Source organism: Helianthus annuus, chromosome 11 (assembly GCF_002127325.2).
Source record: "Helianthus annuus cultivar XRQ/B chromosome 11, HanXRQr2.0-SUNRISE, whole genome shotgun sequence".
In the NCBI taxonomy this organism is placed as follows: domain Eukaryota; kingdom Viridiplantae; phylum Streptophyta; class Magnoliopsida; order Asterales; family Asteraceae; genus Helianthus; species Helianthus annuus.
Window position 1 is genome coordinate 13,335,002 of NC_035443.2, and position 63,258 is coordinate 13,398,259.

The following is a 63,258-nucleotide window of genomic DNA, read 5'->3' on the forward strand; positions in this document are numbered from 1 at the left end:
ATGCTAGTGGAAAATCTAGTTTACAACCGTTCATTGACATGGAACGAAGTAAACATACATGATGCTTGTGTCAGATATAGACGCTACATGGCTGATGAACTCTACGCCGGGCGCTACACGCCAACTAATTTTTGAAGGCTGGGCGTACGCATTGTAAAATTTAATTCTTATATAAATTAGAAGTACTAATTACTATTGCGGTTACCAGAATTTGTTACATGATTTTCCTAATTAAAACATAAAAAAATACGCTATTATTAAAATTCTTCTAGGTTATAAGATGGAAAAATGTCATTCGTCGGACTTTGGGTTTCTTTCTCTTTCCCTTTTCCTTTCCCTGATGATTTACGTGAACGAATCTGTGATGGCATGGGATCTAAACAAACGTCACGGCCATGGCCGTATGTTTGACACCGCGAACAATATACCTGAACGGGCTCTTCCCCACGAACAATATTAACGTTTTGTAATATGCAGCGGTAATACACTGCTAAGGCCATCTGGTATCACCCATTCAGACCTATGAGGCAGAGGATTAATCGATTCTTCATACGTTTTTTTTTGTATACTTCGTTTGAATAACATGAGAATGCATAATGACTGCAGTCAGTTTCACCTAAAAATCTTGAAATAGCAGTCACATGCCCACAAGGTAGACCAGAAACTTGCCAGACACGACAGCTGCACGAACGATTCAAAAAATCAACTAACCCTTTTTCGTACCGTCTTCAACAAGAAAAGTGCTTACCCTGATGCCTGCAACAGTCCAGGTTCTAGACCCTTCAATTTTCTTTAAAATTTTCTTCTGTGCCCACTGAGTGAGTTAGTGGCTCTCCTGCATGCCCTGCAGTCGGTGGTCATAAAACCATTTTTGTACGGACTGGCGGAAGAATTCGATAAGTTGCATTATCGGCATCTTACGCGAGTATCTAGACAAAGAGTTAATAGACTCCGCACTATTAGATGTCATATACTGGTATCGATTGCCGGGACAATGGGCTCTTGCCCATCTACCAAACCCAATATTTTTTAAAACCAGACGTATTCTAGGAACGGCAAGATTCAAGCATTGAATTGACTCGTTAAAGTCAGACATCCGATAAGATTTACATGTCTTCCACCATAGTGCCTTGTATTCTTTTTTTAGACGACGGTAAACGTAAATTCATCATTAAATGACGACAACACAACCCGTGGTAAACATGTGGAAACACGTTTCTAACACCTACATGTATAGAATTCGCCCTATCCGAAATGATCGCCATATCTGCTATTTCACCAACACACTCTCTAAGCTTTGAGTGAAACCATGCCCAAGATTCACCATCCTTTGATTTTCCTATGCCATAAGCAATTGGTAAAATCCGATTATTTCCATCCATGCCCACTGCTAAAAACAACGTCCCTTTAAATTCACCCTTTAGGTGTGTCGCGTCGATGATAACGACCGGTCTTAGATTAAACATGAAGCTACGAATCTGAAAATTAATAATAACAAAATAAGATCAAACCCATGTTACTTTAAAAAAATAAGAACAAATACAAACTAAAAGGTGTAAATTACCGCACCACCTAACGCAACAAAAACCATTTCAAAACGACTCTGGTCATCAACCAAGATGTGAGTAACGCTTCCAGGATTTGCAAGCTTCAAATTGTAACAGTATATTGGTAGTTCGGCAAAAGAGTCTCGGGTTGTTCCTTGTAGAAGTTCAAGTGCATGGCTTTTACCACGCCAAGCTTGAAGGTTTGTTATCTCAACCTCGAATCTTTGTCTAAAATCTTTGACAATCTCTTTCGCTCGATATATCCTACCACTGTCTTTTAGTTGTTCCTTTAAATAGTGACCCAAAACCTTTGGGTTAGCCTGACGGAAATGTGGGTGTGTCAGCGTCTTCGAACAGGTGTGTTTATCATTCATATGTTTAACAAAAAATAAACTACCACTAGGAATAGCGTATGCCTTAAATCGCCATTGACAACCAATCACCCATGCATGACACTTCATATCGTGTATTAGATGATCTATCAACTTTAAACTCGAAATGCTCTAACAAACATTTCTTTCCCAACTCAAGCTTCATCTCTTCTTTGTTATTGAATATATGACCGGGCTCAAACACTATGGATGAAAAAGCTGCTTCGTTGATAGACGTGGTTGATTTTTCAAAATTATTTTCTGAAATAGGACACAGTTTCGTTAACTGAAATATTTAAATCTGGAGTTTTGAAATTGTTTAAAGAAGACAACCCAGAGGAACCAACACCAGACTCTTCAATAACATATAATTTATATAATTCAAAAGGATTCTGCATCGCCAAATCAAAAGAAAATAAGATCTCGATCATTAATTATATCAATCGGATCAGTAAATGTAGACATCCGGTATGACAAGCGTGTAATGTTTGGAGTATCACATATCTTAGAAACATAACTTAAAAAACTGTTATATGAATGATCCGTTTGAAATTCTAAACCACGTCTCCTTGCATCGCCAACAGTAACATACTCAATGTTTCCGTTAATGACATCCCACTTCCCCCCAGTATAAATAACAAACTTAACCCTCATGCTGTGAGATAATTACTAAAAAACAAATTCCTAAATTTATACTTTATATAGTGACCCAACCTTTTTCCATGTTAACAATACGGTTTTTCACAATGTACAGTCTTTAAAAAATCGAAAACGTCTTATATTGGTACAAAACGTCTTAAATTTATGGCTGAAACGTCTTAAAAATAGCAAAACGGCTTGAGCTGCTGAAGCCGGCTAAAGAGGGTGAAATGGCTCAAGCCATGTTGAAAAGTTTCAAGCCCTGTGGAAACGGCTCAAGCCGTCTGAAGCCATGTGCAGCCATGAGGAAACGGCTCAAGCCGTCTAAAGGCGTCTCAGCTAAGACGCTAAGACGTTAAGACGTCTGAGACAAATGTCGGACACATGTCTGCGTTTCATTGGTCAGTCGCCAAGACGTTTCAGGTTTTTTGTGGCGTCTCTAGGAGACGTTTCCATTGGCCATTTTCAAAATGTTGACCGAATCTTGGCCATTTTTGCTATTTTCCCTTTAAAGTAATGGATGAGGTATAATATAAATAACCGTAGTGTAATTTTTTGCTTGAAGGCGATACTCTCTCTCTCTCTCTCTGTCTCTCTCTCTCATTTCTACACAAACCCTTCATCTTTCCTCCATGAACGAAAGCATCAACGCCAGATTGTAACACTGTATCCCATTTGGTTAATATTTTAGAAAAAATGCGGATAATTAGGTCCCAAATTTGATTTTTTTTACACGTCTGGGTTAATTGACAACCCAGACGAACCGACACTAATAGAGTAAACTGCAATTTTACCCCCTAGGGTTAGAGCCAATTGGCACTCTGACCCACTACCAGGGAAATATCGCTGTTTGACCCCCCAACTAATGAAAAACTCCGCAATATTACCCCCTGCTGTCAAATAACTTAACAGTTCTGTTAAATGGTATGTAAAATGACTATGTTACCCTTTCATATTACCCCCATGCTTTGTTCTACTCTGCAATATTACCCCCGGTGTTAAATGACTTTATTACCCTTTCTTATTACCCCCTATGGTTTGTTGTACTCTGCAATATTACCCCCTGGTGTTAAATATTTCTTGCAAACCTTACCCCCTGCAGAAAAAAAACCTTACCCCCGGTGTTAAATATTTCTGCATACCATATTGATTTCTCAATTAAGTCAAACAGATGATCATGAGTGATCTCAAAATGTCCCAATATGTCCCAAAATATACCCGTATGTGAAAACCGAGCCCGAAATACAATGTAACATTAAAAATAAATTAAAAACAAGAAATATTAAGTTGAGGCGGGTCGCGTAGGACCCCACCCCAACCTTACGCAGGCGGTTTCAAGGTTGAAATCTGATTTGTTTGATTTCTTAAGTTCAGGCGGGCCGCGTAAGACCCCGTTTAGTTAACGCGGGCCGCGTGAGATCAATATAGTGGCGCAGCCCGGTGATGACACGTGTCATCATCGTGTCAAGTCTAGTTGGTGATCCGGACGAGCTACGCTTTGACCGGGGTTTGACGCGGGCCGCGTAGGCCCTTGCCTACTCTTACGCGGGCCGCGTAAAAGTCAGATTTCAGCCCTATATAAGGAGGCATCGAGCCTTCAGTCTGTTTCGTTCAAATTTCTTTTCTCAATCTCAATTTATGAATAATAGAAATTATACTCGGGTCTAATACCCCCCTAAATAGCGAGGTTCTGCTCCGATGTAAGTATCATAACCCCTGGAGACGTATTAGATACTCTGCCCGATTGATCTAGGGTTACGTAACAGCTGTCGTTGGAATGGGTTATTATACTAACACACGTGCATTTGTGTAATTTATAGATTATTCCCAGGAAATCCTTACTAAAAACCCTAAGACAACAATGTGAGTAATCCTCTTTTTGTTAAATGTTTTTACAAAACCTCACACAATTAATTATACATTAAACAGTTATTGAGTATTTGTAAGAATACAATTATCGTGAGTATGTTGGGGTTTTGTATACAAAATTTGTTACTGGCGTGGTAACATTTCCACAAGTTGAGTATGACAGTACCACGGATGTTAGTTGTTATATCTTGGAAACAAATGTAATTGCGGATGTGCCCTCAATACTGTAAAATGATTGTTATTTCAACTTGATTAAACTGGGATTCACTCACCAGTATTTCCCACTGACAATTTTTTTTAAAACGCATTTCAGGTAACAAAATGTGAAAGCCAAATAGAAGCCAGCTGGACAGCACCGAAGGCTTGGAAAAGTGGCAATAAAGTTACCTAAAAGAAATAGATGTTTTCTTAAATAAAATAGGGTGTATCCCTATGAAAATGTGTGTACTGAAAACTTGGGTTTTACCAATGTGTTTAATGATATGGAAATGTGGTATTTTACTCTGATAAAATATTTCCTAACTACGGTCCTGATGAAAATTTCCGCTGCCAAATTAGACACTAACGTGATACCACCGAAACTGGCTCGCGGCCGCCCGTTCCCAGGGATTATGGATCGGGGGTTGCGACAGAAGGTGGTATCAGAGCTATGCCACTGATTCAGCCGCAGAAGTGTTCTGCTGACATCAAAATTCAAAGTGTTAGGAAATAAATAACGGGAATACGTGCATAATTGTATTTTCTTGTTGTGTGTTATCTGACTATTTGTTAGTTTACAGTATGAGCGACCAAGGACCATCTGACGCGTATCGTCAATTGTCTGGTTCGCCTAGCAGCGAAGGTGCCTCTTCTCAGCCTTCCCTCTCGGGGTACTCTGCTGATACAGAAGAAGGAATATTCGTATTTAAGGCTCAATCTGAAGAGCCATTTCCTCAGAAAAAGAGGGGATGGTTCAGTAGGGGAGCACACGAGCGTAGAAAGCGTATGAAAAAGTTACAAGACCAGAGAGCACTAGAGGCAGCTAAACGAGAAACCGATGCATATGCCCAGGATATGATTAATAGGGGTATAGCCAATATCCATATTTTAGCAACCACTGCAGCTGACCCAAACCTGGTGCAAATGCTAGCACCCCAACCACAACTACAAATTCCTGATCAACCCATGGAAATAGAAAACCTTGGAAATCAAGTAGAAATGCATGATTTCAAACCGGAGGAGATACCTAGGGTACCTACACCAAATCCCATAGACCCAAATTACGACCCCTGGTGGGATGATGTTAGGGACTATGTGCAACGTTACCCGATTCACGAAGATGTGCCAATGCCCAACCTAGGAGCCTATCCAGGGTTAGATACTCTAGATCCCTATTTTGATAACGATGCATACATTAGGGAGATTTTAGAAAATCCTTACCCATACCAAGCCCCTATACCTCCATATCAGGAACCCGCACCCCAGATTCCAAACCCAGTCCTAGAACCTGCACCCCCAATGAGTGTAGAAAACGTACAAGAACTTAGGACTTTCGGTGAGGAAATTTTAGAAAGCAGTGAGAGAATGCGACAGGTGGGAGAGCATCTCGTATGGAAATATGATGAACGCAATATGGATTTTTGGATGAATCCATATCCCTGAATCGATGGTGGAAACGGTAGAACTAATAATAATAATATAATAATATATGTGTGTATGTGTTTAAAAAAAACTACGGAGGCCTACTACTAGTAGTGTAGTTTTAAATTTCAGTCGGTATTGTAATTTTTATTTCAGTACTAGTGTGTAATAGATGCATACCATATGAATAGAGTAAGTCGCAATGATCGACGCTTTTGATCAAAAGTGTGTGACATGTGATTAGCTATATTCAAATATCATTGGTGATATTAATATGTGGTAAATGTTTAAAATTCAGATGGACAACAAAGTGAATCAGGAAAACCAGAATGATAATATTCTGAACGACAACCACTCGAATAATGATAATCTGAATAACGAGAATCCGAACAAAAATAACAATGGAAACCAAATGGATAATAGTGCCGTTCCATATATAGTTGCACAAGGAATCATAGATGCAATGCCATTTATTATTCAAACGATTCAAGAAGCGAATAATAATAGAAAGCATAGCACTAAGCGACCAATTGAACCAGAACACAGCGTAAACAATGGACCCGTACTTCAGGTGCCCATTTCCAAAAGAAGAAGAACCATGCCATATGGTTGTTCTTACAAAGAATTCTGGTCCTGCAAACCAATAGAATTCTCGGGCAATGAAGGACCCATTGCAGCTCTACGCTGGATAGAGAAGACTGAGGCTGTTCTGAAAATAAGCAAGTGTGCTGAAGAAGATAAGATAATATTTGCTTCTAATTTGTTTAAGAATTCAGCCCTAGAATGGTGGAACACTATCATCCAGTCAAGAGGAAGTGATAGGATATATAACATGGAATGGGAGGAGTTTAAAAGTATGGTAGAAAGGAGATTCTGCCCTCCCAATGAAAAGGAGCAGATAGCGAATAAGTTCCTGAACCTTAGAGTGACCGGGGTAGATAGTAAGGGATATACTACTACATTCTTTGAATATGCTAGAATAGTGCCAACCCTTGCATCACCTGAACCGGTATTAATCTCCCGTTACATCTGGGGATTAATTGGAGAGATTAGACATGTAGTCAAGGCAACTAGACCTCAAACCATAGAAGAAGCTGTAGAACTAGCTAATACCTTGATAGATGAATTGATCCGTACTAGAGAAGAAGACCAGAGGAGAAACCTAACCCAAAGGCTTACCCAAGAATTCCGTTTTGGGAATTCCAACCGTAGGAATGTAGGTTCTACCTCTGCACCATACTGCAAAACCTGTAGAAAGAAGCATTCAGGAAAATGCTACATTCACTGCAATTTCTACAAGGCCCCAGGACACAAGGAAGAAGATCGCAAGAAGAAATCCAGTAATGGAATGTGTTTCAATTGTGGAGAAAAAGGTCACATCAGGACAAATTGTCCGAAATTGGCTCCAGCTGCAAACAACAAGAATCCTAAAAATGCTAGAGCATTTGTCTTAACTGCAGATGAAGCCAAGATGATCCCGGATGTCATAGCTGGTACGTTTTTAGTTAATGATATTTTTGCTAAAGTATTATTTGACTCTGGTGCAAACCAAAGTTTTATTAATACTTTGTTTTGCAAACATCTAAATCAATCATTAACTAAACTACCACAAGAATGTATAGTAGAGACCGCAAATGGAGAAACCGTTAGGATTTCTGAAATCTTGCAGGGAGCAAGAATAGAAATTTTTAATCAAAAATTTATTGCAAACCTTTACCCAATGAATCTGGCAGGATTTGATGTTGTGTTAGGAATGGATTGGTTAATAGCCAATAAAGCCAATATTTTATGTGATCAAAAGTCAATTCAAGTAAATTCACCAAGAGGTGAGAAGATCACAATTAAAGGAGATAAACCATCTAGATCCACAAAATTCATCTCTGTGATGAAAACTGCAAGTTATATAAGAAAAGAATCTATAGTGTATTTGATTTCTATAATCACTAACACTAAAGGAAAAGAACTAAAAGACATTCCAGTAGTGTCTCAGTTTTCAGATGTATTTCCAGAAGAATTGCCAGGATTACCGCCAGACAGGGAAGTTGAATTCAGAATCCATTTACTACCAGGAACAACACCGATTGCCAAAGCACCTTACCATTTGGCACCCGCCGAAATGCGGGAACTGAAGAAACAATTAGACGAATTGTTGGAGAAAGGATTCATACAGCCAAGCTCATCGCCATGGGGAGCACCGATACTGTTTGTAAAAAAGAAAGATGGATCAATGCGTATGTGCATTGATTACCGTGAATTGAACAAGGTCACGATTAAGAACCGGTATCCATTACCAAGAATAGATGATCTGTTCGATCAACTGCAAGGAGCTCGATTTTTCTCTAAAATCGATTTAAGATCAGGATATCATCAATTAAAGGTACATGAAGAGGACATTCCTAAGACTGCATTCAGAACAAGGTATGGCCATTATGAATTTACTGTCATGCCATTTGGTTTAACCAATGCCCCAACCGCATTTATGGACATGATGAAGCGAATATGTAAGCCATATTTGGATAAATTCATAATTGTCTTCATAGATGATATTCTAATTTACTCTAAAAGTAAAGAGGAGCATGCAAAGCATTTGCACTTACTTTTAAGTCTATTAAGAAAAGAAAAGTTGTACGCTAAGTTTTCCAAGTGTGAATTTTGGTTAGAACAGGTACAATTTCTTGGACACTTAGTTGATCATGAAGGAATTCATGTAGATCCAACAAAGATCGAGGCAATTACCAAATGGAAAACCCCTGAATCACCAAGTGAGGTTAGAAGTTTCTTAGGATTGGCCAGGTATTATAGAAGGTTTATTGGAGATTTTCTAGAATAACCATTCCTTTAACCAAGTTAACCTGTAAATCCATTAAGTTTGAATCGGGACTAAAACAAGAAGAAGCCTTTAGAATTCTTAAGCAAAGATTAACCCATGCACCCATCCTATCTTTACCAGAAGGAACTGAAGACCTTGTAGTCTTTTGTGACGCTTCTAAGTTAGGTTATGGATGTGTGTTGATGCAACGTCAAAAGGTTATAGCTTACGCCTCTAGACAGCTTAAGAATCATGAAGAAAATTATTCAACCCATGATTTGAAATTAGGAGCCATAATTTTCGCCCTTAAGATTTGGAGACATTACCTTTATGGTAGTAAGTTTACCATATTTACAGATCATAAAAGTTTAAGGTATGTTTCCGGGCAAAAGGAGTTGAATATGAGACAAAGACGTTGGATTGAATTACATAGTGATTACGATTGTAATATCCAGTATCATGCAGGGAAAGCCAATGTAGTGGCTGATGCTTTAAGTCGAAAATATCATGAAAACCCAAAAAGGGTACGTTCTCTTAAATTAAATCTCAAGTAGATTTAAATGATCAAATAAGAAAAGCACAAGAATCAGTAATCAAGGATGATACTGAAAAATTAAAAGGAATGATTAAAGAATTAGAACAAGGTACAGATGGAATTTGGAGATTCCATGAAAAGAGAATGTGGATACCTAATTTAGGAAACTTACGTCACCGTATATTAGAAGAAGCCCATAAGTCTAAATATACAATGCATCCAGGAAGTGATAAAATGTACCAGGATTTAAGGAAAAATTTCTTGTGGATAGGAATGAAAAAGGATATAGCAGCCTATGTTTCTAAATGTTTAACTTGTTCACAAGTCAAAGCTGAACACCAGAAACCCTCAGGTCTGTTACAACAGTTAGAAATGCCAGTTTGGAAATGGGAATTGATAACAATGGATTTTGTTACCAAGTTACCCAAAACAAGAAAAGGTAATGATACAATCTGGGTGATTGTAGATAGGCTAACCAAGTCAGCTCATTTCTTACCAATGAAGGAAACTTTCAGTATGGAACAGTTAGCCAAATTATATGTAAATGAAATTGTTTCATTACATGGAATACCTTATTCAATTGTTTCTGATAGAGATAGCCGTTTTACCTCTCATTTTTGGACAAGTTTCCAAAAAGCAATGGGAACCAAGTTGAATCTAAGCACAGCTTACCATTCTCAAACAGACGGACAAAGCGAAAGAACAAATCAGACAATGGAAGACATGCTTAGAGCTTGTGTAATTTATTTCGGAGGTAATTGGGACGATCACTTACCTTTAATAGAATTTTCTTATAATAACAGTTATCACACAAGTATCAATGCTGCACCATTCGAAGCACTTTATGGACGAAAGTGCAAAACCCCACTCTGTTGGGCAGAAATTGGGGAAGAGCAACTATCTGGACCTGAGATAGTGCAGGAAACAACCGATAAGATCATTCAAGTCAAAGAACGACTGAAAACAGCACGTGATCGACAGAAGAGCTACGCTGATAACAGGCGTAAACCATTAGAATTCCGGGTAGGAGACAAGGTATTGTTAAAAGTCTCTCCTTGGAAAGGAGTGGTAAGATTCATCAAACGAGGAAAGCTAAGTCCCAGGTATGTTGGACCTTTTAAAATTATTAGAAGGATAGGACCAGTAGCTTATCAGCTACAACTGCCAGAGGAAATGGCAGGAATACATGATGTATTTCATGTATCTAATCTCAAGAAATGCCTAGCTGATGAATCACTCATAGTACCTCTTAAGGATATAAAGGTAAATGAACAACTTAAGTTTGTAGAGAGGCCTCTACAGATTGAAGACAGGAAAGTTAAGAATCTCAAGCATAAAAGATTAGTTTTGGTTAAAGTAAAGTGGGACTCCAAAAGAGGACCTAAATACACATGGGAGCTTGAATCTGAAATGCAAAGGAAATATCCACATTTGTTTCAGTAGATCTCGAGGACGAGCTCTAAAATAAGGTGGGGAGGATGTAACAATCCTAAATAAACCGACACCCTCGATTATTTTCCCGACACTCTAATATATTTTAAAATATCCCAATATGTCCCAAAATATACCCGTATGTGAAAATCGAGCCCGAAATACAATGTAACACTAAAAATAAATTAAAAACAAGAAATATTAAGTTGAGGCGGCCGCGTAGGACCCCACCCCAACCTTACACGGGCGGTTTCAAGGTTGAAATCTGATTTCGTTTGATTTCTTAAATTCAGGCGGGCCGCGTAAGACCCCCTTCAGTCTGTTTCGTTCAAAATTCTTTTCTCAATCTCAATTTCTGAATAATAGAAATTATACTCGGGTCTAATACCCCCCTAAATAGTGAGGTTCTACTATGATGTAAGTATCATAACCCCTGGAGACGTATTAGATACTCTGCCCGATTGATCTAGGGTTCCGTAACGGCTGTCGTGGTTCTGCCCGACGTAATCGTTGGAATGCCGTCTCGGGGAGGGTATTACTAATGTTAAAATGTGTTATTATACTAACACACGTGCATTTGTGTAATTTATAGATTATTCCTAGGAAATTCTTACTGAAAACCCTAAGACAACAATGTGAGTAATCCTCTTTTTGTTAAATGTTTTTACAAAACCTCACACAATTAATTATACATTAAACAGTTATTGAGTATTTGTAAGAATACAATTATCGTGAGTATGTTGGGGTTTTGTATACAAAATTTGTTACTGGCGTGGTAACATTTCCACAAGTTTAGTATGACAGTACCACGGATGTTAATTGTTATATCTTGGAAACGAATGTAATTGCGGATGTGCCCTCAATACTGTAAAATGATTGTTATTTCAACTTGATTAAACTGGGATTCACTCACCAGTATTTCCCACTGACAATTTTTTTCTAAAACGCGTTTCAGGTAACAAAATGTGAAAGCCAAATAGAAGCTAGCTGGACAGCACTGAAGGCTTGGAAAAGTGGCAATAAAGTTACCTAAAAGAAATAGATGTTTTTCTTAAATAAAATAGGTGTATCCCTATGAAATTGTGTGTACTGAAAACCTGGGTTTTACCCATGTGTTTAATGATATGGAAATGTGGTATTTTACTCTGATAAAATATTTCCTAACTACGGTCCTGATGAAAATTTCCACTGCCAAATTAGACAATAACGTGATACCATCGAAACTGGCTCGCGGCCGCCCGTTCCCGGGGATTAGGGATCAGGGGTTGCGACATTATGTGGCTCTATTTTTGGTGCACAAATCCCTAACTCGAAACCAAGGTCATTATACAATGAACGAGAAAGGTATCTACGTGATGAAACTTGAGAATCAATACAACCCCAAAAACTTCCACCATGCGCCACCAACAACTGTCTAGATCACCGTGTTAATACAAGCCATAACAAAATCCGATTCTTAATACATCTGGTAGTTCCACATAACCGCTGTTGACAAAGAAAACAAGAAAAAGAAACTTAGTCATAGTACACCAGAAGGACTTTTAAAGTCAACCTATTACTTCACACATATTCAAATTGACATAACTTCATGTTATTTGACAACAAATTTTGTACTTTTGCAACTTGTCCGAAGCTTAATGTATCACTAAAGTTTATTTTATACAATTCTGATAAATTTCATAGCAACTTTAATGTATCACTATAAATTTATTTTATACAAATCTGATAAATTTCGTAGTAACTTGCTTGTGGAAGATTAGCATTACCTCCAAAGTAAACAGCTGCATGACCACTGCTATAATGAGTTTGAGCACCAAATAAATTTGTGTTGTAAGCCAAAGCATGTGCCGCAAATACACCTGGCATCCCTGCCGCCAAATGCATAGCAAGAAACGCAAAGTATAAGGCTCCCACATGGCCCGTTTGACTAGCAAACATGTAAGCTCCTTGAAGGACACCAAATGCAGCAGGCCAACTCAAAGAGAACGATTGAAGGAATTTGGCTACACAATTTGACATCCATGTTACTATTCCAAAATCATTTATATGGTATGATTATAGTTTTACCAAAATCATTTATTACATACATATTTAGGCGGGACAGGTTTTTTTCTGCAGGGGTTAAGGTTTGCAAGAAATATTTAACACCGGGGGTGTAATATTGCAGAGTACAACAAACCATAGGGGGTAATAAGAAAGGGTAATATAGTTATTTAACACCGCGGGGTAATATTGAAGAGTAGAACAAAGCATAGGGGGTAATATGAAAGGGTAGCATAGTCATTTTACATATAATTTAACAGAACTGTTAAGTTCTTTGACGGCAGGGGGTAATATTGCATAGTTTCTCAATAGTTGGAGGGGGGGGGGTCAGACAGCGATATTTCCCTAGTAGGGGGTCAGAGTACCAATTGGCTCTAACCCCAGGGGATAAAATTGCAGTTTACTCTAACTAATAATTACACATAGTTTAGTGTTATAAATAATAGAGTTTAAATCTCTAAATCTTCATCGCGCATGATCATGCTTTAATTAGCCCGAAGGGATGTTCCTGAGGAAATGGTGGCTTAGGAGTGTTCGGTTCTTCATGTGCTTGGTCGTCCGTCCGTCCATTCCCGCTTTAGTGAAAGCCTGTGATAAACACTAAAAAAAACAATTAGTGTTTAAGTTATATGGTCAAACGGTTAGTAATCGAAACATTTGAACGAAAACATTAAGCACAAATATTTTTTTTGTATGTCAGCCTCCTTACCCGGCCGTGTCAACTGAAATGAGTGTTTTTCTCAGCACCCTTATCCGGCCGGGTCAGGTCTTCACCTGGCCGTGTCTGCTGAAAATGTGTTTTCTCTTCAAATTACTCTTACGATTTTGAAGTTAATTACTCAACCGACCCGTTAGGATGCATTTCGCATTCTAGCTCATGTCTCCTACTTTTTATCATAATTTCATTATATCTTCCACCACAACTTCCTTTGAGGTAGGTTATTCTAGGAAAACCTTTATATTCCAATTCTACCCTCTGGTATGACATTTTACCAAAATGACCCGTTAAGAGACATAAATCAGTTTAGTCCATTTCCGCATAATGGACATGCCCTTAGCTCGAATGACCTTTTTACCCAAAATGCTAAATGCATTTCAGTTGGGTTAATATATTAACCAAATTTGACACATCCCTCTCTAATCGAGCCATAAGCCACTGCCGAAAGCATAACCTTTTATACATACCTGGCGCGAGTCAAAACCATTGACTTGTTATCTATGGTTATTTCTTTCCAATTCTTGGCAATGCATGCCTATACATTATGTTTACCTATAAGCATGAAACTTGAAAAACAAAGCATTAAATACCAGGTTCAAAAGGCGATCACAATTTGACCCGCATGACTCATTTGTCCTTTTAACCATTCTTGGATCACCCTTTTTTTAACTATAAATCAATCTTTATATGGTTTATCATCAAAATTCGTTTTTTTTAATTGTTTGACAAGGTTGGTTCGCATAGTAAGTATTTATCACCAAAATTCATTTTTACTTGTTTGACGCGTTTGGTTCGCATCAGCAAGCAAGTGTTTATCTCAAAATTCACCTTTTTACTAGTTTGGCCCGTTTGGTTCACGTCAGAAAGTCATATTTTGAAAGTTTATTGGTTTATCACCAAAAACTCATATTTACTTGTTCGACCCATTCGCTTCGCGTCAGAAAGTCATATTTTCAAAGTTTATTGGTTTATCACCAAAAACGCATTTTTTACTTGTTCGACCCATTTGGTTCGCGTCAGAAAGTTATATTTTGAATGTTTATTGGTTTATCATCAAAAACTCATTTTTTACTTGTTCGACCCATTCGGTTCACGTCAGAAAGTCATATTTTGAAAGTTTATTAGTTTATCACCCAAAACTCATTTTTACTTGTTCGACCCATTCGGTTTCCATCAGAAAGTCATATTTTCAAAATTCATTATGTTGATCACCTAAATGTGATTACTCGCCATTTTGCTCGTTTGACCCATTATGGTTTACACCATAAGGTCGTATTTCTAAAATTCTTTACGTTAATCACTTAAATGTGATTACTCGCCATTTTGCTCGTTTGACCCGTTTGGTTTACACCATAAGGTCTCGGCTTTAACAAATCCTTGATTTTAACCGTCTACTTTTCATTTAAAGACAAAGCTTCTAATCTAGGAGGTGTAAGTTTCACTTACCTTGTGTCCGTTTGAGTTTTCTCGCGTCTTTGATCCGTTTGACACATTCTTTTCCAAGCTCCCACCTAGCTTGTCAATAGTCAAACTATCATATAACATCTGCAAGATGATTAGCTTAGTCATCCAATATCATAACCATCACTCCTCATGGACTTTTATACCTCATTTATCCTTTCAAACTGCCTATTGACATACATAAATGCATTAACAATTTGATAAAACTCACTTGGCCATTTTATCGAACACTTGGTGGGCATCACATTCAAGCTATTCGTTTAGCTATAATTGACAACCCATTTTACCACATTATCTCATCTCAACAAGTGTTCACTTTCATTACAATCAAAATAACATATAAATTTCAGTTTATCACAAGTTAGCACTTAGGATGACCATCATTTTTCATGGGTTCAACACTTATGACATAAACCCATTTCTTCACATACATGGTTAATTATCCTAATATGTTATAATTCAAATTATTCACATAATCAACATATATAAGCATCATAAACACTCCTATAATCAGCCATACATATTGTTATGGTGATTTACCCACTAGACCTTCCTATCTCATGAATTTTTCTAAATAAGAGATTTCACCAAAAGTGAAATTACAACTTACCTTAACCCTAGGGCGTATTGTGTGATCAAAACCTTTAATCATGCATCAATACTTCTTCGATTTTGGACCCGGATTTGGTGATTTTGTGTTGCTAGGTTGAAGAAGGTTTCCCGCTTCTTTTCTTTCCTCTGGGTCGACACAAACACACTCATGTGTGTGAGATTTTCTTTTTTTTTTTGTTTTTAATCAAACTACTTCCCATTTGGTCCACTTTAGCCCCTCAAGTTTAGTTATTTAGTTAAGTAGGCAATAACCCACTTATTTTTACTATTATCCATACTTTATTAACTAGGTTAAATATTACTAGTTATAAAGTTTCATTTTAAACATCATAATAACATGATAATCAAATTAATATTTTGGGGGTGTTACACGGATCTTCAAGTCGAAACTCAAAACCTTCAAACTCCTTTATATCCTTTTCATTTTTAAGATCTGAAATCTCTGTCGCCAGATCTCACACCCGTGACATATCTGAAATGTTTTTTACCAGAGATATAGTGTCTTCGCCGGTCATTTCGCGGCTTATTGAGAGTCGAGGACTGAACCAACGGTACGGAGAGTATTTCTGCGAACATTCTGGTAAGTTTTCCGGCGATAAACCGATGTGTTTTGTGGGTAATTGAAGTTTTTATGATCAAAGTTGGTGAATTCAAAGAATACCCTTGTTTTTTTACGATGATGATCGTGAATGTTTTTCATGCTTAGCTACTTTGTCCGCCTCCGCCTTGGTTATCGCCTGGCCTGCCACAAACCTGTGGTCCCTTAGCCCAATGAGGGGGGGGGGGCACACCTGTCAAATCGACGCACACGTGTTTCCCTCCTTCTCATCCAAAAACAAGAATGACAGCGGGCCGTAGGGTAGATCTCCCTTCTAATGGATCTGTCAAGAAGTTCACCGGGGCTTCCTTTTTTGCCGAAATCCCTGCCCACTTAAGGACATCATGAAGCACATCTCGAACTAAATCATGTCGATATTTAAAGCTCGGTAATTCTTTACAATGGACTGCATGCTCCCCAAAAGAATCCAAGCAAGCCTTCCAACATACGGGACACGGGTCATCAATCGGGAAAATGGGTACCATCAGCCGGTACTTGAGGATAGCGTGGTTTTGCACAGCTGACATACGTTGCCCTAAACCTTCGATAGGAACAACAAACAGGAAATCCTTAGCATGGAGGGCTCATAAACAATCAAACACGGCTTGCTGCCGTGAGGACAAGGCAAACTTCTCTTCAACTGTCTTGACGATTTCACCATATAAGGCATTCTCCAGAATTTTCTGGGCTTTAAGAGGGGCGGTGTCTTTAATATAGAAACTGCCAAGATCAAGATCGGGAAGAGAACTATGCAGAGTGTCCAACGCACCCCTGTAGTTAGAGTCCAACAACCCACCACCACATTCATTAAGATGTGGTCTGAAGAACCCAAGATTGGGCCCTTGAAGCCACAAAAGCGTAGGAAGAGGCATCCTCAGCTGAGCAAATCCCAAGACCCCCAAAACGGGTTGGGAGGGAAGCTAACCTCCATTGGAGGTCCCCGAAAAAAGGCACCCCCACAAACAACAATGTCCTCGATCGCATTCTGAAGCCCCTTGTCAAAAATAGAGACGGCTCCCCCGACATAAGAAGGCTGACACGTCCAGAGCCCAACAGCAGTTTAACAACCCCCATGCACGAACGAAGCAGGAGGAGTTCGCTCTGAGGGTCCCGAAGATGTTTGAGGCATCCCATCAGCTTAACCGCACATTTGGCTCTTTTGAGGGCCAAACCACTAATAAACTCCCCATCTCTACTGACAGCACCACACAAGAGTTTCACACCATGCACCGGCCTACCAATCTCCCGCGGAAATAAACCCTCTTGAGTCTTCACCCCGTCACATATAAGCCAAGGAGAGGCCCTCCACTCTGATGATGTCTAAAGCCTTGGCAACCTGAGTAGCATCTCCAATATGGGTCCCATCATCCAGGTACCAGGTGTGAAAAAGAAGCTTGCAACAATCTCTGATTCGGAGGACAAGGGGGTGTAAAACAAGGGCAAAAAGGAGAGGCCCTAAGGGAACCCCTGTAGGATCGTTTTCGGACACGAGCGAGTCTATCAGAGGTGTTCTACTCAAAATGAAAGGCGGAAACAAACATGATGAGTTGAATTCAGCTAGATTTACACTAATAACTATCTTTATATTGATTCTGAAGCAATTACAGATCTGAAGACACTTCGACAGAGCTTCACCGTCGGAAAACACCAAAGTAGTTTCGTATGAAATGAAACGAAAATAACCCTATTTATAGACTTGGTAATTCCGCATGAAGCATGCTTCATACGGAATCACTTACAAGCGAAAATACAACTCACACGATATTAAGTAATTATGTGCGGAATTACTTGTTGTCTCTTCATGCGGAATTACGATCTTCGTGCGGAATTACTTCTTTGTCATATTCTCTCGATCTTTGTGCCACGAACAAATTAGACTCGATACAAGACGAAGTCGCCAGACGCATGTACTAACAGACTCCCCCTCGAATGTTGACGAGTCTTCAGTGTCGAGTCTTCGCATCTTCAGTCTTTATCAGTCTTTGGGCTTCTCTTTTAAGTATTTTACACTGTAAAGCATCCACAAACCTCTCTCTTCTCTTAATCAATTGATCTCCTCCTTGAATGTTGATCTTTTCTTTCTTGCATGACCACAGATCCAGGATCAACACTGACTCTGGCTCCTACAGACTCCCCCTTTCAATCAGCTGGGATCGCAGTCTGGATCGTAACCTGGTTCATACTTTGCTCAGGATCGAAACCTGACTCTCTTCAATCACAGAATCCTCAGGTATCAGAACCTGGCAAACCTGCACACTCTCTACCATAAACATAAGCTTTATATGATAAAGATTTGGCAATCTTAGACACTACTTGCAGATCTCTGATGAATCACTTGTAAAAATTGATTTAACATTTAAATCTTCTGATGACCACTTGCAGGGTAGATTTTAAAACTTTTTACTCAAACTCCCCCTCAAATGATGTTCATCTTGTTTAGCACTTGGAATTTTGAAAATCATCTTTCCAACAACAGTTGTCGAAAATCTTTTTGGATTTTTCAAAATTATGCTAAAACATACTGAAAATCTTTTTGGAATTTTTGATAAAGAAATGCAGTAAAGAAAAATTTACAAACAATCTTTTTGTGAGTTTGTGTAAGAGGATCATATCAGTTTATGAGACGAATCACCAACACCGTTAAGCTTTAAACATTTTAAATTCTAAACAATTCACCTAGATTGTCAGTATACTTGTCCACTTAAATTTTCACACAAAGTTCAACTGTTTCGAGATGTGATATTAGGGTTTTAAGCACTTAAACTTATTCGCGTGTCCCACCACTTGAATATACTCCCGTATCCAGATCCCAATATTCAGTCTTACAGGTGAGTATACCTAGATGATATCTGTAAAAGGGTTAAATGCAAAACCGTGAGAGCTCAGGTAAGAACTTCCGTTCAGCAGAGAGATGATAGTTCGACTTAAGGTATGTTCCCTTTAGAGAATCTTTTCTTCAACAGCACACGATTAGCATTTTTCAATGTTTCATCATTTTTTTTGTACTGAGGGCAGTGCTATGTTTCGAACAATTTGCAAAGTATTATATGGGGACTAGGCCATTGCTTTCGCAAAATCAGAAGTCCCGGGATAATACCCCAGATATCACTGAGTATAAAGACCAGTATCTCAGAAAAAGGGATCTTTCAAACAAGATTTTGGGGGTTACCCGTATATCCAAGAAATGTTACCCACGAGATAAGCAAGTTTGAAATTTAGGTTTATATCTCGAAAACAATCTACTGAATGTGCAACACATCCACAGTGAGACCGTTTATCACATTAAACATTCCATATCTTTAGCGTGTTGTGATAGTCTACTGATGTACTATCATTTCCTCTTTTTCACAACAAAACTCATTTTTGATTTTATCATGTTTTTGGCTCTTTCAAATTTTCTAATGTTTTTGGATTTTTTGAAATTCTTACTCCCCCTAAAATTCAAACACATTTAAAGAAAAATTGGAAACAAACTATACATAAAATTGACAACTGTTGTGAATCGCTTCAATTCGCCATCCACTCGGCATAAGCAATCAGAACTCCCCCTCTCAACAAACTATTTTCCCATTATGATTTCAAAACACTTAAGTTTGTTTTAATCAAAATGATTTTTTTCGGAAAATAAGTTTAGTTGATTTTACCACTTGTAGGTTAGGGGTTTATCTCATCACATTGTTTTCAATCACTTGTATGAGGATTACATCAAGTTCAAATTAATGACCTTGATTAATCACTTTGTAAGAACAAACCTCTTTACCACTTATAAGAAAATCAAGTACAACTTAATGTCCCTGATTTACCACTTGTAGGTATGCACATTCAAACCTGTTATAAAGAATGATGTCGATTCCTGCTCCACTCTTACCAACCTGGGAGCTCCGGCAAGTCAGATTTTTATTCAAAGAATATATCCACCCAAGCCTGACCAGCCTTGGGTGATACCGAGTTACCAACACTCGGTTTCTTACCTCCCATCTTCTTCTCATAGAACTCTTTAACCCCCTTTACCTTACCATCAATCATTTTACCAAATATGTTCTCAACAGTGGGGTTAAAGGCCTTTTCAACATCAAAAACCTTTTGATCAGAATAAAACTGGTTTGAAATTTCGACTTTACCAATTTTCTTCTTAAAATTTTCAGCCCAAAGTGGTGGAAAATTCACATCATCCACAGTCGGCACTGATTTTTCATCTTTTTCATTAACCTGTGGCTCATCTGATTTTGTGGAATCAGATTCATCGCCAGAAGATAGCTCCTCTGATTTTGACGAATCAGAATCATTGCTAGAATTATCACCCGATTTCTTAACAACCCATTTTTGTTTGTCAGATTTAGCTCTTTTCTTGTAAAACCTGTTTGAACATTCACCAATTTCAAATTTTGAATTTTTGAAAAGTTTGGTTCTATCAATTGGTGGTTCAAACTCAATCACTTTTTCTTTCATTTTACGAGACACTCCCTGTTTAGATTTTAATGTCTTAGAACAATCCTTGGTAATATGACCAACAGTGTTGCATTGGAAACATGTTCTTGTTTCTTTCTTCTGCACAACTTCCTTCTTCATCTCTTCTTGCTTCTTCGCAAGGATATCTCTGTTCGACTGATATCTGAAAAACTTTTCTTTTTCTTCTTCAGAAGATGTACCTGAAACAAATGTCATCTTTGAGTTAAAATTTCGAACATATTTTTCATTTTTCTGATTTTCTAATGGAATAAATCCTAAACCTTTCTTTTTGAAATTACCGTTATGGTTTGGTTTCTTTCGATAACCAGAACCAGAACTGTAACCTTTTTTCTTGTTTTCTCTTTGTTGAACTCTTGAGGTGTATTTTTTAGGTTTTTCATTAAGATTTACATCTTTTATTTCAGAAATATTAATTTCTGTTAATTTGAAAACCTTTTTGATCATTTTTGGTTTAACACCTCTTATTGGAAATTCCTCATCAGAATATAATTTGTCAGAATCATTCAAAGTATATGCAACTTTAAACGTTTGATCATCCAAATTAGATTTTGATAACAGGAATTCTTTATCACAAACTCTTTTGCCCTGTTTGATGGTTTGACTCGGAGTGTCTGACTCAGACTTTGACTCTGACATAGACTCCGACTTTGACTCCTCGGTTTCATCGTTATCGAACACATGATCCACTACTTTCTTCATCAATTGAGATTGTTGATCAGTGTCAGACGATGTGAAGGTAACATCAATACTTTCTGGCAAAATAATTGTAGGCTCAGACTCCCACTGTAGGTTTGTAGCCTTTTGGACTCTTTCAGAATTTGGATTTCTGGGCAAATATCTATTTTCCAGCGGGGGTGGACACCTGTTGTAACTGACACCTTGTTTCTTACCAGATGTCTTCACTTTAGTATCCTTCTTCTTTTCTTTCTTCTTTTTGGGAGTCTTTTCTTCAGATATCTTCTGTTCTTCGGTCACTTCATCATCTACAAAAACTTTCATGCCTTCAACAGTTGGATAAATCCTGTCAATGACATAAGAAGTACATGAGTAACTTTTCAACAAACGATCAACTCTTTCAGTTTCAATTCTTTGAGCTTCCAGCTTCTGTTCTAGAGCAGCACACTTCTCAATATAATTGTTCACAACTTTTTGCTTTATCATGAACGCTCCTTGAAGTGTCTTCATTGTTGTTGCTTGTTCTTCGCTTGTATCATTGTACATATTCATTGCTTTGTTCAATACATCATAAGATTCCTTCAACCTGTTCATGTTGTTGATCAACTCACTGTTTTTCTTCTTCATGATCTCACAGGTTTCACAATTCACTGGAATCTCTCTGGCATCAACATCTTCATTGATTTTGAATTTTGGAACTTCTTTAACTTTTCCTTTGACCACTGGAACTTCCTTATCATCACTGCTCACTGGTGTTTTAACCTTTTTCTTTTTTTTTAGCGTTATCATCTTCACTGTCACTTTCTGCCATCATTTTCAAATGATCTCTTATTCTTTTAGCATAATACTCAGTGTCATCATCACTATCTTCTTCAACTCGAGCAACAAAAGCTATGTGAACTGGAGTTTTGTTAGGATCATAATCATCCCAACTGAAAATTTTTGTCCCAGTTGAATCCTGTTGATGACTTCTTCTCATCTTGATTCACCATACAAGCTCTCTTTGAAGATTCTTCAATCACATTCCTTCCATGTGCCATTTGTGGCTGTTGTTGATTTGGTTGTTGAGCAACTTGATGGTAGATGGCCTTCCGATAGTAATCATTGTTGTTGAACGGATTTTGAGCTCCACTTGCTTCACGATTAGTGCACTCCCTCTTGAAGTGTCCTTTTTCCCTGCAACGAAAACAAGTGACTTTAGATTTATCAAAGCCTAAAGTAGAAATATTTGCCTCACGTAGATCGTCTCTTCCTGTGATCTGCTTGAATTTCTCAGCTCTCCTCAACACGCTCGCCAAACACCATTTTATATCCATTAGCTCTATTTCTTCAGCATCGATCTGATCGTAATCCTCCTTAGTCAGCATTAGATTCCCGATCCGACCTGCAACAAAACTTCCATACGATTCTAGAACAGTCCCCAACAAAGACATGTGGCTTTTTGCAATTTCTTCTGTATAATCTTGATCATCCTCAAGATTTAAAACAATGTTGCACTGTAACTTCCTGCCATTCTTTGTTGTTGCCAAATTCGGATCAAATGATGGATATGATGAAAAACTCGTTTTGCTGCTTGATCCTTTAGACAAACCTCCGGATGAGCTTTTTACGTTGAATGCTGTCTCAACCTTCGGTGACATGTTTGTCTTTTCATTTAATCCTGATTTGTAATACAATCCAATATCTTGTTCACCATCAAATAATTTCATTCTTGAAATCTTTATTTGTTCCATTTCCTGTGCTTCAAGCTTCTCAATAAACTTGCTCAGTGTTAGATTGTTGAATCCTTTCTTGTTTCTTAGCATCATCAAGTATCTGCCCCAAGTCTCATGTGGCAATGTATCAGCTAGTTTCTCAATCAACTCTTCATTATCTTTGTTGATGCTAACCCTCTTCATGTTTACCAACAGATTGCAGTATCTTTCAATTATCTGCTTTGTGCTTTCATTTTTCAAACCACGGAATAAATCAAACTCTTTTTTCAAAATTTCTTGTTTTTGATCATCTCTTGGCTTCCAACAAACTTAGATCATAATGCTTTCCAAATCGAATATGCACTCCTAGTGTGTTGCAGTAAGACCAAGATATCCTCTTTGACTGCTTGTTGCAGTAAACTGCTCATCATCTTTTCGTTTTTGTATTTCTTTTTCTCCTCGGCACTAAGATCTTTGATAGCAATCACTTCTTAGTCATCATTCGTTGGTCTAACGTATTTCGTTTCAATGCATTGCCAAGCATCCAAGTAATTAGCTTGCACCCAGTTCTCAAAACGTTCTTCCCAACCCTTATACTCCTCAATGTTCATGAGTTTGGGCGGTTTTTGCATAGTGCCCGTTTCATTTTCCAACATTGTCTGCTGAGTAACTGTGATCGTGGTAGCAAAGGCATTATAAAACTCCTCTTCCATGTTTCGGTTTTTCAAAATTCATAAACCAGTCCTTTCAAACGAAATTACTCTTCACAGGAAATTCCTTTCGAGCGGAATTACCTTCAAGCGTTATTAACCTGAAACAAATCTTTCAAACGAAATTAATAACTTTCAAACGGAATCTGCTAATTCCGTGCGGAATTACTCAGATTTCACACGAATTTAAGAAGTTCAAACGAAATTACAATATCGTTTGAACGAGTTCAAACGAAAATACTAATTCCGTGTGGAATTAGCTTATCTTTCAAACGAGATTAGACAAACAGAATGATTCCGTGCGAAATTAAAGAACAATTTCAAACGAAATTAGATGTGTCATCATTTTCGAGTAAAATTTCAAGCGGAATTACAAAATTTTTTAGTTTTAGATTGAATTATGGTCCAATTCTTTCAAGGATTCATTAAAACACGGTTTTGCTTGTAATATGTGAAATTCAGATCATTTTAACCGTGGAAACTTGTTTAAGTAAGAAAAGAAAGTGTAGAAGTAAGAAAACACGATGAAATCAAGCTGAACTCTGCAGAACTCCTCCTCCTGTGCTCTGATACCACATGTAGGATTGTTTTCGGACCCGAACGAGTCTATCAGGGGTGTTCTACTCAAAATGAAAGGCGGAAACAGACATAATGAGTTGAATTCAGCTAGATTTACACTAATAACTGTCTTTATATTGATTCTGAAGCAATTACAGATCTGAAGACACTTCGACAGAGTTTCGCCGTCGGAAAACACCAAAGTAATTTCGTATGAAATGAAACGAAAATAACCCTATTTATAGACTTGGTAATTCCGCATGAAACATGCTTCATACGGAATCACTTACAAGCGAAAATACAACTCACAAGATATTAAGTAATTCCATGTGGAATTACTTATTGTCTCTTCGTGCGGAATTACGACCTTCGTGCGGAATTACTTCTTTGTCATAGTCTCTTGATCTTTGTGCCATGAACAACGCAAGACTCGATACAAGACGAAGTCGACAGACGCATGTACTAACACCCCCCTGCAGAACCCCCATGGAAGACCAAATATTACCATTCCCCACATAAAGCCTAGCTGGTTGCATGTATAAAAAATCAACCCAGGCAGAGATGGATGGACACATTTTCCTTACCTCATTTAAAAGAGCAGTTTTATCCACAAGGTTAAAGGCATTCGAGAAATCAATGGTAAGCATAGCCAACGACTCGTCTCGGTGGTGCACATTTAAGAACCTGTTCGCACTATGAAGAAAGAACCTCCTCAGCCACGTTTTGGAATGCCGACCCCAAACTGAAAGTCGCCAAGATATTTGGCTAAATCCTTCCCCACCCCCTTCATCGCTACCTTGGTGATCACTCTCCTCCAGATCAAACCCACTGCAATAGGCCTAATCTCATTATCGGGCTTGAGAAGGGGCGTAAGGGGAGCAGATGAGACAAACTCCGCCAAACTCCTCGGACATCCCCCCCTCCCCCCCCCCCCCCCCCGTAAACATAAGTTAACCACAACTGAAATCGCCTTAAGTAGACTAACCGCAATCACGGACCCTTCCCCACAGAGGGCGTTCAAAAGGTGTTTAGCCCTTAAACCATCTCTCCCACATGACTTCCCTTTAGGGAAGGATTTGATGCACCCTAGCACACCGTCGGTCTCCACTACAAGGTGAGGCTTTGACGGTAAGAAAACGGGCATGGTAGGGGGTGGCATGCACGGGTGTTTATCCATGAGAGCCTTCATAGTTTTCTTATCAAGTAGTGCGACCCCAGAAGAACAAAGGACCTTAACCGCAACGGTAAAATGACCATGGACAACACACACTGCTTGACATTAGAACTCGCATTCTCACTGTTTTTATCAAACATTTTCTTAAAACCCTCTGGACCCTCCTTCATAAGTTGAGCAAACAAAGACTAAGACTGAATGAGAATGCCAAGCCCCTCACGGTCACCCCATTGGGCCAACGCCCACTATATACTGAGACATTGACCGTTTTTCCTGTTGCCCGACCTCTTATCCTGGCGGCTGACCTCGTAAATACACGCAAGGTACACCAAGGTAATAGTAGAAGTCGAATCCATGCATCAACCGAATCGGGCATAGCCACCACATTATCCAAAGCTATGGTTTAAGGCTTGGGCAAACACTATGCGACAACTAAAGCGGATGCTCTTAATAGTTCTGATAGGAAGAGAGAAAACTCGATCAAGGAGAGCAACATCAACACATACTTCTCCAGACGGGGTAACCTCCGTTGCGACACACGGTCTAGGGACTCCCACCATAAAACTCACTTCACCCACTTTCGTTGGCACAAACTGTACAACCCGATCTTCATGGTGATGCCCCCGCTGGAAAGAATGAAGGCACATGCAATCCTAACACAACCATTGCTTAGACAACCTAAGGGCTTCATAAACAGAGGTAAGAAGATTAGGGTCTTCAGCAATGGCACGCTTCAAAGTATCTCTTCTATCATCCGAACCAAAATGGTAACGTTTAATATGAGTCATAAGCCTTGGGATCCCCTTAGACCCAGCAACCCCATCAAGGCAACAACGGAACCCCTTGAAGGGGCAATGCCAAAAACCATTCGACACGGCCTAAAAAACCAAATGAAAACAACTTCAGCCAAGACACTTAAGCAATGTCTCCATCCCAAAACAAGAAGGAAAAACAGACCTAGAGCTAACACCCGACGGTTCAAAGGCTTTTTGAACCCGATCTCATTGAAAACTTACTCCAAGCATTTCATCAAACACCTCGTGGACACAAACCCCACAAGGAAACGAACACCCCACCTCTCTGACTCATACCCGCATCTTGTTCAACCAACAGTAAATTTTAAAAAACTAAGAAAACTGAAATTAAAATTGAAAATGAGAATGAAAAACAGGGGATCGAGAAATAAAACAGAATTATGGAACCTTTTCGACCAAAAACAGAACGGCAAGAGTTATGGATGTCATGATGGTTAAATAGGGAAAATGAAATTGTGGATAATGGGTTTGTAAGTGAAATAGAAAAAGTGTTTGTGAAATAGGTTGCATCAAGAATCAGCACGTGTTCGTCCCGTTTGCTTTCGATACCTTTGGCGCTCTCGCCCCTGACGCGGTGCGGTTCCTTAAACGGGTTTAGCAGGCGGTAAGCAGTAACACCGCACATGTTAAGGGGCAAAATTTTGTGTTTAGCAGGGTAGGGTTTGCTATTCAGAAGGGGGTAGCGGCGAAGCTTGTTGCCCGTCTACCTGCCATTTGTCTGTAATCGTCTCTGTTTTAATGAAAATATAGTGAATGTTGTTTGGGGCTCTGATTTTGCAAGTGATTTGTGGTTATCTGAAATGGGTTTTAGTGTTTCAAGAATCTTGAATTTGTTTGGGTGAATGGATCAAAGAATTGATCATGTTGTTTTGGGATGAATGTTTGTTGAATCAGAAGCCAAAGATTGTTGCAGACGAAGATGAAGGAGCTGCATATGGACGCATCCCAATTCCAATGCGTCTGGGCCCACTTTGGCCGACCTACAACATTTGAAACGCCACATGTCTATATTTTATTGGGTGTTTGAGACGTTTGCATAAGGACACATCCCGTGAATGATATACGTCACTCCAAGGACATAGAAGGTGGCCAGATCTAAAAGTGGTTTTGGTGAATGACATTTTTATAATTTTCCATATAAATGAACCTATACATTTGCCTATTTCTTTTGACTTTTATAAGACTTGGTTTTAATGACGTGGATAACGATAGCTCAACAAATACATTTGCCTATTTCTTTTGACTTATACAACACCTACCTTTAATGGAAAATCACCCAATTAAAATGGACAAGTTAATCCAAAAAAACTAATCAAATGAATATTAACTTTAAGTTTTAAACGAACTAAATAAAGGCATCGGCTAAGGGAGCTAAGATTTAGACTATGGGGTATGGGGTTGGGGTTGGGGCGTCGTTGGGTACAAACGCCCAAGTCTCCACTCCGAGTGGGCTTGGGTTTCGGCGTGGCCCCATTGGCAGGGGTTTCGCCCGGGCGTTGGGCGGGGCTACGAACCTGACATGGCGGGATCTCATTGGCCAACAAAACTAGCCGTTTTGGCTAGCCGTTGGGCATTAATTTTAATAAAAAAATTTTTTTTCCTATATAAATACCTTACCATATTTAACATTTTTCCCACACAATATCAAACACATAAAACACAATCTTGCCCTGAGTTCTTCAAGTTCAAATGAATCGTCATCATCATCTGACAGTCATCATCATTTGACGATGGTGCGGAAATATTTCTACAAACGATCCCGACGGTGGTGAAAGCTATTGTGGAAGACGATGAGGAAGAGACTTCGAAACCTAAACGGAGGAGGTAAATCGCTCGTGAACGGCACACCGCTAACAATTTGTTGGTAAGCGATTATTTCCCAGCAGAACCTAAGTATGATGAAAAAAATGTTTAGGTGTCGTTTTCGTATGAGTAGAAACTTATTTTTAAGGATATTTGGGGATCTTGAGGAGAAGTATGTTTTCTTCCAACAAAAACCGGATGTAACCGGGCAATTAGGATTTAGTAGGTGGCAATAGGTCACAGCCGCACTTAGACAGTTAGCGTACGGCAATAGTTCGGACATTATGGATGTCTATTTAAAAATGTCTGCACATGTAGCTAGAGAAAGTCTTCACAACTTTTGTTCATGTATTTTAGAACTTTATAAGAAAAGATATTTGAGAAAGCCGTCGTTCGGTGACATGCAACAAATATTGGAACATCACGCCGATTATCATGGGCTACCCGGGATGCCAGGTTCACAAGACACGGTACCATAGATCCAAAGAGATTAAAGTTTAACAGGGTCCGAATGGCTGCACGTAAAGACATCGAGCGAGCGTTCGGTGTTTTGAAGAAAAGGTGGCGAATATTGGCAATGCCTTGTCAACTATGGGATATTGAAAACATGATGTATGCATGTATCATTCTTCACAACAAGATTTTGGAGTATGAAGGTAGAGCGGTCGTTACCTACTATGATGACGATAACCCCCAACCAGATAACGTAACAGTTACAGTCGAAGATAAATCATCAAATGAATTTTTGATCAAGTCAAGGGATATACATCACAACCTTCGATCTGATTTGGTGGATCATGTTTCAACGATTCCTGGGTTCGAAACCAACGAAGACGACGAAGAATGATTGTTTTTATTTTGATACTATGTTTTTTTTTGTAATTATTATGTATTTTATGTAGTTTTTAATGGTTTATATATATTATATATAGGGCCAGGATCATTTCAGAACCATAAATATTTGCAGAACTCCTAATAAACAATCTTTTTATTTATATATTTTTATGTTTAGGATAATTTTATCAATTATTATGTGTATTTTTACGATTACATACATGTTAAGAGTAATTTTATCATTTTTTATATGTAATTTTATAATTACACATATGTAAACTAGTTTTTTACATATATGTAATTAGTTATGACACACACACACACACACACACACACACACACATATATATATATATATATATATATATATATATATATATATATATATATATATATATATATATATATATATATATATATATATATATATATATATATATATAATTTTGGCAATTAAACATATGTAAACTACTTTTAACATGTATGTAATCAAAGAAATACATATAATAGATGATAAAAACATCCTAAATACAAAAACTTATATGTAAGGTTCATGCGAGAACCACCTTTATTACGAGAGCCGTGAGAACCAATGTAAACACAACCTAAAATAGCTAAAAAAACCTAACCCCCACCCCCCCCCCACCCCGCCCACCTCAAGCTAAAATGCTAAAAACTAAACCCCCAAAAAACTTTAAAAAAATCTAAAAAAATTTTTTTTTTAATATTTTTTATGTTAAAATCGCTACTTTTAGTAGCCAAAAAGAAATTCTTTTTTTTTGCTACTAAAAGTAGCGATTTTCTTATAAAAAATATTAAAAAAAAAAATTGTGTGTTTTTTAGCTATTTTTAGGCATTTTTTGTTGTGTTCACATTAGTTTTCTCACATTTAAGTAGTTTTCTCATGATCATCTCCCTATATATAAATATATATAAATAGAGTAGGGATCCTGCAGAAAGTGTGTTTTTCCTAGAAAGTCTAGGAAGCGATCTAGGCCATCCAATGGGTGTGTTTAATGGTTAAGATGAAGTCAATGGCAATCTTGTAATTTTTTAGTTTATTTAATTCATTGTTTTAAAAGACAAGGGACAATTTTGTCAATATATCGTGTTTTAAATTAATTAGATAACCGTCAGTCAAACCCAATCCCTAATTTCACGCGATTTTTCCTCTCTATCTCCAAACTCATCTTCGAAACCCCAATCCCTACCAAAAATAACTACAATCATGGAAGATGATAACTTTAGAAAGGATGGAGAGCACCGGATCAAATTAAAACACTTCTCCATCTCCACCATCTCCGAGTTCATCATTACCATTCAAATATTGTTCTTATCATCTCTGTTTTCTTGACGATGTGTTTTAACAGCAAGCAAATTAATACAGTTGTGTTTTAGCAGCAAGCAGATTCATACAGTTGTGTTTTAGCATTCAGATTCATACAGTTGTGTTTTAACAGCAAGCAGATTCATACAGTTGTGTTTTAGCATTCAGGTTTATACATTTGTTTTTTAACAGCAAGCAGATTCACACAGTTGTGTTTTAACAGCAAGAAGATTCATACAGTTGTGTTTTTTAACAGCAAGCAGATTCACACAGTTGTTTTTTAGCATTCAGATTCATACAGTTGTGTTTTAACAGCAAGTAGATTCATTACAGTTGTGTTTTAGCATTCAGATTTATACAGTTATGTTTTAACAGCAAGCAGATTCATACAGTTGTGTTTTAGCATTCAGATTCATACAGTTGTGTTTTAACAGCAAGCAGATTCATACAGTTGTGTTTTAACAGCAAGAAGATTCATACAGTTGTGTTTTAGCCTTCAGATTCATACAGTTGTGTTTTAACAGCAAGCAGATTCATACAATTGTGTTTTAGCATTCAGATTCATACAGTTATGTTTTAACAGCAAGCAGATTCATACCCTGTGTTTTACCATCTTTATATTGTGGGATCTATAAAAAATTGACTTTAGCCCTATAAACTGCTAAAACACAGCACCAAGAACATGCTGATAATTTCCAGTAATCTTCTGAACAATGGAATATGCGATTGGTTTAGATTTCATAAACTAATTCTTCAGAAAATCATGAAGAAAAATGGTTACAAAATATGGACATGGATAGTTAATTAATGAAAATAAATTCCAAAAATAAAAATAGAATGTGAAAGTACACAATTGCACTTCTAGTTAAAAATCTTCAATGCCACATGTCGCATTCTGATTGCTTCGTAGACTTTCTAGGAAAAACTTACTTTCCACCCAACTCCTACTCTCTCTCTCTCTCTCTGTATATATATATATATATATATATATATATATATATATATATATATATATATAAACATACCAATTTTTTTACAATTTTTTATAAAAAAATCGCAAGTTTTTATATATAAAAAAATTTAAAAAAAATTGTTGTACTGCACATGTGCATTATATCCGTAATAGTGCACATGTGCATTTCAACAAAAAGTTTTTTTTATTTATTTTATTTTTTTGAAATTTTTTTTCCATGCATAAGAACCTGCGATTTTTTTACATAACTTTAAAAAAAATTTGGTATGTTTTTTACGCTTTTTTAGTTAGTTTTTTGGTTTTCTCATTTAAACTAGTTTTCTCATGATCCATCTCCTATATATATATATATGTATATATATGTATATATATATATACATCTATATATATGTATATATATATATACATCTATATATATGTATATATATATACATCTATATATATATATATATATATACATCTATATATATATATATATATATATATATATATATATATATATATATATATATATATATATATATATATATATATATATATATATATATATATATATATATATATATATATATATAGGGGAAGGTTCAAATGAAAACCACTAGTTATTGTGAAAACTCGAAAACTAACTAAAAAAGCCAAAAAAACATACCAATTTTCTTTTTTTTTTGCATAATAATTTTCGCAGGTTTTTTTATATGAAAAAAAATTTTCAAAAAAAAAAAATATTTGTGTAGCGCACATGTGTAGTACCTACACATGTGTATTATTACACATGTGTACTACAAAATTTTTTTTTCAAAAAAGGTTTTTTTTTTCATATATAAAAACCACCGATTTTTATAAAAAAATTGAAAAAAAAAATTGTGTGTTTTTTAGGCTTTTTTTAGTTAGTTTTCGAGTTTTCACAATAAAAGTGGTTTTCATTTGAACCATCCCCTATATATATATATAGGGAGAGGATCATGAGAAAATTAAATATAAATGAGAAAACTAGAAAACTAACTAAAATCCACTAAAAAGGAGGGGGAGGGAGACTTTTAATGAAGGAGGGGGGACTTTTAATGAAGGAGGGGTAAAATTGGAAAAAAATATACAGCTTTTCAAACATTTCTCATTTCTCCATACGTTATCATTTTAAAACAAAAATGGCACCATAAGATCACAAATTTTCTTATCTTTCATTCAAGTATATTCGAGCATATTTTTTATGACATAAAAAAAGATTTATGGTGTCGTCTTGTTTTCAACACTATTATTATAGTAGTGCACATGTGCAATATAACATGTAGTACAATTGCATTACATGCTTATAATTAGCTTTTTGAGTCTAGTTTAGCTTTTAGGGTTAGTTTTTTTGGAGGTTTAGGATTAGGATTAGGTTTTTGGGTGTGGGGGGAGGGGGGTTTAGGTTTTTTTTTTTTTGGGGGGGGGGGTGGGGTGGGGGGTTTAGGTTTTTTTCGGGTTTATGTTTAGGGTTTAGTTTTAGGTTTTTGGGGGGTGGGGGGAGGGGGGGTTTAGGTTTTTTTTTTTTGGGGGGGGGGTGGGGGGTTTAGGTTTTTTTCGGGTTTATGTCTAGGGTTTAGTTTTAGGTTTTTGGGGGTGGGGGGGTTAGGCTTTTGGTGGGAGGGTGAATTTAGGTTTTTGGGGGTGGGGGTGGGGGGTTTAGGTTTTTGGGGGGTGTGGGTGGGTGTGTGTTAAGTGGTTTAGGCTTTCCGTATTAGTGCACATGTGCAGTACAACAAAAAAAAAAAAAAAATTTTTTTGAAAATTTTTTTCCATACATAAAAAGTAGTGATTTTTCTTTAAAAAATTGTAAAAAAAAATTGGTATTTTTTTAGGTTTTTTTAGTTAGTTTTTTGGTTTTCTCATTTAAACTAGTTTTCTCATTATCCATCCCCTATATACATATACACACATATTTAAAAATAATATGATGTGGCTTGGTCATGCCACCCCAGCCACGCCCACCATACCCCTATGAACTTGGGTTTAGGTATTTTTTTGGAACATTCAACTTCATTAAAAACGCTCACAAACGGACCTCAAAACGAGGGCCGGAGCCAAGCCACTTACAACATATACATTGGGAATTTACACCATTCAAGCCATATAATCGATTTCATCCTCGACCTATGTTTCAACCAAAAAAACGACTTCGATTTAACATCCGCCACTATATCCCTAGCGTTAATGTTCTTCCGATTAAAAAGCCTATCATTCCAATTCATCCAAATGCACCATAAAGTAACAATGATAATTCCTTGAAAGATCTTCTTTGGAGTCTTATCACCATTGAAGGTCTTGAACATCTCCAAACAATCCCGAACCTCAAAGACCAAAAAAGGAGGTATCTTACACCAGGTAGCAATCGCTTGCCACACTTGATTGACCATCGAACAACCTGTAAATAAATGGGTAACCGATTCATCAGCTTCCCCACATAAAACACACTCCAAAGAACCGAAATTCACTCTACACTTATCCAGCTCCACACGCGTAGGAATCCTTTTAAACTCCGACCGCCACACAAATATATTACACTTGAGAGGCACCCAACTAACCCAAAAAACTTGTACACATCGACTACTGAAATGTCCGTGATCAACTTCTTAACCGCTGCAACAGAGAACCCCTTGGGTGCGTTATTATCCCACTTCCATTTGTCTTTTCGATCTTCCAAACAAATGTTACACAGCAGCGCAGTTAACTCTTGCATTTGATGTAGCGCTTCAGCGGTGTCCGGGTTCCGCGACCAATCCCAGCACATAATCCAATCACCCCCAACCTGCCTAATTCTGTCCAAAATAGAGCATCTTTTAGACTTCTCTAACCTGAAAATCACTGGCCATTTATCTTTAAAAGCTTCCTGCCCAATCCAGCAATCACACCAAAACTGAATCGTCCTGCCATTCCCTGCACAAGCTTTTATAAAAGAATTAAACTTTTTCCCGTGCACCCTTTTCGCCTCGCTTAACTTGACAATGGTCTTCCACTGACTAGAAATATATTTGTTACACGGAATAGCCGACCAAACCACCCTACTATGATGGCACTCTTCGATAACACGTCTCCGTAAACTATATGTTTCAACTCTATATCTCCATCCCCATTTTAACAAAAGAGCGTCATTAACCACCAAGAGCTTATGTATACCAAGTCCACCGTTTTTCACCGGAAGCGTCACCCGGTCCCAAGCGACCCAATTAATTTTATTCACATCCTCATTCCCGGCCCATAGAAATCGTTTCATAATCCTTTCCAACTTATCAACCACAACCTTAGGCGCCTTATATAAGGAAAAGAAGTATACCGGCAGGCTTTCTAAAACCGACTTAATAAGCGTAACTCTCCCCCAATAGACAAAACATTACCCTTCCAAGAACTTAGTCTAGCGCTAAAAACATCCATCACTACTTTCCAGTTATGTTCTCTGTTCATATTTGCCCCGACCTTGATCCCCAAATAGTCGAAAGGCACCATCCCCATCCTACACCCCAACACTTTGGCCATAGACTCCACCTCCGTACCGCTAACCCCAACCCCAATCAAGTAAGATTTGTGAATGTTTATCTTAAGGCCTGAACACAAGTAAAAACACCTCAAAACCCGAGCCGTATTCTCCACATTTTCTCTACTCCACTTACCCATAATCAAGGCGTCATCGGCATAGAACAAATGAGAGGCCACCAACTCATTTTTTCCAACGTGAATCGCTTCGATCTCCCTTATAGCAAGCGCTTTATCCAACACTCTAGATAAGGCTTCCATAACAACCAAAAACAAGAAAGGAGACAACAGATCCCCTTGTCGCAAGCCCTTTTCACAATTAAACTCAAACGTCGGAGACCCATTTACTAACACCGCAGAGTGCCCCATAATCCACGTGTCAACCCATGCCCCAAACCCCCGCCCCACCATATCTCACGATCTTAGCCCACAACTTTACACGTGTATTATTGATCGTTTATTTTTTTGTTGCTCTTAAAAAAAAGCATTGGCGACCGGCGGAGGTTAAAATTTAGTCCACATTTTACACATATATTATTTATTGTTTATTTTGTTAATTTTTTTTTTTTTTGTTAACTAGTCTATTTTGGTAATTTTTACTTGTTTTAATGAGGTAGCTATGTTACCATTTTTGACACGCTTCCTTGTTTCCATTTTAGTTTCTAAGACCATAGGGTGGAGGGTATGGTTCAATAACTTTAGAGTGTTTGAGTTATTCTCTAGCCAATAATATCATGCTATGTCAAGTCCTCATTTCACTCCCCATTTTGCACTCAATCAGAGGGTATGATTCAAACACCTAAAGAGTGGTAAAGAATTTAAAAAAAAATGTGATTGGTTGAAAGGGGTTGGGACCCACCATTAAACTCAATCAATCAAACTCAAACATTCGGTGAGTATACACCGAAATCCCTCAATCACCGATCACCGAATACGGGCCGGGGTGGTTCACCGATCGGTGAAATCAATCACCGAAGCCACTCAAACACACTATACCGTCCACCCTAATGGTTAATGCCCCGAAGGGGCATTTTCCGCCATATTAGTATTATAACACCTCTTAAAAAATGTTTAATGATTAACGCACCTTAATGCCCTTTCAATCATTATTTTCCAATTGTTTTCTTCTTATTTGACGTTATACTAGAAATACCTTTCTCTCTCTCTCTTAATGCCCAGTGTTTTCAAACTCCTTCACACCTTTATAATGCCTGTTACGGATGGTCTAAAAGAAATGCATGGTTATACTTTATAAGATAGATCATCATTAATGTTCAGGTCTTAACCTTTTAAAGAAGTAATTCTTTGACTTTAGGAAGTGCGTAGTATAGGCGTTCTCCATACATTTTTGGTTTTGACCACACTATAAATATACAGTTTGGGTTTCGGTTGGCACTGAGCCACTGAAAAACAAGAAAGAAATATATAAAACCAACAATGCAAACCCATATTAATGCAGCTCTTTACCAGAAAACTATTTGGAGTTGTGATCTTATGGAGGGCTTTGATACCAGTTTCTCAGTAAGCATATGCATATTGATGTTAAAATTAGTGACATGTTTAATTAAAGACTTTACAGTTTACACGTAGACATGCATGACATAAGTGTTTTATTTTTATATTTATTCAGATGAACTGCAAGGAGAAAGTGGAGAAGCTAGAGGAGAAAGTGATGACACTGTTTATTGATTATGAAAATGGTGGTTTGATTACTTTGCAGTTGCTTGAGCTCATAGATGACATTGAAAGGATGGGCCTTGGATATCGATTTCAACCTGATATAACCCGAGTACTCAGCAAAGTCGCGTCAAAACATTATGCAACTAAAGAAGAAGAAGAAGACAATCTTCATGCTGTTTCTCTTGAATTCAGGCTTCTTAGACAACATGGCTTTAGTGTCTCACAAGGTAGTTCTAACTTCATATATGGTTAGGCTATGCGTTATGCTTTGGATCTCTTTTAAACCGCACCTCCCACATTGATTTTTTGATTGACTCTGGCATGGGGTCACAAACACTCCACAATAACGCCCATGACTCCTCTCACCGCACGCCCTTTTGGGGCGTGTTTAACAGCCAGCTCACACCCTTTTGGGGCTGCCACTTTACCGGCCATATACGCTACTAGAAAACTGGGTGGTTTCCTGTGTCAAAATTTGTGAAGCACCCCATGTCATACAAATTTAAAACAAAAATGATGTTGTTGGAAAATACTTCTTGGAAAACTTTTTTCAACAAAAACTTAATTTCTACGCGGTACTGACGAAAATTTTTCCATGCATTTATCCCTGCGTTGCTTATATGATTAACGCTGATGATTTGATTGGAGCTCATCAGATTTTCTTAAGAGATTCAAGGACACCGATGGCGGTTTGATAGGATGTCTACATGCAGACGTCGAAGCAACATTAAGTTTATACGAAGCTTCATATCTTGCACTCGAGGGAGAGTTAGATTTGGATGACGCCAAGTTAATTGTAGTGAAGAGTTTGCTGAATCTAAATAAATCCCAATGAAAATGATCACATAAATCATGCATTGGATGTTCCTTTGTATCGTAGGATGCATAGGCTACAAGCTAGGTGGTACATTGATGCATATGGTAAAAGAAAAGATGCTAATCAAATGTTGCTTGAGCTTGCTATATTAGATTTCAACATGGTTCAATCAGCACACAAGAGAGAACTTCAAAATGTGTCAAGGTAAGCGTCGATCACTATAAACATTAAATATATATCTCTCTTGATCTCTCTCGAGTTAATTAATATTTCTCTTTAAAAAGTTTTTAGAAGGTTATTGATAAAACAAATAAAAATCTTTTAAACGGCAAATTTGAATCACTAACGTTCCATTAGAGTATCATCGAATAATAACACAAATAATGAGGACTATAATAAATAATAAAGTCAGCTAACATGTGGTCCTCGTAATAGACTTTCTGAGCAATGTGTAACTTGAAATGAAGCATAGCGAATTGAGCATGTATTAGAGGTGGGGTGGTGATCACTCATCACTCAGAACATCCAATCAAGTTCCGTCATGTTATCAACCATTATTCCCCCACTCACAATCTTTTTTAGTGGAAATAGTCATCACTCACAACACCCAACAATACCCATCACTCGCAACACTCAACAACACCCAACAATACCATCACTCACAATACCTTCACGCGTAATAATTTCTACGCCTTATAACTTTCAGGCATTGAAAAGATGGCTGGCGGTGGTGTTTTGTTCACCATCACTCGTTAAACAAATTCATCACGGGGTAAAACCTCCCCACCCCGGATCCCCTTAGACCATGTGTAGTGGTTAAACAAAATAATGCCCCCACCATAGGGCATTATACGACACGTGGCAGTCCAGTCAGCATGGGGCGTTATTGCAAAAGTGGCGTAGTGGGAATAATGCCTAATAATGTCCCTTTCAATCATTAAAAAAAAAAAGCAAACAGTTGCTCATTTGCTAGTCAAACCTTGGACCACTCCCATTGGCCACATTCAAATTCCATTTGACCCACTTGAGCGTTTTATTTAAAACGCCTACATGCAATTTTTTTCAAAAATAATGCCAAATAACGCATGCAGTAATAGGGGGGGGGGGGGGGGGGCGTTTCGAGGCGTTTTTTTTTTAATTTTCTTTTAAAATACTCACTACTAGAAATTTGGCATTTTCTAACAAGCATTTCCGTCACAAATGCGTAGCAAACTGAGATTTGCTACACATTTGCAACAAAACCTTGATGTTGGAAAAAGCCTCGTCGGAAACTAATTACTACGCATTTACTACGCAAATTTTAACATAATTCCTACGAAAATATTGTGTCACAAATTTTACTACGCATTTCCTACGCATTTCATAGTTGTTATGTTTTAATGCTTGCAACACATTTGCAACAAAACAGATCTGTGATTGTAACACATTTGTAACGAAACATTTAAAATTTAAAAAAAAAAAAAAAGCTAAAAGCATTCAGATCTTATTTTACTAAAAAAATGCAAAATGAAATCACTAGAAAATTATAAAACCTGTTTTAAAACCACAATAAAGCTAACCAACTTGTAACATCCATAACGCAACCAACTTAGCATATGTGTTTAAAACGATACCAACTTAGCATATGTGTTTAAAACGATACCAACTTATAACTAATTACTAGAACGCCAATTCTTCATGAAGTCTTGTAGCTCTCTTTTCACCGCTTCATTAATGTGTTGTTGAAGATCTTCTCTCGCTTTTCTCTCAATTTCAAAACGAGCCATAAGATCTTCTCTCGCCTTCGTCTCATTTTCAAGACGAGCTTGAATGTCTTCCAATTCTGTTCGCATAGCTTGAGCCTAAATATGTTAGGGCAAAGAGATTAGAAACTTAAAAAAATAATATGGAAGTCATGTTCATGTTCGCATAGCTTGAGCCTCAACTGAAAAGAAAAACCGAACCCCGGGTATTAGAATTCTTCGACCAACTTAAATCAGGCTGCTCGAGATGAGTTGTTAGAGTCGGGAATGGCTGATGCAGCAACCATATGCTTACTAATCTTGTTTCTTATTCCATTCATTTTTTAGAAGATTAAAGCTGTTTGCCTTAAAAATGTTATCTTTTTTACTTTAATGTCACAGGTTTCAGCAGATCAAAAAGTAAGACTACTTATGTCGACAGAAAGATTGAACAAAACTAGTGATAGAGTGAGGGACAACTCATCTCGAGCAGCCTGATTTAAGTTGGTCGAAGAAAGTCGTTTAACTTCACTCTTCAAAAGAAACTTACAGCAAATAACCTAAACAACTTAAAAAATATTACGCGGGGGGTTGGATGACAGGCTATATTGTATTGAGTCGAAATTCAGACTAGGTTTAATATATTTTTCAAACAGCTACTGTCAAAAAACAACTTAAAGCAAATAACCTAAATAGACCTAAAAGATGCCATTTTACCCAAACTGATACTTTTTAAACAATCTGCTTAGACCAGAACCCAGCTTGACCCATCCATTTTACCCGGTGTGGTACTATAAGTACATTAAACCATATAACTTGTGATCATATAAATATGCAAAAGCAAGTGGAATAAGGTATTTTTCTCCAGTTAAAAGATGCCATTGTTATGATACAAATTTGGAAAGAAGGTGCCTGTGTTGAGGTGATAACAGTTTCTTCAGTAGAAATTTAGGCCATCAATATATGAGGCTTGAATTTAAAAAAAAATACATATTCAGGATTATAATGCTAAAAATGATATTACATCATCACAAGACGCTTTAATAAGTGGACACTATTGGTTGTCTCAAAAGTGCCTAATTTTATTAACCTTGAAATGATTTATGCTGATTACCTTTCACTAGTTTTATGCCTTTCATGTCCAACCAATAAACCAAACAACCTAGCTCTATAGTCCTATATATATTTCCAAGATTTATCCCTCATAACTTATTTTGTAGCATATATATCAACAACATGCCTCCTGTTCACTCCAGCCCATTCCACCAAATGGAAAATCCAGCTCTTGCATCAACAGTTTGGTTTAGATAAAGAAACTATCCTCTGTTCGTATTTATATATATTATACATGCTTATCTGTCTGTCTGTCTGTCTGTCTGTCTGTCTGTCTGTCTGTCTGTCTGTCTGTCTTGTCTGTCTGTCTGTCTGTCTGTCTGTCTGTCTGTCTGTCTGTCTGTCTGTCTGTCTGTCTGTCTGTCTGTCTGTCTGTCTGTCTGTCTGTCTGTCTGTCTGTCTGTCTGTCTGTCTGTCTGTCTGTCTGTCTGTCTGTCTGTCTGTCTGTCTGTCTGTCTGTCTGTCTGTCTGTCTGTCTGTCTGTCTGTCTGTCTGTCTGTCTGTCTGTCTGTCTGTCTGTCTGTCTGTCTGTCTGTCTGTCTGTCTGTCTGTCTGTCTGTCTGTCTGTCTGTCTGTCTGTCTGTCTGTCTGTCTGTCTGTCTGTCTGTCTGTCTGTCTGTCTGTCTGTCTGTCTGTCTGTCTGTCTGTCTGTCTGTCTGTCTGTCTGTCTGTCTGTCTGTCTGTCTGTCTGTCTGTCTGTCTGTCTGTCTGTCTGTCTGTCTGTCTGTCTGTCTGTCTGTCTGTCTGTCTGTCTGTCTGTCTGTCTGTCTGTCTGTCTGTCTGTCTGTCTGTCTGTCTGTCTGTCTGTCTGTCTGTCTGTCTGTCTGTCTGTCTGTCTGTCTGTCTGTCTGTCTGTCTGTCTGTCTGTCTGTCTGTCTGTCTGTCTGTCTGTCTGTCTGTCTGTCTGTCTGTCTGTCTGTCTGTCTGTCTGTCTGTCTGTCTGTCTGTCTGTCTGTCTGTCTGTCTGTCTGTCTGTCTGTCTGTCTGTCTGTCTGTCTGTCTGTCTGTCTGTCTGTCTGTCTGTCTGTCTGTCTGTCTGTCTGTCTGTCTGTCTGTCTGTCTGTCTGTCTGTCTGTCTGTCTGTCTGTCTGTCTGTCTGTCTGTCTGTCTGTCTGTCTGTCTATCTATCTTATTCCAAAATAAAGGCAGTCTATCCTCAATCCTTAACCTTTGTATCGTACAGGTTTGATTTTGAATTTTATAACAGTTAAAGCTTTTTATTAGGCAATTAACTAATTATCTATTCACATCTAATCTTATGTGCATTTGCCATTTGGTACTAAATGAAAATGATAATAAAGAAACAGGCCTAAATCCATTTAAAGCAAGTTCTACTAATTATCTTGAGTTTATATTACCTCTTCTTGGGACCGTTGGTAATCAATAGATGATGATGCACACCCGCTAGAAGAGGATGACGTCCCGGTCACCATGTAATGCAAATCCAAAGATCCTACCCCATATACCCGAATCCTACGGCCTCCTGCCTGCACACGAGCCCACACCCCAGGGTCATCAGGAACCTCAGTGAAGTCAGACCCATGAAGATCATGCATCGCCTCCAAGTAGCCACCCTAAAATATATTAAAATAATGCAATTGTGAGTTATTATACATTAGCATGGAAGATCTGATTAAAGCTGAAGTAGGCAGCGGTCGATTTTCCTAACTAACAATTTTACTTGTTATACATTCCATATATCCAATCAGATTACAACCCTGGTATAAAAAACAAACTCCTGTCGTATATGTTTTAAGTTTATAAGATAACTTACATATGCTTCTCTGGATTCGTCTGTACAAAACTCCAAATTCTTCATGTCATATATGCTAATATCCCGTTTCCTTAACACTTCTTTGCACTTTTTGGTGAGGTGGGTTTGTAGGAAGATTTCTTTCCAACTAGGTTCCCGATCATATGTCCTTTTCTACACAAAACATAGAGAATAACTAATGTTATAAGTGTTGAAGTACAAACAATTAGTGAAACTGATATATATATTAGCATACCCAATTGTCACGACGCTCATCAAAGCCCATTGATCCACCTGTGTGTCGAGATGATGCGCGACCGCAATTGATATCGCCGCTTTTCCGGTTTGATGACTCGGTCTTCGACTTATCAAGCCATTCTTTTGTGTTCCAAGACTGTAAAGAGTAAACCCATTTTGTATCAGATTAAATTTTGTCAAAAAGACCCATTTTAACCTACATATCAGTACCTTATTTGAATTCTATAAAGATTTTTTACTTCAGCTGCACACAAAAACCTATTACCCCTTATAAACGACACTACCAGCTATCACTAAGAATATTATTCGTTTTCTATTCTTCTTAACAACACGCGACAGATTATAAAGTGTTCAAAATGATCAAATGTCGATCTGAATATCACCGAAACAGTCCGAAATATACAAAATTCGACCTGAGACAAACCAAATCAGTCCAAGATTAATAGAAAAGTTCAGAAATTTGACCGAAAATCATACGTTTTCACCGCAATACACATCATTCTAGAAAAAAAAAACTTAAAATAAGTTGTTTGAGTTGTTTGAGTTGCCTTAGCCTATGACCACTATCACATACGTACAAATTCTAGAAAAAAAATGTTCATTTTATTATGTCCTTAATACACATCATTCAGAATAGGATACTTAAAATAAGGTACTGATATGTAGTCAACTGGTTAACCTATTTTGTATCAGATTCAATTCTGACCCGTCACCAAGCATACAAAATATATAAAAGAAAATAAATAATAAAAAATAAACACTAATGTGTTAACTTGCTTACCGAACACATGTCACGCCATATGTTAATAGGTATTGATTCGGGCGGGTATTTGCAAATAATGCGAAACTGATTAGGAACACTTGGGTTAATTTTTTCTCCAGCTTCATAAGCAAGCTTTGTAGCTTTTATTCTCAATTGCATTGTAATGTCTTTAAAAAGTCTCTTTAGCACATTAAGAAAGCCTTCGTATAATGCTTCTTCGTTTGTTGGATCCCATGTCCAACGGGTCTGCAAAAACAAAAGAAATGTAAAAGAATGCAAACTTAACAATTAAGCAAAAGATATAAAAATAATTTATTAATATATTACCCTAAATCGGTCATACATACGAGCCACTTCTTCCCGCGGAACCTGTTTGAACGTGAGCCAAGCTCCATCACGATGCTCACGTAGTATACGAGAGATACTCTTATGAATATCACCATGCACGTTCACAAACCTACAATATTTTATAAGAACCAAATTAGTTTATTTATTATGATTATTTTAATACTTATTATAATTATTATTATTGTTATTATTACACACCCTTCTCCCGATGGACGACGCTCGATCAATCTCCCTCGTGAGGTATTACGAGGTGCATCTCTGACATACGAGTTGTGCTGAGAAGGATGGTTTACGTCATCCTCATGATCGCCATCCACAGAATTGGCATCCCCACTGTAATGGTCAGATGCGTAACTAGAAATCATACGTGACCGCTGCTCACGCAATGCCCCGTGCATATCAGCCATTGGATCCCCGGAACCCCCACGACTACTACTACCATGCACCAAACGCCCCACGATCGGTATGTGACCGCTGCTCACGCAATGCCCCGTGCAAATCAGCCATGGGATCCCCCGAACCCCCATGACTACTACTACCACCAAATGCCCCACGATCGGTACGTGACAGCTGCTCACGCAATGCCCCGTGCAAATCAGCCATGGGATCCCTCGAACCCCCACGACTACTACTACTACTACCAAATGCCCCACGATCGGTACGTGACCGCTGCTCACGCAATGCCCCGTGCAAATCAGCCATGGGATCCCCCGAATCCCCACGACTACTACTACCACCAAATGCCCCATGACTACTACCACTGAATGCAATGGTTTTCGCATACATGAATCCTTTGTGACGGCAACTCTAGTGGCTTCAACATCTTCTTGGTCTCGTAAAAGTTTCTAGGTAGCTTTTCACCATTGGGTAGAATATCTTTAACAATGATAAGTAGTTTATCAAATGTTGAGTCAGAGACATTACAGTCTGATTTCCAATTCAATAACCTAGTAACAGTAGAGAGTGTGCTAGCTTTTTCAGAACCAGGCCACAAAGGCTCATTGGCTTTACTTAACATGGTATAATATGCCGTGGCTGTTTGACTTGGATCTTGGTGCATGCTTTCCATAACCATTTCATTGTATTCGGCATATTCACCAAGATCTTCATCATTGTCTTGACCCATTTGTTGAGACGGTATGTGGTTTGAACATCGACCCACGTCTTGTGTACAAAATGACTCGCCATGTGCATACCATACCTTATAATCATCCATGAACCCTTTGTCATATAAGTGGCCCTCAACCTCATCTCTGCTCTGCTCTTGAAACGGAGATTTTGGCATTTGCCACATGGGCATCTAATTTTAAAAACCTCAACCCCTTCTATTTTCAATTATACTTGCATTAGAAACAGGTAAAATGAACCGAGCGGAATGCAAATATAGAAGGGTGGATAAAGATATGGTATGACTTAGAATTGGAGGCTCATTCTTGTCAAGATTCAAGAATGAGATATACGAGTGATATAGAACACATCAGATCAACTCTCGTTCACTAATTCCATCATAAACTAACCTAATTGTACCAGTACTCAACATATTCAAGAATGAGAGATACGAGTGATAGAACAACCATGATCAAATTCAGAAGAAGTTTGATAGACTAAATGCATAGTTAGGGCTAAAAGTCTTCAAATGACTTAATGCATAATTAGGGCTAACAATCTTCAGAGATACGAGTGATATAGAACAGCCATATCAATATTAACAATCAAAACCTAAACTATTCATGATCAAATACAAAATAGCAAACGAACGGATATTGAAGCTCTAAACAACACAATTGAAGCTTATTCAATACAACTGCTTCTAAAAGTCTTAAGTTATGTAAAAACTATGAACAGGAATGTGCAGCAAAAAAACGAATATCCTATCAATATCAACAACCAAAATGTAAATACAGAATAGCAAACAAACGGATATTGTATTAATATCAACAAAAACTATAGATGATTAAATACAGAATAACAAACGAACGGATATCAACAAAAACTATGACATGGATTAGGAAAATATGAGCACTAATCAACATAAACTAAAATATCTTACAACATGTCCTTATAATAACCAAATTTCATTACAGCATTTTCAGATGCATTATTATACAAATAAAAAAAAACAAGTTAAGATGCAAATATACAGTACTTGTATACGTAGATAGAGACGGCGTATATCAAAATCTTCAAGCCCTAAGCAGATCAAAGCATAACCCTAACAATTCACACAACACAAACTTCACATCATAAATATAACAATAACATAATATTCGAACAACAAAAAGTAGGCAAACAGAAGAAACGAACCTGAAGTGTACTCGCTTTCCACCAATCAATGAATTTACTGAAGAAATCATGCAAATGAGCAAACGCAAAGAGCAAACATCTCAACACATTCAAATTTTCAGTAATTGTTGATCCAATCGATTGAAAATCAAAATCAAATTCGTTTCAGTGCCTATATGAATTAAAATTTTGATAAGTCGATGGTTTAATTAGGTCAGAATGTTCAAATCTATATAAGGTCAAAGTTCAAATCTAGGTTTTCATTACGTACCTTATCAGAAGATTTCGATGTTCAATCGAAACACATTCAATCGAAGCAGACTCTAATCGAAACATATTCACTCGATTTCTAGCTCCAATCAAACAGATTCAATCGCCTCTGAAACAAATTTGTTTTACGGCACCGATGATGGTTCTAGATCTGGAATCCGCGAGATGTCAGTAGAGATAAGATGTACACGAAGATGAGAGAGCCGTTGTACGAGAGCTACGAGAGCTAATGTTGGTGGCGATGGTTGTTGTTGATGAGAGCAGCAAGGAAAGAGAAGAGAGCTGGATTTTTAGGTTTGGAAGGACATACAGAGATATGAGAGCTAATTGTTAGGGTTTAAACGGCGTTTCCTCTTTCTTTGACGGTAGTTTTATATATTAAATCAAAAATAAGATTGAAAATAACTTAAATTGACTATAATTTACGATCCTTAGCTGCTTGCTATGGATTCTGCCTTTTGGTTGTTTTAATAATATTCCCCCATCTGTTAAAAAAAAAAAGACTATAATTTACGATTTCTAATATTTCACCTACTAATATTTCTTTTAGGTTGTACATATACTTATTTTTAGATTGAAAATAAAATAAGTTAATTGGTTTTCGTAGCAAATGCGTCACAGAGTAGTAATATGTGTCTAATAATAGTAAATTAGCTAATTAGTCAATACTTTTTAAAAGAAATTCAGACATATTTATAACGAAATTGTGACAGAATTAGATGTTTTTTTGTTTTTGTCACTATTGTGTAGCAAATTTGTTAAGAAAATATGTTTTTTTTTTTTTTGTCGTCATAAATGCGTCACAATTTAGTCAAAATTTGTGACGTATTTTTTTCCGTAGCAAAGTTCCGTAGTAAAATGCCAACTTTTCTAGTAGTGACTACCCCACTACGGGTGGTCTTAGAAACCTTGGTCAAAGTTTCAACAGCTTCATGATTCATTATTCTATTTTCTCTTCCTTTGATTTACTTTTCTCCTTGCATTTTAATTTGTTTTGCAAATCATTCTTGTATTTGTTGTTCCATTTTTTAATTCAAGGTTGACTGAACACCATATCACTTTATTTATAGAGATTACGTACATTAAAAAGAATAATAATAAAAGATCAGTAATTATCATAATATTTAAACTAGATATAAAATAATAACTAACAAATTAAATGACAAATAAAATAGTATTAACTATAATAGAAAAAAAAACTTGGCTAACGCTCTCTTTAAAACATAGCGTATTAGATTCTATGTATTATGTATGAAGATTTAAATTTAGTTTGTCACGCATATTCACATTTGTTTATAATCTAAACACTTTTGTGGTGTAGTAAATTCCGGAAAGGTATGTGTATTGAACGTACTATTTGTGATGTTGCATAATAAATCATAAATCATGCATGAATGTTTCAATTACGTTTCCTATTGAGGGTTTTTCTTTTACTCTTATAAAATAGATGGTGGAATAAGATAGGCCTAGCAAGCAAGTTAAGCTTCAGCAGGGACCGACTCATGGAATGCTTCTTTTGGAGTGTTGGGATGGTATTTGAACCTCAATATTATTCGTGTCGTTTAGGGCTAACAAAAGTTGGCGCGTTAATAACTACAATCGATGACATCTATGATGTTTATGGATCTATAGATGAACTGAAGATCTTCACAGACGCTGTCAAGAGGTTCTAAAATTAGAATCATGAATTGATCCATTCTTTAAGTTTCATAACCATTTTCAAGTTTTCATGACTTGATCATCTTTTTTGTAGGTGGGATATAAACGCAATGAAACATATGTCTGAGGTTCTACAAGTTGGCTTCCTAGCTCTTTACAACACCATTAATGATATGGGTTATGACACTTTAGTTGCACAAGGAACAAACATCATACCAATCCTTGCAAAAGTGGTTAGTATACAAGAATTGATAAAAGAAACACATTCTTTAATCGCGTATTATAACTCTTATTTATTTCCATATACATAGTGGGGAGAATTAACCGAAGCATTCTTTGTGGAAGCGAAGTGGAATCATATCAACTACAAGCCAGCACTAGAAGATTATCTTGATAACGCGTGGCGATCTGTTTCAGGAGTAGTTATACTTACTCATGGCTACTTCTTAATGAATCAAGATGCCAAAAAAGATGTAACCAACTCATCCATGGGAAAGTTTGATAATCTTATTAAATGGTCATCTATGATTTTCCGACTTTACAACGATTTGGCTACTTCATCTGTAAGCTTCATATATGTTTCACAGTTTTGGTACAACTTTTAGTACTAGGAAATAGTCAATTGCGATCGGAAGAAGTATCGCAAAATAAGCGACAGATTTGGATTGAAACAACGCGGTCGCAAAATTAGTGGCCGAGCAAGATATGGTTGCAAAACAGTCGCAAAAGTGACCAACTAGTTCCAGTTTCAGACGCAAATCAGTTGCAAATCAATAATCAAAATTAAATAATTAATACCGGCCTCAAACCAAATATAAAAGGTAGTCCTAAATCAATCGCAAAAGTAGTAAATCACAAACCGTAAAAAATCACACGGTTGCAAAAACTGCGACTGCCAAGGTGGTCGCAAACCATCGCAAAATAAGATTACCGAGAATGTTTTTGCCACCACAATTACTGTAAAAGAAATAGCCATTTGCGGCCGTTTGGGACCCAACTACGGTTACAAATACCAAATTTTCTAGTAGTGTAATTTACTATAATGTTTATATTCATTCTAACATTTTATTTCTTTGTACAGGATGAGATGGATCGAGGCAAAAGTGTTAACGCAATATCATGTTACATGCAAGAACATGATGTTTGTGAGCAAGTTGCACGCAAATATATAAAAAGCCTAATCGACAAAGCATGGAAGAAGATGATTGAAGCGCGAGTTGCATGTCCGGATGACTCGAAAGATCCATTCATTGATATGGCCATTAATCTTGCTCGAATTTCACATTGTACATACCAGTATGGGGATGGGCATGGAGCTCCAGATGCAAGATCCAAGGACCGAGTTTTATCGGTGATTTTTGAGCCTATTAGGGAACAAGAACACTATGAACCAAAGTTGCAACAGCAGTAAAGCAAAGTTGCACAAATGCTTTGAGAACTTGTACACTATACTTTCTTCTCACAAACGAAAGTTGGTTTTATAATAGGTAATATAATATATTATAGGAAAAAAGTTGAGAATTAAGAGCCAAAGTTCAATGTGCCTTTTCAGAGATGAAGATAAGGCCCATTGGCTCTCACCACCTTTACAAACTTCACCAGACCATATCTTCCTTCAGAATCATACTAAGCAAAAGTAGAAAAATTAAAGGAAATACACACATAGAAGAAAGACACATAGGTGGTTAACATAATTATGCATTGACAGCGGTTACCTTCAATTATTAGGCGCCTCTGACCACGGTCTTTTTCTCAGCCACTCTCACGCGTGGCTTCATGATGTACCCTAACTACGCGATGAGCCGATCTACATAAAAATGGAGAGATTCAGACAAAAAGAGCTTATCATTCTTGTCGGAACCGATTCAAGTCTCTGACGTTACGGTTGTTCAAAATCACCTTCAAGTTTCCCATTCTGTCTCTAGATCGTCCGATGAGAGACACTGGTACCCTCGACGGAATCCTAGAAGCCACAGCTTTCACGGTCGCTGTCAACCACCACCACGGATCCGACGGGAGGTTGGTCGGTCGGAGACGTGGCCGGTTTTTCCATCACTGTCGCTCCTCTCTCTCTGTTCATCGCTCTCTCTCTCTCTCCTACTAGAAATGCATGATGTGAAAACCCCAAATGTTCGCGAACCCTAAACCCGTCTCTCCGGACAAAACGCCATAACTCGATTTTGAACGATGGGTCATCTCCTTTTTCGACCCCATATGAATCACAATAGTAGAGAACATTAGTACCTACCTTCTAATCGATCCATAATACACCTTTAGTGATCCATTTAATCAAATATTGAAGTCGTCATTACACCCATCAATGACCATAAGAACACCAATTGGTTAGGGGGTAGGGGCACCCCGTGATCGGCCCCATAACACGTGAAAAAAACACCGCCGCCATCCCATTGTATAACGCGTCAACCTTGCAACGCGTTAACTTTTTGACGCGTTAAACTTTCAAAATTTTGACCGTTTGTGTTTGGCCGTTGGCATTTGACCGTTGTTTAATTAAAAACCCTTAAACAACCAATATATATTTCACACTTTTATACCATTTAACCCACACGAAAACAAAAACATATATCACACATTCTACATATTTCACAAATGGATTTTCCTACGGCTTCGATGTTTCCGATGGACAGCGATAGCGACAGCTAATCTTCTTCCGACAATGAGATGGTTGAATTTTTCGAGTCGGTGTATAACGAACTTGAAGCAAGTTCGAGCCGCCCAAAGAAGAAAATGGTGGATCAGTATACATGCCAACGAATTGTTAATGAACAATTATTTTGTGGAGAATCAAGTCTACAATGCCGAAACGTTTAGAGATCGGTTTCGTTTACCAAAAGAATTATTTTTAATAATTGTTGGAGACATTGAAGCAAGCGAAGAATGGTTTCAAGAACATTACGACGGGAGGGGCAAACGAAGTTTCATGCCGATACAAAAATGCACATCTTCAATTCGCCAACTATTGACAGGTAACCATCCCGATCAATTTGATGAATACTTAGCTATGTCGAACAGAACTTCACGTGAATGTTTGCAATTTTTTTGTAACACGATCATTAAATTATGGTAAAGAGTTTTTACGTAAACCGACGAGACACGACATCTCACGTATTTACGCCGCACATGAGGCTAGATGGCATTTTCTAGGGATGCTCGGTAGCATCGATTATACACATATCGAATGGAGAAATTGTCCAAGAGAGTTGCGAGCGTCGTATGTTAGGGGTGACGTCAAAAGACCAACCATGAAGCGGTGACGTCGAATGATTTATGGTTTTAGCATTCATATTTTCGTGTTCCAGGTTCAAACAACGATATCAATGTTTTGCACACGTCACCGTTGTTTCAAACCGTAATGGATGGTACCGCATCCTTCTGCCCATTCTATGTTAATGGAAGATGTTACAGACGAGGCTTTCTTCTTGTGGATGGTATCTACCCATCATGGTCTGTTTTTGTGAAAACTCATTCATTTCTTGTCGAGGTTAAAGAAAAGGCGTTCAAATGGTTGCAAGAATCGGCAAGAAAAGATGTTGAGAGGGCTTTTGGTGTTTTAAAAGTTAGATGGGGCATAATCGGGGTGAGCAGAAAACCGAAATAATTTGAACCGTAACCGAAATAACCGAAAAATCCGGACCGAAAAAACCGAACCAAAACAAAAACCGATGGTTTGGTTTTCGGATTTTTAATAACCGAAAATTTCGGTTCGGTTTTCAGATAATCATTTTCAATAACCGAAAATAACCGAACCTAACCGATAAGTATTAATAGTATACCAAATCTATATATTTTATGTTTAAGTTGTTTAAGTGTTTACCCATGCTACTAAGAATTATTAATTTTATTCTTGTTTGTTAAATATTTATAATAAGAACATTACCATGTTTATTTATCATTAAAATTATCCATTGTTTACAAGAACTAACAAAGTTTAATATAAAAATTAGAGTTAATTACTGTTTTGTCCCTGAGGTTTGTCAAAAATAACGGTTTCAGTCCATTAGTTTAAAAATTGCGATTTCAGTCCATTAGTTTCATTTTCGTAACCATTTCAGTCCACCAACTTAACTCCCATCCATTTATTATCCATTTATTCTGTTAACTTTGGGTGAAATTACAAAATTGCCCCTATGGTTTAATTAAAAAAACGCTGGTCACAGGTTTCGAACCTGTGACCTTTGCTTTGAAATGCGATTGTTAAACCAATAGGCCATGTATCAAACTTGTGAATGAATTCAAATTGACTAGTTCGTGCGATGAATATGAAAACAGTACATAGCATAATATATGCATGTATCATATTGTATAATATTCTAATCAAAGAAGACGGACGTGCAATATCTCCGGATTGCGTGCCGTATCCTCCTACACAAGTTCTCGTTCCCGAAAATATCCAACAAAACTTGCGTGATGAAGAAATTCACTTTCGGTTGAGATACGATTTAATTGAACTTGTAGGTTCTTTAGTTTGGAATTTCCTAATTCGGACGAGGAGCAGATTTTCTTTATGTATGTTTTTATTTTTATTGTAGTCTAAAATATTTATAGAAATATTGTTTTTAATTTTAATGAAATTTATAATTTATAATTTTATATTGTTAATTTATAATTTAAAAAAAAAAGGTTGTGAGTGATGGAATTTCATCACAGGTGATGGGCATTTCCACTAAAATCTATCACTAGTGATGGAATAATGCTTGATGACATGACGGAACTTGATTAGAAGTTGTGAGTGAGTAATGAGTGATAAGTGATAAGTGATGAGTGATAGGCGCCCCTACCCCTCTTATTACATAAATCGTCAAATTAACTACTAAATTCATATCATTTGTTCTCCTGCTTATTCCACACAAAACCAAACTAACACCTTCCATTGTCATCCACTACAATCAATGAATTAAATCGACAAACAATCTAGGGCTCGTATCTTCCCACCGCGATATCTCTTTCAATATATTCAACTAAATCAGGTAACTATAAAGCCTAAACTTATTAATTTTTTGAGCTCTTCAAAACTCCTCTATCCATTTCTGTGATAGAGGGCATTATAGTAAACACGTTCTTAACTAATATAGTAAACACAAACTAAAAATGAAAACACGTTCGTAACTAATATAGTAAACACTGTAGGTCCCTTGTCGGAGGATGACGAACCTAAACCTTGTTATACTAACCCACTAGCGAGTGCGGAATCCAAGCTAGCAAGCAAACCGGGATGAAACAAGTATAAACACAACACACAAGGTTCACCGATTAACACCAATGTATTAATACGTATGAAGGTTTCAGTTACAAGCACAATGTTTACAAATCTAACTTGCAAACTCTCACTATGTGTGTGTGTGTTTCGGACAGAATGCTCTCAGCTCTATCTTTTGTGTCTGTCTAAGTGTCTTCCTTTTGAAACACAACACACTGCATGGGTATTTATACCCAGCCCATGATGTCTGGTCCGAAGGATCCGATAGATGGTCCGAAGGATCACCTATCGATGACAAAGCATTCGAAGGATCAGCAGGGACCTCGAAAGATCACCTTTCGAGATCTATCATTCGAAACATATCTTTCGATGAGATCGAAGGATCCACATTATCCTTCGATCTCTTATCCTTCGACACAGAACATCTTTCAATATTTTACAAACTGTTGTCCAAGTCAAACCGGAGGATGGTTGACTTGGTCAACTTACAACACTAATCAGGACATCGTTTACATCGTGACCGAATACAGACAAAGTACAGACACAAGTGCACCAACAAACTCCCCCTTGGCTGTAGCTTTGTCTTTATCTTCTATAGTTGTAGACTCGTCTCGAACTTCGACGGTCTTTGGTCTTCGAGTTCTCAAAACTCTGATGTCCTTTCAAGTCTTCAAAGTCGGAGGATCTTCAAAGTCTTCACGTATTGAAAGCAGAGAGTGTATCAACAAACTACCCGTATCATGTAGGAAGTGTGTTGACAAACTCCCCCTTGGCATAAGCTCCCCCTTGAGTTATGCTCTTGAATGACTTGATCTTTATGAAGTGAGATCCTTGTGGTGTTGATGATGGTCAGCGGCAACTCGATCATCTTCATCATTTGAGTGCCTTCACGTCGTGTCTTCATTCCAAAGCTTTGTCATCGATCATGTTCTCCTAGCCTTTAGAATCTGCACATGCAAGAAATCTAAACGCGTAATGAGAACAACTGCTTGGAATATAGTTAGCATAAACAAATGACACACGTATGACCATGTCATAATCAAACACCGTCCGACAGTTTGAAAGTTTAATAAATTTGTCAATTTTAGTCTTTAACTTTCAAACCATGCAAATTTCGACCGTTTATGAAGATTTAGTCAATTCGGTTTTCGTTCAGGTTTCAGGTAACGAAGACTCGAGATCCAACATCGTACGATCGAAAATAAAGTAGAAATAAAATCTTTTTGGCTTTTATAAAGTTTATATTAAAACACGCCTAAAATCTTTTTGGTATTTTTGAAATTAAAAGACAACAATTTAAAATCCTTTGAGTGTTATCAAACGACATCACCGCTAATGTCGTGCTGATATGCACCAAACGACGAAACTGTTTAAGAATAAAACCATAAAAGTTAAGAAGTAAATAAATATATACAGACATTCTTTTTGCGAGTTTCGAGGGTAAGAGAATCATATCAGTGTACGGTCATGCCAAAACACTCTTGTTGTTCAGTTAATTAACATTAAGATAAGCATCCTATAACAATTATCGGTATTGTTGTCCACTTAAGCTCAACTTATCAGATGTAATCATGGCGAGGAGATACATTAAGGTATGATTTATACTTACCGACCGGTGTTCATCCACATCACGACACATTCCCGTATCAAGGTATGCACGAGAGTTCATCTTACCGGTGAGTATACCGATTATCATCTGTTTGACCGTATAAGCTGTGAGATACTCACTTATTTTGATTTGAAAACAAGCCCTATGTGATATAATCACTTATTGATGAGGAACTTGATTTTCATATGCATGAGGGCACAGGAGCAAGTTCGTGAACAGGTCAGTACTTCCGTACAGCAGAGAGACGAACTTGACACCCGGATAGATGTGATATTTTATCACTTATTTGATTTGGACATGTGATTGTTTATCACTTATTGAGGTCGAATGCAGTATGTATTATGTACACGTATGTATAGTATCATGGAAGATCTAGACTTGCGTCCCCGTTATTTTTCGGTAAAAGATACAACCATGATACCCAGATGATAAGCAGCATAAAGACCGAATATCTCAGAACCTCGGCAATCTATCAAACGAAATTTCGGTACTAAGACCATATGCCAATGAATGGTTCCCACCTGGTCTTCAGTCGATTTAAGATTTATATCACCCTGCACACTTTAAAATGATTGTGAGCCTACCGATACATCTTGTATAGAGCTGCTTATCGTTTTTCATTTAAGGTTTAAAGAGGTTTGGATAGACCACTGATGTACTATCATTTTCTCTTTTGCTCGCCAGGAAACTCATTTTTGTTTTTCTATTGTTTTTGTGTTTTTGAAATTTTTCGATGTTTTTGGATTTTCCGATTTTTGGATTTACTCCCCCTAAAATCAATAAACTAAGACAAATTTAAAACACAAAGGTATTTACAAAAATGATTTTCCGATGTTGGTTTTACTCTTGCTTGACCTTAATGCCGTTTACCAATAATAAAAAGTCAAATCTTGATTTATCAAAAGCTTTGGTAAATAAGTCGGCACGTTGGTCATCGGTGTGAACCTTAACAACATCGATTAGCCTTTTCTCAAAGCAATCACGTATGAAGTGATATTTGATTTCGATGTGTTTGGTCTTTGAGTGCAGCACAGGATTTCTAGTGATATCTAAAGCAGCAGAATTATCAACGTAAATAGGAGTAGTTAGGAATTCAAAACCGTAGTCCCGCATTTGTTGTTGGATCCAAAGAACTTGGGAGCAACAACTTGAGGCAGCAATGTATTCAGCTTCGCATGTTGATGTAGCGACACACGTCTGCTTCTTGCACTGCCATGTGACTAGGCGATTTCCTAAAAACTGACATCCAGCCGTTGTGGATTTACCGTCGATTTTGCATCCGCCAAAATCAGAATCACTGAATGCTACCAGTTCAAAGTTATTATCCCTAGGGTACCACAGACCGGTGTCAGGGTACGCCTTCAAATAACGAAAAATCCTTTTAACAGCAGCAAGATGTGAGGCCTTCGGGTTAACTTGATATCTGGCAAGCAGGCACGTTGGGTACATTATGTCTGGCCTTGATGCAGTGAGGTACATAAGAGATCCGATCATTGCGCGATAGTTTGAGGGGCTAACAGCTTCTCCCTTCAAGTCAGGAGTAATTCCGTGATTTGTTGGCAATGGGGTACCAATGGGCGTTGCATCAGACATCTGGAACCGGCTCAAGATGTCACCAACATATTTAGTCTGATGGATGAATATCCCAGACTCAGTTTGTTGTACTTGTAGGCCCAAGAAGAAAGTCATTTCCCCCATAGCACTCATCTCGAATTTATCCTGCATTATGCGCTCGAAATTCCTACACAAGACATCATTAGTAGAACCAAAAATAATATCATCAACGTATACCTGTACCAGAAGAAGATCTCCATCTTGTTCTTTGATGAAAAGAGTACAGTCGATAAGACCTCTACGAAAACCGTTCTCCAGCAGATAGTGTGATAAGGTTGCATACCAAGCTCGCGGTGCTTGATGTAGACCATAGAGAGCTTTGTTGAGCAACCAAACCCGATCGGGATGGATAGGATCTTCAAAACCTGGAGGCTGTTCGACATATACCTCTTCTTCAACCACACCATGTAAGAATGCACTTTTCACGTCCATCTGATAAACCTTGAATCCTTTGAAGGACGCATAGGCTAGAAAGATTCGAATTGCTTCGAGACGTGCCACTGGTGCATAGACTTCGTTGTAGTCGATCCCTTCAATCTGACGAAAACCTTGAACGACTAAACGTGCTTTGTTTCGGATAACAACTCCGCGGTCATCCTTTTTGCATTTAAACACCCAACGGGTACCAATCTTCTTGTATCCAGCAGGTTTCTCTACTAGTTTCCAGACACCCAGCTTCTGGAATTGTTGCAGTTCTTCCTGCATTGCTTCAACCCAAGCGTTATCTTTCAAGGCTTCTTTCCACGTTCTTGGTTCTTCCTGTGAGACATAACACGCGAAAGACCAATCGTTTTGTTGCCCGGATTCTCGAATAGCTGTATACAAGCCTGCATTGTTGTTGTTTCGCAACATGTTTCTTGTTTGAACGCCACTTTGCACATTTCCAATGATGTTTTGTTGAGGATGGGTATTATGAATCCTTGTTTCTGGATTATCTGGAACTGGAACATTTATACCCAGGTTGTTCAGATTAAGATCAACAACCAAATCAAGGCCCGGAATTGACGAAGAGGATGATGCAGTAGCCTCAGCTGTTCTATGGGCATCCACTGGAGGAGTACCCTCTGAAGTACCATGAACTGCTGTTGTTGGAACTTCTTGATCTGCATCTAGAAATTCATCATCCTCTGAAGATTCGTTCAATTCGTTTGCATCATGAAAATCCTCATTGTTGAGAGTATTATTGTTCACCGAAGAAGATGGTTCTTGATTAACAAGAATTGGACGAACCACCGGTGAAACTGTTGCATTGTCACTCTCGAAAAACATCCTAGCCGCAGCATTTTCTTCAACTGCTTCAACATTGATCGAATTGAAGAAGTCATCATACTCAAACATCCAAGGTTGACCCGGATTTTTGACTGGCAAGGTGTGCCTTTGTACTCTGACCTCAGACCATTCCTCGACCCTTTTAGTCTCTAGATTCCAGACTCGTAAGTTAGGGGTGGCATACCCAAGAAAGTATCCATCAATTGCTTTTGCCCCAAACTTTCCATTAGGATCGATGATTGTGCATGGAGCTCCAAACGGTTCAAGATAAGACAAATCCGGTTTCCGTTTTTGAAGAAGCTCAAAGCAGGTCTTGTTGTGCCTTTTGACTGTAAGGACTCTGTTCAATGTATAACATGCAGAGGCCACAGCTTCAGTCCAGAATGGAATGGGCAACTGCGACTCTACTAACATTGTCCTAGCAGTCTCGATCAATGTGCGGTTCTTACGTTCAGCGACACCATTCTGTTGAGGAGTATAAGCTGCACTAAACTCATGTAGAATACCTTTTGAGGTGCAGAACTCCGCCATGGAATGATTTTTAAATTCAGTACCATTGTCGCTACGTATCCGCCTAACCTTTAACTTATACAAATTCTCAATCTGAATGATCAAGTTTTTGATGATGCCAAAGGTTTCACTCTTGTGTGCCATGAACGCCACCCAAGAAAATCTTGAATAATCATCAGTTATCACGAGACAGTATTGATCACCCCGAATACTCTTGTGCTTGACAGGACCGAACAAATCCATGTGCAAACGTTCAAGAGGAACTGCCACCGTGTTGATCTTCTTTGTAGGGTGCTTCTTCTTTGTTTGCTTTCCTTTCTGGCACGAAACACAGACGTCTTGAAGATGGAAATTTTTGAGGGGAACACCATTCACCAGTTCATTTGAAACCAAATGATTCATTTTGCGTAAATGAATGTGACCCATTCGTCTGTGCCAAGAGATAGTGTCTTTTTCTGTGGCTTTTGAAACGAAACAAGTTGCTTGTGTAGACGTAGTAATAGCTTGGCTCATATCAAGGACGTACAAATCATTTATCCTTGGAGCCGACAAGAGAATCCATTCTTTTGGAATTTTGAAGCCCGGCTTCAGCACATAACATCCATTAGCATCAAAGTGTACTGAAAATTGCTTGTCACAAATTTGAGAAACACTAAGAAGATTGTGATCAAGTTGTTGCACAAAGTTGATCTTGTCAAAGCTGACAATCCCGTTGGATATCATTTCTTCACCCGTTATATATCCACCTTTATCTCCAGCAAAAGCAACATAACCTCCTCTAATAGATTTAACGTCGTAGAGAAGCTTCATGTCGCCTGTCATGTGCCTGGATGCCCCACTATCAACAATCCAATGACTACTGACAGTTCCTCCTGGAACACCCTGCACATGAACTCAAATGAATTAGTTGGAGATGGGGACCCAAGCCATTGTGGTCTTGGGTCTTCCATTTTCATCAATGACAATAACTTCTTGTCTTTGATGGTTGGTGAATTGTGATGGTCCCCCTGATTTAGTAACCGATTTAGGTTTCCAGGTCTGTTTTGTTTTACCAGTGTCTTTCTTTAGAATTTTAACTTCTGAATTGTTTGAAGTTGTAGAATTGTCTGGTTTTACAGCAACAGATTGTTTTTGAACCACATCGGTTTTAATTGCTTTTTCAATCTTCTTGACCTGTTGGCGTTTCTGTTTCTTTTCCCTTTCTTTTTCAAGGCGGGGATCTTGTTTTACAGAAACAGATCGCTTACAGTCAGCTTGGTCACGGGGAACATCAACCTTTTCTTTTTGCTTATGAAGATATGGACAATTTCGAATAATATGTCCAATTGTTCCACATTCAAAGCATGATCTTCGTTCAACAAACCCCGAAGTATCATGTGATCGCTTAGCCGATGATGTTGAACTTTGTGAACCCGAAGTACTAGGCTTTGAACTGTCTTGTTCATTTCTTTTCAAAACAGTAGCTTTCTTGACAAAATCTAAGTTAGATTTATTTTCAAACATTTCAATTTTGTCCGTTCCCGTCGATTTCACAAAGTTAACGTTTTTCTTCTTCTTTTGATTCGGCTGCTTTTGGGCTTGAGCCGGTGATTTTCCTTTGGGCTTGGTGTGATTTTGCTGTTTTGGCACTGTTGGTAATTTCTTGTTGCCAAATTGTTTTCGAATTTCAGCCTTTGGAATAGGAGGACACTGTGTAACTGTAACACGTGGTCCTGACTTTCCCAAAAACTTACTTGTCGAATTTTCAAAGACTTTACAGATTAAGGATTGATTAACATTCTTAATGGGAAAATCTTTGTCTGAGTAAATTTTATCATCACCAACAAGAGTGTACAGCAAATTCACACTCTCCGGCTCTTCTGCAGATGAGGACTCAGTTGCAACAGTCTTAGCGGGTTTTACAGGGGGATCACATAGAATGTGATTCTCGAGAGGTATGTCCTCATTTTTGGCTGCCACATCAGACTTTGCTGGGACAGTATCATCAGATTCATCATCAGAAGAATTAGCATCCTCAATCACAACTGGAGGATCTTGATTCTGTTCGGCACTTACAAATGTATCTGCTGACACATCTGAATCTGAGGATACTTCCTTTTGGTATCCGAGTCCTGCAGCAAACTCTTTCACATCTAGAGGCACAGATGGTTCAAAGAATACCCTGTCCTCTTCGTCAGGCATGGCATCATAATTGTGTCTAACTGGTGGTGGACATTTCTTGTAGCCAATGCATGTGACATCCCTCTTTTCCTTCTGAACATCAATGATGTGGTCCAACACATAGCTAGAGCTCAAATAACTGTCTAGCTTAAGCTGGATCGCATCGCTTTCTGTTTTCACACAAGCCATCTCTTTTTGCATAATCTCCAGGCGAGATATATACAAATTAATATCAGTTTGTTTTCTTGAAACCATTTTTGTCAGTTCAGTTTTATCTTTCTTTAATGTCTCAATTACTGACTTAAATTCTTTTTCATGGTTTTCATAAAACATGTTGGCTTCTGTGCACTTTGAGAGATCCACAGTCAACTTCTGATTGTGGATGAATGTCACATCATATTTCTCTTGCAAAGCCTCATGCTTGCTTTGCAAGTCACACCACTCAGCACTCAAGGAACTATGTTTGTCTTGCAAGTCAAACAAACTAGCTTGTAAAGCATCATGTTTGGCTTGCAACTCAGACATGTTTCCTTCTAAGTCAGCATACCTAGCATGCAACCTAGCACATTCATCACAATTAACAGCAGTGGGTTCATCGACACATACCTGACTTGATGAACCGTCGACATTAGCCATAAAGGCTGAATGGAGAGAAGACGAAGTATAAGCAGCTTGATCCACCAGAATAGATCTTCTTTGAGCTTCTGCTGCAGCTTCCTCCAAAAGTTCATCAATATCTGCATCGATTGTTGCATTTGATGTCTCACCCACATGATCATCACCAGAATTGGATGATTCTTCATCAACACTCCTGCTGTACCCAGAAGAGTCTTCATCTTCAGACGATTCACCACCACTGGCAGAAGATTCTCCACCACTGGTGTGAACTAGCTCCTTCACAACCTGAGCAAAACATGCTGTTCCATCGGGAGCATCACCACCCAACTGGATTGACCAGTCACAACCTTCATCCACCTGAACTGCAAGTGCTCGGTTGGTTTGGTTGTTGACAGGCACCAATGTACGCTCATTGTTTCTGTTCTGCTGGTTGCCTTGGTTTCTGAAGGGGTTTTGATTCCCGTGCTGAGCTGGCTTTGTACATTCCCTCTTAAAGTGACCCCGTTCACCACAGTTGAAGCACTTTACAGCCTGCTTATCGAACCCGTACTTGGTGTCTCGCTTACTTTCCAAGCTGGTTCTGCCAGTACTTTCCATCCAATCCTTTGCTCTTCTCACAGCACTCGCAAAGGCCCACTTGATGTCCATCAAATCCATCTCTTCTTTATCAATCTGCCGGTAGTCTTCTTGCGTCAGATTAATGTTGCCAATCTGACCTTCTATTAACCCACAGTACGCGCTCACTACAGTGTTAAGCAGCTCCATGTGTTCCTTAGCTACTTCTACACTGACTTTAGAGAAGCTGGAAGTGTCGAGCTGTACTGTACTTGGCTTTGATTGTTGACCTGCAGATGATGTTCCTCCATAACATGCACGTTGTGTTTGAGCAGGAGGAGGAGGAGGTGGTTGTATTGGATTTCCATACATATCTGTGGTGGGAGCTGGCTTAACAGGAACTTGTACCGGATTGCCATACATATCTGTACTTGTGACAAAAGCCGTTTGCAGAGGAGCATGTGGACCTGTTCTTGTAGACGAAGTATTGGAAGTTCCACAATACATTTCTGGATTTTGTGGCAATGGAACTCTCTTCGCCTTCAATGTTTCCTCCTGATCCTTGTTTTCCAAAAGCTGCACGAAGTCGTTGATATTTGTAGTTTTCAACACTCCGTTATACTTCAGGATTTCCAAGAAACTACTCCATTGGGGAGGCAAAGCATCAGCAAACTTTTTCACCACTTCTGCTTGAGTTGTCGTCACACCAAAATTATTCAGCTCAGTAAGCAAATGATAAAACCGACTTGTCATGTCTCCCAAAGACTCCTTATCTAAGCATGTGAAACAGTCGAATTCTTTCTTGAGCAGATCATGACGCAATTGATGTGTTGCTTCATTTCCTACTCCCCTGGTTTTCAAACCGTCCCACAACTTCTTTGTAGTCTTGAAGCTGACAAACTGATGATAGATGTCTTTGCTTAACGCCTGAGTGAGAATGGCGTAGGCTTTCTTTTCCAGATCATATATTTTCTTTTGATCTTCTGGAAGATCGGCAAAACTAGCAGTTGTTGAAGCGGCGACTTCGATAGCTTGATCAAAATCTGTGGTGAAACGTATCCACAGCTCTGTATTCTGGCCAAGAACATATGTACGGAAACGATCAGCCCAACCCGGATACTCGTTTAAATGCATCAGCTTCGGAGGTCAATTCAAACTTCCTGTTTCACTTTCGCTCAGTAAGATACTTTGGATACTAGGAGTTTGATTCGAGACTAACGCCCACTGATTTCCCTGAGAAGATGTCGATACCGGAGACTCGGCCCATGAAGGCGATAGACTTGTAGACGTGTATTTTCCACTGTCTGGCGCCGGTGTACCCCACCATGAGGGAGTGACACCAGAACTGGTATATTTTCCACTGTCTGGGGCAGGATTCCACCAATTCGGATTCATGATTGATAAGCAAAATAAATGCTAAGTGAATATTCCGAAAGATCACACAGCCGAAAGACCCTGTTCGAAAGATCTAAAATCACAGAAACTTGTTAACAATAAGCAGACCACAATCTGTTGGTGCACTTGTGTCTGTACTTTGTCTGTATTCGGTCTGTATGTAAACGATGTCCTAAATCAGTCTGTAAGTTGACCAAGTCAACTATCCTCCTAGTTTGACTTGGACAACATGATGTTTGTCTGGATCGAAGGATAGCCTCGAAGGATACGCATCATCCTTCGAGGTGCTCGAAAGATATGGTTCGACCATTAGACATCGAAGGATGATCCTTCGATGTCCACGCTGATCGTTCGAGCTCCCTGTCATCGATAGATGATCCTTCGGACCATCTATCGATCCTTCGACCAAGACCTGCTGTGTATGGGTATAAATACCCATGCAGTGTGTTAGTGTTGCATAGATGCACATTTGGAGAGTTAGAGAAACTCTGCTGGAAAACACACACACACACACTTTAGAGAGTTTGCAAACAAGATTGTAAACATTGTGCTTGTAACCGTAAACCTTCATACGTATTAATACAAGTGGTGTTAATCGGTGAACTTTGTGTGTTCTTGTGTTTGTTCTTGCTTCATCCCGGTTTGCCTACTAGCTTGGATTCCGCACTCGCTAGTGGGTTAGTATAACAAGGTTTAGGTTTGTTCTCGATCCTCCGAGAAAAGGGACCTACAAGTGGTATCAGAGCCTCGCTCTTTACCTTGTTTAAAACCGGTTTGTTCAAGTTCTTGGTGTGTTTGGACACTTGGTTTAGCACCCGTTTTGGTAGTTTTCTGCATAAAAACGCATACTAA

The 63,258-nt window shown here is 38.1% G+C and overlaps 2 protein-coding genes and 1 pseudogene across 5 annotated transcripts; 1 reads left to right on the forward strand and 2 right to left on the reverse strand.

Annotated features, from left to right (window-relative positions):
- Window positions 1-1,106: 1,106 nt before the first annotated feature.
- On the reverse strand, window positions 1,107-1,921 carry LOC110887804. The gene is made up of 2 exons (XM_022135373.1): window positions 1,565-1,921; window positions 1,107-1,478 (listed from the first exon to the last, which is right to left on the reverse strand). The coding sequence occupies exons 1-2, from the start codon at window positions 1,919-1,921 to the stop codon at window positions 1,107-1,109; spliced, it is 729 nt and encodes a 242-aa protein (XP_021991065.1).
- Window positions 1,922-36,190: 34,269 nt separating this feature from the next.
- Window positions 36,191-48,971, forward strand: LOC110889667 (annotated as a pseudogene).
- On the reverse strand, window positions 38,803-46,145 carry LOC110889668. Of its 4 annotated transcripts, XM_035979605.1 has the most exons (10): window positions 45,551-45,692; window positions 45,393-45,458; window positions 43,714-44,571; window positions 43,445-43,613; window positions 43,226-43,355; window positions 42,917-43,144; window positions 42,134-42,271; window positions 41,899-42,051; window positions 41,483-41,698; window positions 38,803-39,131 (listed from the first exon to the last, which is right to left on the reverse strand). In XM_035979605.1, exons 3-10 carry the CDS (start codon window positions 44,030-44,032, stop codon window positions 38,943-38,945), a joined length of 1,542 nt encoding a protein of 513 aa, XP_035835498.1. In that variant the 5' UTR covers window positions 44,033-44,571; window positions 45,393-45,458; window positions 45,551-45,692; the 3' UTR covers window positions 38,803-38,942. The 4 variants fall into 4 exon arrangements, with proteins under 4 accessions (XP_035835498.1, XP_035835497.1, XP_035835496.1 ...); XM_035979604.1 differs by lacking the exon at window positions 45,393-45,458 and adding an exon at window positions 45,801-46,145 and having other exon boundaries at window positions 43,445-44,571; window positions 45,551-45,701; XM_035979603.1 differs by having other exon boundaries at window positions 43,445-44,571.
- Window positions 48,972-63,258: the final 14,287 nt, after the last annotated feature.

Excerpts from the sequence above, each read along its gene's own strand:
- LOC110889668 (XM_035979604.1), bottom strand. The coding sequence starts at position 44,028 with ATGCGAAAACCATTGCATTCAGTGGTAGTAGTCATGGGGCATTTGGTG. Across the intron at positions 42,272-42,916 it reads TATGGCGTGACATGTGTTCG|TCTTGGAACACAAAAGAATG; the intron begins GTAAGCAAGTTA and ends TACTCTTTACAG. Across the intron at positions 42,052-42,133 it reads ATGAGCGTCGTGACAATTGG|AAAAGGACATATGATCGGGA; the intron begins GTATGCTAATAT and ends TGTTTTGTGTAG.
- LOC110887804 (XM_022135373.1), bottom strand. The coding sequence starts at position 1,921 with ATGAATGATAAACACACCTGTTCGAAGACGCTGACACACCCACATTTC. Across the intron at positions 1,479-1,564 it reads TTGTTGCGTTAGGTGGTGCG|ATTCGTAGCTTCATGTTTAA; the intron begins GTAATTTACACC and ends ATTAATTTTCAG.